This window comes from Camelus ferus, chromosome 19 (genome assembly GCF_009834535.1).
Source record: "Camelus ferus isolate YT-003-E chromosome 19, BCGSAC_Cfer_1.0, whole genome shotgun sequence".
NCBI lineage: Eukaryota > Metazoa > Chordata > Mammalia > Artiodactyla > Camelidae > Camelus > Camelus ferus.
In genome coordinates, this window is record NC_045714.1 from 24,626,167 (window position 1) to 24,678,715 (window position 52,549).

A 52,549-nucleotide genomic window follows, 5' to 3' on the forward strand; every position below is an offset into this window, starting at 1 on the left:
TTTCAAACTAGTTTGCTTATTTTTATTTTTTCTATAAATGCATTTTAGATGTATAGTAGAATCTTATTATAAGATAGCCTCTTAAAGGAATTTGGCTGTGGTGGTGTGATGTGTGTAGAAATCAGCTGAAGAGTTTCTTAATAATGAAGATTTCCAGAGATTCACTCCTGGAGATTCTGATTCACCAAGTCTGAGATGAATCTTAGGAACATACATTTTTAACAATCTCATCACATGGTTATGGTACTTTGAAAAACATGATTTAATGAGACAAATTATTTACTCTTTTTGAATCTTCTCTTCTAATCTCAAGTAGAAACAATGTTAAGAAGATATTTGAAAATTGGGTGATAATAAGAAATTTGTTCATCTGAAGCTTTATGTGATGATGACAAAGAGGAACAAAAGGAACTAAGAAGACACAGAAAGACTAGATCAGAATTCTGTTGGAGTAACATAAAGGCCAAATTATAAATAAGATACAAGCCAATGTCTGAGTATGTTGAACACTCTAGAAGTTGTAAAGCAGGTGAATCTGGGAAATTTAGGAAACCAAGTCACAAATACGGTTCACATGGAAGAACATTTATCTTCATGAAGTTATAATGGTAACAATTTCTTAAATGCCTTCTGAAGGAAATACAACAGCCAGAAGAGAAAAATGTATTGTGACTCAAAGCCCAAAAAGAAAAAGAAAAAGAAAGGAACAAAGAAGAAATACCAAATCAACTGGAAAACTAAGTTCAAAATGTCAAAAAGCACACATCTTTCAATAATTACTGTAAATGTCAATGAACTGAATGCTCCAATCAAAAGACACAGAGAGGCAGACTGGACAATAAAACAAGAACCTACAATATGCTGCATCAAGAGACCCATTTTAGGCAGAACGATGCACATAGATTGAAAGTGAGAAGATGGAAAAAGACATTTCACTCAAATGGAAATGACAAGAAAGTAGGAGTAACAATATTGATTTGAGACAAAATAGACTTTAAAAAAAGGGCCATAAAGAAAGATAAGGAAGGACACTCTGTAATGATCAAATGAGCAATACAAGATGAGGATATTACACTCGTTAACACATACAAATCCAATATAGGAGAACCTACACACATAAAGCAAATACTAACAGATATAAAGGGAGAAATTGATAGGAACACAATCATAGTAGGAGACTTTAACACCTCATTAACATCATTGGACAGATCTTCCAGACAGAAAATCAATAAGGCAATGGAGAAACTAAATGACACAATAAAACAATTGGGCTTGGTTGATATTTTCAGAACATTATATCCACAAAAAATAGAATATACATTCTTTTCAAGGGCACATGGAAGATTCTCTAGGATAGATCATGTATTCAGGCACAAAAGAAGCCTCAACAAATTCAAGAAGATAGAAATTATTTCAAACTTCTTTTCTGACCACAAAACCATGAAACTAGAAATCCACCACAGAAAAATAAAGGAGAAAAAAAATGACAACATGGAGATTAAACAACATGCTACCAAAAAAAAAAAAAAAAAAAAAAAAAAGTTAATGATGAAATCAAAATCTAGGGGGTGAAGCAAAAGCAGTCCTAAGAGGGAAGTTCATAGCGATACAAGCCTTCTTCAATAAAGAACAATCTCAAATAAACAACTTAACCTACTATCTAAAAGAATTAGAAAAAGAAGAGCAAAGTCAAAAGTCAGCAGAAGGTAGGAAATAATAAAGATTAGGGAGATAAATAAAATAGAGATTTTTTAAATAGAAAAATCAATCAAACCAAGAGCTGTTTTTTTTGAAAGGGTAAAATTGACAAACTTCTCTGGCCAGGCTTACCAAGAAGAAAAGAGAGAGAACACAAATAAACAAATTAAGAAAGAAAAATGTAGAAATTACAACCAATACCACAAAAATACAAAATATCATAAGAGAATACTATGAACAACTATATGGAAACAAAGTGGATGACTAGAAGAAATGGACAAGTATTTGGAAACACACAGTCCATGAAGACTGAATCAAGAAGAAATAGACCACTTGAACACACTGATCACTAGAAATGAAATAAAGTTAGTAATAAAAAACCTCCCTGCAAGCAAAAGTCCAGGACCAGATGGCTTCACAGGGGAATCTACCAAACATAGAAAGAAGAACTCATACCGGTTCTTCTCAAACTCTTTCAAAAGATTGAAAAGGAAGGAGTCCTCTCAAACTCATTCTATGAAGCTACCATCACCCTGATACCAAAACCAGAAACCAGACAAAGATATGATCAAAAAAGAAAATTACAGGTCAATATCACTGATGAACATAGATGCAAAGATCCTTAACAAAATATTAGCAAACATAATTCAACAGCACATAAAAAATATCATACACCATGATCAAGTTGGATTTATCCCAGGGACACAAGGATAGTTCAACATATGCAAATTAATGTGATACACCACGTCCAAAAAAGAAAGAACCAAAACCACATGATAATCTCAATAGATGCAGAAAAAGCACTTGATAAAATTCAATACCCACTTATGATAAAAAACTTACCAAAGTGGGTATAGAGGGAACATATCTCAACATCATAAAAGCTATTCATGACAAACCTACAGCCAATATAGTACTCAATGGTGAAAAACTGAAAACCTTCCCACTAAAATCTGGGACAAAAGAAGGATGCCCACCCTCACCACTTCTAGTTAACATAGTCTTGGGGAGGAGGTTATAGCTCAGTGATAGAGCACATGCTTAGCATGCACAAGGTCCTGGGTTCAATTCTGGGTACCTTCTCTAAAAATAATAATTAAATATACCTAATTACCTCCCCTTCCCCAAATAAATAAATAAATAAAGTAAACATAGTCTTAGAAGTCCTAGCCACAGTAATCAGGCAAGGTAAAAAGAAATAAAATAGATCCAAACTGGAAAAGAAGACGTAAAATTCTCACTATATGCAGATGACATACTATATACAGAAAACACTAAAAACTCCACAAAAAACTACTAGAGCTAATAAAAAAAATTGACAATGTAGCAGGATACAAGATTAACATAAAAAATCACTTACATTTCTTTACACTAACAATGAATCAACAGAAGAAAATAAAGAAACAATCCCTTTTAAAATTGAATCCATAACAATAAAGAATTTAGGAATAAATCTGACCAAGGAGCTGAAAGACTTATACATGGAAAACTACAAAGCATTGATTAAGGAAATTAAAGAAGACTTATAGAAATGGAAAGATATCCCATGCTTTTGGATTGGAAGAATCAATATCATTAAAATGGCCGTACTCCCACATCAATCTACAGGTTTAATACAATCTCTATCAAATTAACCAAGATACTTTTTACAGAACTGGAACAGGCAATCCTAAAATTTATATGGAATCACAAAAGGCCCAGAATTGCCAAAGCAGTATTGAAGAAAAAGAGTGAAGTTGGAAGAATAACCTTCCCAGACTTCAGACAATATTACAGAGCTACAGTAATCAAAGCAGCATGGCATTGGCATAAAAACAGACATATGGATCAATGGAACAGAATAGAGAGTCCAGAAATAAGTCCACAAACCTATGGTCAATTAATCTTCAACAAAGGTGGCAAGAGTATACAATGGAATAAACACAGTCTCTTCAGCAAGTGATATTGGGAAAACTGGATAGCAGTACATAAATCAATGAACTTAGAGCACTCCCTCACTCCATTTATAAAAATAAACTCAAAATGGCTTAAAAATTTAAATATGAGATAGGATACTACATCTCCTAGAAGAAAACATAGGCAAAACATTATCTGACGTAAATCTTAGCAATGTTCTCCTAGGGCAGTCTATCCAGGCAATGGAAATAAGAGGAAAAACAAACAAATGGGACCTAATTAAACTCATAAGCTTCTGTACAGCAAAGAAAAACATAAGCAAAACAAAATGACAACCAACAGAATGGGAGAAAATATTTGCTAATGATGTGACTGACAAAGACTTAATTTCTAGAATATATAAACAACTCATACAACTTATTATTTATTTATTTATATTTTTTATTGAGCTATAGTCAGTTTACAAAGTGTCTATTTCTGATGTACAGCACAGTTTTTCAGTCATACATGAATATACATATATTCATTTTCATATTCTTTTTCACCATGAGCTACTACAAAATCTTGAATATATTTCCTGTGCTATACAGTGTAAACTTTTTTATCTATTCTGTATATATCTGTCAGTTTCTAGAAATCTCAAACTCTGTCTGTCCCTTCCCACCCCCTTCCCCCTGGCAACCACAAGCTTGTATTCTATGTCTGTGAGTCTGTCTGTTTCTGTTTTATATTAAAGTTCATTTGTCTTTTTTTTTTTTTTTTTTGGTTTCACATATAAATGATATCATACGGTATTTTTCTTTCTCTTTCTGGCTAACTTCACTTAGAATAACATTCTCCAGGAACATCCATGTTGTTCTAAATGGCATTATATTGTCATTTTTATGGCTGAATAGTATTCCATTGTATAAATATGCCACCTCTTCTTTATCCAGTCACCTGTTCAATGGACATTTAGGTTGTTTCCATGTATTGGCTATTGTAAATACTGCTGCTATGAGCACTGGGGTGCAGATGTCTTTTTGAATTAGGATTCCTTCTGAGCTGATTGAGTGGGATTGCTGGGTCATATGGTAAGTCTATTTTTAGTCTTTTGAGGAATCTCCATACTGTTTTCCACAATGGCTGCACTAAACTGCATTCCCACCAGCAGTGTAGGAGAGTTCCCTTTTCTCCACAGCCTCTCCAGCATTTATCACTTGTGGACTTTTGAATTATGACCATTCTGACTGGTGTGAGGTGACAGCTCATACAACTTAATAACCAAAACCCCAAACAACCCAATCGAAAAATGGGCAGAAGACCTAAACAAGAAATTCTCCAATAAAGACATACACATGGCCAATAGGCATATGAAAAAAAAAATGCTCAGTATCCTAATTATCAGAGAAATGCAAATCAAAATTGCAATGAAATATCACCTCACATCAGTCAGAATTGCTGTCATTCAAAAGTCTACAAATGATAAATGCTGGAGAGGCTGTGGAGAAAAGGGAACCCTCCTACACTGTTGGTGGGAATGTATTCTGCTGCAGCCATTATGGAAAACAGTATGGATATTCCTCAGAAAACTAAAAATGGACTCACCATGTGATCCAGAAATCCCTCTTCTGGGTTATGTATCTGGAAGTAACTCTAATATGAAAAGATACATGCACTGCAATGTTCATAGCAGCACTATTTATAATAGTCAAGACATGGAAATAACATAAATGTCCACTGATAGATGACTGGATAAAGAAGTTGTGATATATTTATATAATGAAATGCTACTCAGCCATAAAAAAGAATAAAATAATGCCATTTGCAGCAACATGGATGGACCTAGAGATCATTATTGTAAGTGAAGTAAGCCAGAAGGAGAAAGAAAAATACCATATGATGTCACTCATATGTGGAATCGAAGAAGAGGAAGAAGAAGAAGAAGAAGAAGAAGAAGAAGAAGAAGAAGAGAGGAGGAGGATGAGAGAAGGAGGAGGGGAGAGGAGAGGAGAGGAGGAGGAGGAGGAGGCGAGAGGAGCGCTCAGACGAGACGCCGAAGAGAAGAACTCGAACAAGAAATACGAAGAATAGAAGAAGAAGAAGAAGAAAGAAAGAAAGAATAGTAAGAAGAAGAAGAAAGAGGGCATTAATGAACTCATCTGCAAAACAGAAACAGACTTACAGACATAGTAAACAATCTCATGGTTACTGGAGAATGGGGACGGGAAAGGATAAATTTGGGAGTTTTAAGATTTACAAATGTTAGCCATTATATATAAAAATATATTTTAAAAAAATTCTGTATAGCACAGTCAACTATGTTCAGTATCTTGTAATAACCTTTAATGAAAAAAATGAAAACAAATATATGTACGTATATGCATGACTGGGACATTGTGCTGTACACCAGAAATTGACACGTTGTAATTAATGTACTTCAATAAAAAAAAGAACACTTTTACATTCATGTTCATCAAGGAAAAAAATAAATAAAAATAAAACTCACTTGCAAATGGAAAAAAAGAGTCAAATTCCTCTGAATACACATCACTTTTTTAAAAAACTTTTTTCACCCTATCAATATTTTTATAAAAATGTATACAATTATTCTCCCTGTAAATTATTTATTTTTATTTAATCACATTTAAAAAGTGCTTATTATATCTAGGAATTTTAGAAATGCTAACATATTTCACTCTTGCAGCTCCCTGCGTGTTAGGTACTTCTATTATCCTTGTTTTTGAGATGAAGAAACTCAGGCACAGTATTAGACACAGTGTGTCTAAACTCACAGCTATAAATCTGGGGTTAAGCCCCAAGAGCTTTGGTTCCAGGATCCACACTTTCAACTACAATATTATCCTGCCTCTCTATTCTTGACAATACAGTAGTTCTCAGTAGTAACAAATGTTCACTGAAGAAAATGGTGTTTAATGGATAATACTTATGCTAAACAAGGTAGGCATGGCTATGTAAATGCTCTGATCAATGACATGTGAACAGAACTGGCAATGTCACTTCTGGGCATAAATATTTAAGAATTTGTTTTCAGTTCTACACTCTCATTAGTTTCCGTGATGAGCTAGGAAGCATGTGTTCATAGGAAGTACCATAAGAGCAAAGTAGCTCAGAATACTGAACCAAGACATCGAGTACAGTTGCCCTGGAAAGCTACCCAGGAGAATTTATATGAGCAAGATATGAACATTTGGGGTAGTAAGCCACTGATCTTCTTGTAGCATAGTACAGCCTAGTGATTCTCAACCAGGAGTGATTTTGACACACAGAAGGTATCTGACAGTGTCTAGAGACAGTTTAAATTGCCACAGCTTGGGAGAGGGTTAAAATTGACATGTAATGGGCAAAGGCCAGGGATGCTGCCAAACCTTGTACATCGCACAGTACAGACTCCACAACAAAGAATTATTGTGTCCAAATAGTGCTGAGACTGAGAAACCCTAACATAGCCGATTCTAATCATGTTATTGCTTCACAGTCAGCATGAGAGTGCATGAAGCAGTTACAATAAACTCACCTGTGATAATCTGTTACACTAGAATAAAACTGTACCTTAAGCTACACATCCCTTTTTCTCCTCTAAGTGGCAACCAAGTGCAGCTTACCCATATAATTTCCACAAAAGTTTGTATCATAAATCATTCTTCATCTCTACTCAGAAAATTCCTACATATGTACTTTCCTTTCAAAATCTTCTGAATTTGTTTTTAAAAACACTCTTATAAGACCTTGCACAAATGCAAATTACCAGTCACTAGTACAAACATACTAGGTTAAGCGAAGTTGGAAGCCATTGGAGACAGACACATTTTCCTCTTGTGACTGACTTCAATTGTAATTAGGCATGTAAACCATCTGTGCTGGGAAAATTAATTTTTCAAAGAAACCTAGCCTATGCTCTCTGGCACCTGGCGTTTGGTTTGTTCTTGTTTCCATTGTTTCTGAAAAAGTTGCATAATACCCGAGTTGAGGAAGCCAATGGCTCACTGAAAAATGGAAAGAACCTAGCCACTCTCTGTGAGACCAACCCGAAGGAAGTAGTCTTGATTTAGCACCTATTGAATTACATCTGTAGGATGGCTGTGAAACTGCTTCTACAGCTTAGAAGAGTTAAAGGTCCAGGATTTTCATGTATCAAGAAAAGGACTTGCAGAGAAAAATAAGAGCCACCAGGGAAAGAATGAGGACACTGGTGCCGAAGACCCATTCAAAGAGAGGTGACGGGGCAGTGGACTCACTTCCCCAGCAGCTGCAGGAACTGGAGGCCACTTTTCTGAGAAAACGGTACCCGGACATGTCCATGCATGAAGAAATCGCAGTGTGGACCAACATTACGGAAGCTCGAGTCCAGATTTGGTTCAAGAATTGAGGGGCCAAATGGAGAAATTGACAGTGCAACCCGAAGTCTAGGCTGTGCAACCCGAAGTCTAGGCTGTGCAAGAATGGCTTTGGGCCGCAGTTGAACGGGCTTTCGCAGCCCTACGACGACATGTTCCCGGGCTATTCATACAACCCCTGGGCCACCAAGGGCCTCACGTCGGCCTCCCAGCCCACAAAGAGCTTCCCTTTCTTCAGCTCTATGAACATCCAGCCCCTGTCATCGCGGGGCACGCTATCCCCGCCCATCTCCATCTCATCCATGAGCATGTCATCCAGCCTAGTGCCTTCAGCAGCGATGGTCTTCCCAGGCTCCAGCCTCAACAGCCTGAGTAACTTGAACAACCTGAGCAGCCCCGTCGCTGGATTCCGCGGTGCTGATGTCCTCTCTCCTAACGCGCCGCCGACTCCTCCGGACGTTTATAGGGACACGTGTAACTAGCGCCTGTCCAGCCTGAGACTGAAAGCAAAGCAGCGGTCCAGCTTGGGCCCCGCCAGCATGCAGAGCCTGGTGTCCAGCCTGGTGCTCGCCAGCACAGCCTGCACCGGCCCCTGGGAGCCACACCTGCTGTGCCCGGACCCTAGGGCCCCACAGGAGGGGGCAGATCTACTCTGGAAAGGTTAGGGGTTACCCTAGAAGGTCGTGCGCGCTAAAGAAAGGGAGAGAAAGAGAAGACAGAAAAGGAAACTACCGAATTAAAGAAAGCTCTTTTGATTTCAAAGGAATCTCCACAAATTTGACGTCTTTCACTAAAAGTATTTCCACCAGTTGCAAGGACATACGCAAATGTTTGACTGGATATGACATTTTAACATTACTATAAGCTTGTTATTTTTTAAGTTTAGCATTGTTAACATTAAAAAGACTGAAAGGATGTATATATATATCAAAATGTCAAACTAATTTTATAAAAAAGCAGTTGTTAGTAATACCACAACAGTGTTTTTAGAGTTTAGGGTTTAAAATAAAATATGTTATATAAGAAGCGAATTAGGATTTTTTGCTTGCGAGCAAAGGAATGTATATACTAAATGCCACACTGCATGTTTCTAACACACTATTATTATTAAAAAAAAGTGTGAATATCAGTTTTAGAATAGTTTCTCTTGTGGATGAAATGGTGTTTATGAAACTGCTATGCACAACCTATCCTGTGTATAACATTTCGTACAATATTATTGCTTTACTTTTCGGCCAATATGAAAAAATGCGGTTTATTTTATGGGAGTAAAATATACTACACACAAAAAAACCAAAAACCAAAAACCAAAAAAAGAAAAAACCCAAAAAAGGACTTGATATGTTTTTCTGTTAAGGATCAAGTAATAAATACTTTAGATTTTGTGAACTGCACAGATTCTGCTGAAAGTATTCAACTCTGCCATTTTAGTGCAAAAGCAGCCATAGAAAATTGGTAAACTAATGGCTGTGAATGAGATCCAATACAACTTTATTTACAAAATCTGTGGAGTCTAGATTTGGCCTGAGTGGTCGTTTGCTGACTCGTGTTCTAGAGGGATACTACCATCCTAGAGGTGACCATCAGCCTGAACTTCCTGACCTCCCCCAAGTCAAAGCTGAATATGGGAAAAATAAATGACCAAATATTCCTCTGGTTTCTGTTATGTGCCAGGAACTGTGCCAGGGGTGCTACTAACCATCCTGCAGTGCAGGCACAGGGCTCCGTGACAAAGACTTAGCTGGGCCATGATGTCAGTGTTGCTGAGGATGAGCTCCTCCCTACTCCTTGCTGGAGAATATGGTCCCAAACCTGGCAGTGTCAGTGTCAACTGAACGTGTGTTAGAAATGGAGACTCTCAGGCTCCACCCAAGACCTCCTGAATTAGCACCTGCATTTTAACAAGCCCCATAGATGAATGTCTATACACATTGAAGTTTGATGCACACTGGTCCAGCCCAGCATAAGTAAAACAAACCCCTTAAAGACAGGCACATTATTAGGAAAATTAGCATTAGAATGGTTAAAAACCTGCTCACCTGGTAAAGGTTTGAGAAAGAACTTGAAGCCATCTTTCTAATTCAGAAGATACACTCTGTCTGCTGTACCAAATTAGCTCTGTGATCAATATCTAAACAAAAAGTCTTTTAATCACTGAAATTTTCACTAGTGTTAAAATAGTATACACCTGAGATTTCATGCATAATTTTATATATGTATTCAATAACTTTACATATATTAATGGACACCTACCGTATGTGCCATTTTCTATTCCAATAACAATAAATGACAGATCTTGTTCTCATGGGGAAAATACCCTTGATATTTCAGAAATCAATGATCGTTATTTGTATAATGACTGACTGTATAATCTTAAGTGCTGCCCATTACAAAGAAGTGGAAAAATCAAAGTTAGAGTCAGATAGATTCAAATTCAAATCCTAACATAGTGGCACTGATCAATGCATTTAACTCCTCTGGGTTGGGGCTACTCATCATAGACTATTATTTTAAAGACCCAATTAGAGAATAGTGATCAGATATCTCTTTCTGAATGTCCTCATGTGGACTGAATTGCCTGCTCCTGGAGGAAAATAATGATTTAAAAGACTCAACTCATAGTAAAGGAGCAACTTCTCCCCAAGAGTTTTATTTTAAAAGATAATGCTCTACCTGTCCCCTCCCCTAACCAGCCCTGTCCAGGGGAAAGTACAATGGGGAACCCTTATGTCTAAGGGATGACTTTGTCATGCAAGAATGTTTTTTGAAATCACCATCTACCTTACAGCAGTGCTTGACACACTGAGATGCAGTTCACAATGACACAAGATACATTCTGGAGAACAGGCATTAGTGGGAACTTTTATAAAGCCAGCATTAACAAAAAGAAGAGGCAAATCACTTCTTGTATCTCTGTATAGCTGGGGAGATAAATTCTAGAACCAGAGTATTCTGTTGCTCATGCTGTGGGTTGTTTCAGGAAGGGGAGAAATTTTGCTTCTATGTAGCTCTGTTCTCATGGAACAAATCTGAAGGTAACTTTGCCAGTGAAGAAAAAACTGGGGTACTTGGACACCAGCAGTCTGTGTTTAGATGCCAGCTTTTTGCAAGAACTGTATAGGAAAGCCAAATTCAGGAGACCCCTAGGCCTGGAGAATATTGAAGCTTTAGCCAGAGCAAGTGATTGGTCCTATGAAAAGTTCAGTACAAGTGTGGCCCCCTCCAGCCAGATGTGTGGGGGTGTTCAGACCCCTGATACCTCATTGCCTAGGATCTTTAAGTTAGTTACCAGAGGTAATTTAGAGAATTAAATTTGTTGCATCACAGACATAATTTCAAGCATCAGATGCATGGCATCTGAGCCAATGTTGTACAAGATACCTTCAAAAATCTTACACCACCACCGAATAAGCAAGTATTTCTTTCACTGCCACACACAGCCTTCAGGCTGTCTGTGTACAAGAAGCTGTAATCTGAACAAGGGCCACTTATGAGTCCACTCAGTTACTACCGTTCACTTTAGAAAAATACAGTGAGGGAGTGTTTATTTACTTACTCATTCACTTATAAACCAAATATCTTCCCAGATATTTACAATGTCATGCATGGAAATAGCCACTGGGGATACAAAGGTAGACAAAACATCTCTGATTATTAAGTAAAAAAGTTTAACATGCATGGCATATATATCTGGAGGTCAAAATGAACATGAATTAAAGTATTGTTTAAAAATCAGTAGACCTTAGACCCCATCAAAGAACATAAGCATTAGTATATATTAAAATTTTATAGCATATTTGGCTGTTTAAATTAAGTTTCAGTGGTATATGGTGGCCCTAAAACTAGATAGAACAGCATATACCTATTTAGTGCTCTTTCTATCCATCTCTTCAAGGAATGTGTAATACATTTTATTAAATCAGTCCTAAATATCTTGATTACTGATTATGTTTTCAGTAGTGCCATATTTTGAGTTAGTTTTCAGTTTTGTATTACCAGAATTCTACTAATATATAAGACTTTCTGGTAGAATAAATGGTATCATTTTTTAAGGGTCAACAATGAATTCAGTTGCCCAGTAAACAAAACTATTACCAGTTGTCCCGTTCTCTTTTTAGAGACCTCACTGGAAGTCCTTCAGCTCTACATTAGGGTCAGCCTGTGGACTGAGGCCATATATTCCATATGGAACAGCAGGCGACATTCAGCTCTATTGAAATCAGGACCCATATAGTTCAGGCTCAAAGTACTTCTTTGGTTGAAAAAAAATAGTCCATTGATTAAAACATAAGTTTGAAAACAATATAATTCTTTGCACATGTTACTGAAACATAGTGAAGGGGATATGCAGTCCTCATTTGAAAATCTCATTCTTTTTGCATTTATTTTTTTTATTCCTGGTGCCTCTTTCTTCATGACTTCCCCCCACCCCCCGAAAAAAATAGTCCTAGCTAGCTCTAGGCCATGTACATCTTAACTTTATATTGCTCTCTCTCTCTTTTTTACTACTCTACTATAATTTTATTTCCCTTTCCCTACTTTCTCAATGTTTTGTACCTCTCTGTTTAAAAGGAAAATAAAAGATACAGTTAGCAATGATAGAAAATGACTGGATGGGAGTAGGGTTAGGGGGAAGGATAAAGGAGGCAAATTTGAGCCTAGTCTGGATGTCAGAGGAAGAAAGACGGGGGCCACTCATGGATACTACTGGTCCATAACAGAACATGTATTTTTAAAGGCTTTTAGAAATTTTTGCATTTGACTAAGGATTTTAGAAATAGCATTGGACAAATGTTTGATAGCATTTAAAATTTACAGGTCTGGCTGAATGACTAATAAAAGTCTGTAAATTTTTCTCAGTTCACTGCTGGTTGGTTTGAAATTTTCCCAGTTCAAATTAAATGATTGTTACTCTGACTTTTGCTATCATCAGACTTTCTACCACCAAAGCTTCAGGGTACTTATTTAGATGAGGGGGAAAACCCTGCAAAATGGAGCAAGGAATAGCTACACAACAGGTTTGCCTTGAGCGACAATGCAGAAATGGTCTGGTCACCAGGGCAGGCTACACTGAATCAGCCTCAGAGGGTCATCGTTCCTAAAACCTGGCAAACTGGTTACCTACTATGTTCATTCTCCAGCGTATAACAGCATTGCAGTGGCCTAGGACTATCATGATTTCATTGACCAGGTGGTAGTTTATCATTGGGGGATGTTTGTATTTAGCTGTAAAATCTTTGTGAAGCTTAGTACACAGCTCTTCCAGTAGACATACACACACAGAGACATACTTTCTGGGTTCAGAAGGTTGTCCAGGCTCAGGCCCATATTCTACCAAGAGTGACCTCTTTTTCCTTCCTATGCCTCCTGGTACTTAGTCTTGATAAAGATCCTCCCTCTTTCAATCCAGAATCTACCATATTATTTTGTGTTGGGCTATATAACACTTCTTGATCAGGAAAACACCATATTTCTGTTGTATGAAATATCCTGCATACGTATCTGTCACTCTTATCCTAAATTCTCAATATTAATCCATCTTTGAATTATTGGGGATTATCTCAATTTCTTGGGCAACAGTAGGTACTTTACAAATACTGACTGAACTGAGCAGAACTGAATTTCAAAGAAGAGTCCATGGATACTTTTTCTTCCATCCTGGCTAATAAAAAATAGGAATAGATTTTTAGTATTCTTTCTAATAATTTGTAGAATTTGTGGAGGAGCAGGTACATATGCAGTAGACTATAATCAAAGTGACAAGCACTGAAATACAGATTTGAAACTATAAACCATGTTCACTGCTCTGAGAGTAGAGAATGATTCACATTGGGAAGCAGAAGATGTAAGAATGTTTTATGATGAAAAGGAGACTTGCAATGGGCCTTGAAGCCCCAGCTGACCTTTGTCAGGCTGAGAGGGCAGGCGGTGGAGGTGGGATGTGTAGGAAGAGAGTGTTTGAGAGAGGAGGTGGTTTGAGGGGCATGAACACATTAATGAATGTACTGTGAGGTGATAATAACAATCCCAGAGCGCTTCTGTTTGAATTGAATAAGATGATGCACCCTGAATAATTCACAGCAACCAGGGCAGAACAGGGGTTGGTAATTGTTGAATGAGTCTATGTGTTAAATCACAAGTTTTGCTTTCTCCCCCCCATACTCCTCCTCTCTATCCTGGTGGTAATTTTTCAGTATTTAATGAAGGACCAGTGTTGTTCCCTATATACCCAGCTTTTAAAACCCTGTCAAGTTGAATCCTGTTAAAACTAGAAAATGTGTGGCAAATCACAAAGGCTACTCTTAAATAATACAGGGTTTGAACCATGGGACTGAATTGGAATTTAACTCCTTGTTAAAAACTACAGCATTGGAATATCTGGGATTTCAGCAAAAAGGAAGAGTCCATCTTGTAGGCAAAAATAGATTTAACAATAAGACAGATTTGGGGAGAAAAGTTTTATTAGTAAGTATAAGTTGACCCTGAAGAAGTTTTTTTTTCAGGCTAGATACTTAAATTGCATTATTTAAATGTCTCTAATAAGAGAAAATTTATTTTAGTCTTTAGCTTCTTAACCTTTGAATTTTAAGGGATAAAGCACAGTGAAGTTTAGAGACAGGGCATTCTTGTTCAGGCGTTTCATTTACCATATGCTGTCCCCATGCATGTCTCAGTCTTACTGAGGTAATTGAATCCTCAGTGAAGAGAGAGACTTTGTATAGTTCTCTCTGATCCTTGCCATCTAAACTTATGCATCAGAATGAAAAGATTACGCAGCTAGTGGCATCACTCAGCTTTCTTAATTCTGATGCCTTTAAAGGCCCAGGGTACATGCTGTAGTAGAGTTCATCTCTTTTCAGTCAGTTTACGTAATTCTACTCAGTGTCCTTGGAAAATAAAGTGCCTTTTTTATGTGGATTTAAATATGCATTCAGAATAGAAAATTGCATGTGTGCTCTGTGGGAATAAATACTGTCCTGCAGTTCAGTGCATTTCTTTGTTACTCTGCTCCCCACGTAAGTACAAACATTCATTTGATTTTAAAAATGTCCCTCCATAAATGGCTTTTTTACCTGTAGTGTAGACACAGGCAAGAACTGAAGAAAAAGAATTCTCCACAAAACATTGTTTATTCAGAGGCAGTAAGGTATACAGCTAGTTTGTTCTCATTGTTGTTGTTAACCAAGCTGACTTACGAGAATTTTCTTTTTATTCCAGCTCCATGAACCTCATGGAAATACTTCGCTTGGTGCACAGAAAAATTCTGGTTTCGTACTTGAAAGAATTTTATCAAATATTTATAAACAAATATAGTTATTCTTGCTGTATGGGCACAGATCATTAACACACACACACACACTTTTACTCCTCACACATCCTGATCTAGCACCAAAAGCTATTTCACATGAATTATCCCAGAGGACATCTGTTTGTGCAATAACCTTTGCACAAGCTCCTTTCAAATTAATGATAAGTATATACTTTATAGCTACAGGCATACCCCCCAATATAAAATAAAATAGAATTAAATTAAATTAAGTTATATTAATAAGTGCATACCTGTCAGGTATTTTCTAATTAACCACCTTGATATAGTCACCTGGTTAAAAATTAGTTAATGAGAGAGCAAGGCCGTTCCAAGTTTATGCATGAGTGAAACCTAACAAATTCAGTTGTTGATGAAATGAATGGTTGATAATATGAGAAAACAGTGATATTTGAATAAGACTAAAGACATCAAAAATACTTGAATATGTGTACATGTAGCTTATGTTATTGTCACCTACTCACATCCTCTAGGTCATCAGTTCTTCAAATCCAGTCTCAAGACCCCAGGCTCGGCATCAGGTAGGAATTTATGAAAATGCAAGTCCTCGGACTCCACCAGAGACCTACTGAATAAGAAGCTCTGGATGCGGGCCCTGCCATCTACTGTGGTTCCCTCAGTAGCTCTGAGGTGCTCTAACATCTGAAAGCCACTGCTTTAGCCCATAGAGAGCACTGAGTAGAGCTCCCATACAAAGCAGCCATTCAGAGGACTTTCTGTGATCACCTCTTTGACAATTACTTGAACCCAAATCCCTGCTTAGCATCTGTTTTTGGGGCAACCCAAATTAAGACAATGAGCTTACATATGTCAACACACACACACACACACACACAGTCTAGTCCTAACAACATGGTCTCACAGCAGACGTTACTTTGAATTAAAATATGTTTTCACATTTGTTTTCCTTATTTGAATAAGGAGTGAGTCTTTTAAGGGCAGAGGATAGCAGGTGTAATATTTTTTAAAATATCTGCTGGGCCTAGAGAAGTGTCTGGCAAATAGTAGTTGTTCAAGGACTTTTTGTGAAATAAATGTATAAATGGATGAAGTTGATGATTTTAAAAATATTTGTATTAATATTGATGATAAGAAGTATATCAAAAGTTATAGCTGAGTCAAGAAATGCTTAGAGTTGCTGGCACACAGCTGTGAAGCCCCAAGTTAGTTATGCACAGCCTAATAAGGAACATATATAATCATAGTGCCATTTAAGATTATGTAAACTGTTCCTGAGAATTGACAGTGAACTGTGTGCGTAGAAGGACACGTGTCATCTGGTTTCAAGTTATTTATTGCTGTGTTTGAAAGCTAATGATTTGTATTCATATTGGAACATTTGTTGCTACAAAGATAAATGTTTGAAGTATCTAAAAAGTTATTTTTCACATAAGAACTGAGATTTCAAGGTTAGAATACTTTATTCCCATAAAGAGGAGACATAAATGAAAGTGTTACCAAACTTCCAGTCTGGATGAAGGTCATGACAACATTACTGTGTGAAATGAAGAAAAAAAAAAAAAAAGAAAAAAAAAAAAGAAAGTATTTCGTCTAAATGGGACTGTCCCCATTGTGAGAAGCTATTTATTTCTGCCATACAGTCTATGTGGCAGAAATCTCCACTTGCTGCCTATTAGTTTTTAATTTTGTAACTTTAAATCGGTATAGTAATTTATAGCTTGTGTCCACAATATCTCTCAGAAAGACATATATTAAGAAGAAATTTATTATTATCTGTATTTCTTCCCTTGCATCAATTTCCCCTTGGTTATTGTAAACATCAAAGGGAAATACGTGGGCAGTATAATTGACATACTTAATACTTTCCAGCAATACTGTATATTGTATTTGAAATAGACCAGGGAACTTATGAAGCAATTGCTTGCAGAGCTCCACCAAATACATTTTTAAGTATACAAAATAAATTGAAACAATTCTTTCTAATGAAGCTTGGGAAGGCACAAGTTTCATTTATTCCAAAGATAATATCCTAGACCATGATCTAGAGTTCTTTCATGAAGAATAAAGAAGCCAACAAAATTCCCTATTTGGTTTGGATTAAATTTAATTCCCCACTGTTTTCTCTGTCTCCAGCTCTTTTGTACCTTTGCACCATCTTCCATCCCCCCCCCCCTTTTTTTTTCTTTTTACTTGTCTTCCTTACACCCTAGTTAGAATAAATGTCTGTTTACTGCATGGAGTCCCCTTCATTGTCATTCCATCAGCAGAGAGGTTTCCATCTTATCCTAGATCCTGGAAATGACCTTGCCCTTGTTTAAAGAACCATGGGGGGCTTATTATGAGAGTATAGCTTTAACATTCTCACCATAACAACAACAGCAAACTGGTAATTATGTGAGGTAAAGAAAGTGTTACCTAACCTTACTGTGTTAAAATTTTCTCAATACAAACATATATCAAATTATCTCATTGTACACATTGAACTTGCAATGTTATATATGTTATATCCCTATAAAGCTTGAAAAAAGTTATACTTTTAAAAACAAACAAAATCTGTGGAATTCCAATCCTTCATTTCCTTTTTGGTGATTCTTCTAACAAGATTATAATATCCAGACTATGTTTATTTTCTGTGATAACCATAGCATATGATTCTATGTTACTTCAGAAATACTAAATAACAAAGAAAATCTCATAACTTCAGGATGAAAGCTGAATCCCTTCAATAACAGGATTCTTAGGCAGAGATTTTTGCAAAGCAAGAAAAAAGGCAAGTAGCAATTTTCTTAACTTCTAATTTGCTGGCTCAGTTTTTCTTTTCTTTTTCTTTTTTTTTTTTAAATTGGAGAGTATCTAGTATCTAGAATTCTTTGGTTTATCAACTGGAGGGTTGAGTTTTTCCAATTTTGCACTTGCTATAAAAGATCATATTTTGAGCTCAAAACTGAGCTGTTAAGTTTTGGGGTGATGCATACTCTGAATTATTTATTTTTCCTTCAACACAGAACCACTGAGGAAAACTATACCAAAAGATTGCAGTTAAACAAGACAAAACTTATCTTCCCCTGGAAAAGAAACCATGTGGGAAAAACATTTCCCCTTTGGTGGAGTTACTGTAAGTTAAATGCAAAAATCTCCACATGCAGTTGGTGATGTTTTTTGCCAAAAAAAAAGGAAAACTATCAAGTCACTCAATTGAGTAAAAGAACAAACACTACAATAAAATAAGTGGCAGACTTACAAAGCACTTTTGGCATCTGGAGGTTAGAAATGTTACCGGTGAATATCCAAATGGTAAGAAAATAAATCTCAGGGGACTGGCAGATGAGTCAATAAAGTAGCAGAGGATGAATCAATGTTTAACAATTTAATCATCAGTTAATGGACCTTCTGATTAAGAGTCACAATTTCTTTAAGTAATGAAACAGACATGTCAAATTCAGAGCAGTGGGGATAGATATCAGAATCAGAGTAAAAGTGTATCCACTAACTGCAAAGAAACAGCAAGATGTTGCATTGTGAAAGGTCTTGGACTATAAAGGGATTTCTATAATAATTAATTGTTCATGGTATGAAATAATTTTTGTTGTTGTTTCATTTGTTTGTTTCATTTTCTTTGAACTCTTCTTCTGGTGGAGACATCGATAGAATACAAAGTTTGGACTTAAGCTCTTTGCTAAAAAAGGGGCTTTATGGCTTTATTGTTTTTTAATTAAAAAAAAAAATTTGTGAGTGTGACCAATCTCTGGAGGAACTAGAAAGGGCAACTACAAAATAACTTTATACAGGTTATATCTAAAAGTAAATTAGTGGAAACTTCTGAATAACTTATTAGGGAATGAGCAGATATTACTGTGCTTTAGTTTGTTAATCTGATCTTGAATAAATGTGCAAATTTCATTAGCATTTTGGACATTTTCAAAATTTCTTAAAAACCATGTATACAATTATTATGCTTTAAGAAATTAGGGTCTCAGATACCTCCAGCAACTAAGAGCTCTCTGGACCCCAAAGAACAATTGATAAATAACTATATTTGCAACAACTATGAAGCCCAACAAAAATCAAGCTTAATTAGGTTTTTATTGAATTCCAGAATACAATTTATTTTCTGAATAAACAGAGCACATTTTCATATGTTTGGCAATTTATTATTCTAGTTACCTTTTAGATTTTAAATTTTATTTTATTAAGCTATGGTATTTTTATCCTCCAAAATGATTGCTTCCTTTCCTAAGGTACATCCCCAGAAGCAATTACTACTTTCACTTTGACTCATTAATCTCTTCCTCTTCCACTTTGCTGCCAAGTGGAGGAGGACTCCCACCGCCTTGTACAGCATAATACAAATATCACAATACATTTCTGTTGATTTCTTCACCATATTTTTAAATTAAAATAATAGACTTTCTTTTCAGAGACTTTAGCAAAATATAATGTAAAGTATAGAGATTTCCCATATAATCACTGTCCCCCTCACATGTGTATCTTCTCCCATTATCAACATTCCCCGCCATAGTGGTATATTTGTTACAATTGATAAATCTACATTGATGCATCATTATCACTCAATATCCATAGTTTACATTAGGGGTCACTCTTGGTGTAGTACATGCTATGAATTTGAACAAATATATATTGAAAAGTATCCATTATTGCATTGTTATAAAAAGTAGTTTGATGGCTTTAAAAATTCTCTATGGTCCACCTACCCTTCCCTCTCCTCCCCATAACTCATGGTAACCACTCATCTTTTTTGTTGTCTCCATATTTTTGCCTTTTTCAGAATATCATGTAATTAAAATCATACAGTTTGTAGCTTTTTCAGATTGACTTATTTCACTTAGTACTATGCATTGAAGTTTCCTCCATAACATTACATGGCTTGATAGTTTTTTAAAGTGCTGAATGATATTCCATTGTTTGGATTTACCAGTTTTCCCATTCTCATAGTGAAGGCTATTTTGGTTACTTCAAAGTCTGGCAATTATGAATAAAGCTGATAGAAACATATATATGCAAGATCATTCAGATGACTAAAATGTCTTCCTTATATAGATTTTGTCTTTGTCCTTGTTCCTAGCTCACAGCTCCCAAAAGATGGGAACTCCTTTGTGATAATATTTGATCTCTTGTCCTCAGTTCCTGAAAAGGCTTCAGAGCCATAAAGGTGAAATGGGTGTCTTGTTCATAACAAGCACCCTTCAATCACAAATAAATTTATGTTAATAAGGTGACTTTTTGAAAACTCTTAAAGATGGGGGGTTGGTTGCTTGGGGAACAAACTACAAATAGAAGGTTGGAACTTTCAGTCCTACTCCCTGATTTCTGGGTGGGGAGAGGGGCTGGAAATGGAATCAATCATCAATAGCCAATTATTTAATCAATAGTGCCTGTGTAAAAAAACCTCCATGAACACTCCAAAGTAGGGGGTTTGGAAAGCTTCCAAGTTGGGAAACCAGAAGGCATCCATTACCACCACACTATGTGGGCCCCAAACTCCATGAGGACAGAAGCTCCTTTGTTCTCTTCATCTGGCTATTGATTTTTATTATTTAATTTTTTTGTAATAAACCAGTCATCTAATGAATTTCCTGAGTTCTGTGAGCCACTCTAGCAAATTGATTAAACACAAGGAGTGGAGGAGTTATGGGACCCTCCAATCAGGAGCACAAGTGAAAATAGCAGCTAGTATTGGCATCTAAAGTGGAGGAAGGTCTGGTGGGTCTGTGCTCTTAACCAGTGGAATCTGAGGCTATCTCTTGATAGGTAGTCAGAAATGAGTTGAATTGTAGGACATCTAGCTGGGATAGAGTTGCTTGTAAACACACACACACACACACACACACACACACACACACACATCAGAAATTGAGGTACAGAACACTTTTAGCTGCATTATATGATAGCTGTATATTTAATTTTTTTGAGGAATATCCATACTCTTTTCCAGACAATGATTGCAAAAGTTTATATTTCCATTAACGAAGCACAAGTGTTCTTTTTCATCACATCCTAGCCAACACTCATCTCCCCTATTTTATAGTAGCTATTCTAACAGGTAAGAGGTGATAGATAAGATTTCTTATTGTGGTTTTGATTTGCATTTCCCTGATGATTAATGATGTTTCTTTTTAGAGGCTTCAAATCTGGGCAATTTGTATATAGTCTTTGGAAAAAATGGCTATTCAGTTCCTCTGGCATCTTAAAAATAGATTATTTTATTTGCATTTGAATTATATGAGTTCCATATATATTTTGGATATTAAACCCTTATCAGATACATGCTTTTCAAAAATTTTCTCCCATTCATAGTTTGCCTTTTACTTTTTTGGTTGTATCAATGTGCAGGCTTTTTTTTTTTTTTTAAATATATAGCCTCCCTATTTATTCCTGTTTTTGTTGCCTTTCCTTTTGGTGTCATATCCAAAAGAATCACTGGCAATACAGAAGTCAAAAAGCTTTCTCTTTCTTTTACTTTAGAAATTTTAGAGTTTCATGTCATATATAAATATTTAATCCATTGCAAGTTCATTTTGGAGTGGTATAATATAGGGTTTTGATTTTATTCTTTTATATCTGATTATCCAGTTTTCTCTACACCATTGATTGAATAGACTATCTTTCCCCACTAAGTAAACTTGGCTCCACTGTCAAATATTACTCGATCACATATGAGAGGATTTCCTTCTGAGTTCTCCATTCTGTTCCATTGGTCTATGTGGCCAGTACCACAGTATTTCAAATAGTACAGTTTTTAAATACTGTTTGAAAAAAAGTGTGATGCCTTCAGCTTTGTTCTTCTTTCATGATTGCTTTGGCTATTCAGGTCTCTTGTGGCTCCACACCAACTTTAGGATTTTTTTTTCTGTTTCAGTGAAACATGCCATTGGAATTTTTGATAAAGGGTTCATTGAATCTATAGATGACTGGGTAGTATGAACATTTTAACAATATTATTTCTTCCAATCCATGAACACAAGATATCTTTCCATTTATTTGTGTCTTTTTCAGATGACTCACTGTTAGGGTATAAAAATGCAGTTGATTCTGTGTGCTGACTTTCAACTCTGCAATTTTAACATTTGTTTATTAGTACTAATTGTCTTTTGGTGGGATTTTTATGATTTTTATATATGAGATAATATCATCTGCAAACAAAGCCAGTTTACTTCTTTCTTTCCAATTCAGGTCCTTTTTTCTTTCCTAATTGTTCTGGCTAGGAATTGGCTTCCTTGTACTTACTCTATCTGACGTTAGTATTGAGATTATGCTGGCCTTATTAAATGAGTTTGGGAATGTTCACTCCACTTTATTTTTTTAAAGTTTGAGAATTGGTGGTAATTCTTCTTTAAATTTTTGATAGAATTCACCAGTGAAGACATCTGGTCGTGGACTTCTCTTTGTTGGGAGATCTTTAATGATGATTAAGTTTCCTTAGTCATTATTAATCTGTTTAGATTTTTTTGTTTCTTCATGGTTTAATCTTGGTTAATTGTATGATTCCAGGAATCTATCCATTTCTTCTAGCTTAACCAGCTTGTTGGTGTATAACTCTCATAGTCTCTTATGATCATTGCAGTTCTGTGGTATTATTGTAATGCCTCTTCTTTCATTGTTGATTTTATTTATCTGAGTCTTCTCTCTCTCATTTTAGTTATTATACTTAAAGTTTAGTCAATTTAATAAATATTTTCAATTAAACCAGATCTTAGTTTCATTGATCTTTTCTATTTTTTTCTGGTCTCTTACTTCTGCTGTGATCTTTTTTAGTTCTTTACTTCTGCTAAATTTGTGCTTAGTTTGTTACTTTTTTTTTTTTTTTTTTGGCCCTTTATGATGAAAGTTAAGTTGTTAATTTGAGGTCTTGTTTCTTGATGTAGACATTTATTGTGATAAGCTTCTCTCTTACAATTGCTTTTACTGCATCCTACAGGTTTTATTATGTTGAGTTTCCATTGTCATTTCTTTCAAGATATGTTTTAATTTCTATTTTTGTTTTTTCTTCTACCCAGAAATGTGTTTCTTCTGTTCAGGAGTCTCTTATTTAATTTTCACATGTTTGGACTTTTCTAGTTTACTTTATATTACTGGATTCTAGTCCTATACAGTTGTGCTCAGAAAATATGGTATGATTTCAATCTTATTAAATTTTCTAAGAGTGATTTTGTGTGTATATGCCACATCTTTATTCATTCGTCTGTTGATGGACCCTTAGGTTGCTTCTGTATCTTGGCTATTGTAAATACTGCTACTGTGAACACTGGGATGCATGTATCTTTTCAATTTAGTATTTTTGTTTTTTCAGATATATACCCAGGAATGGAGTTGCTGGATCATATGGTTTTTGTTTGTTTGTTTTTGTTTTTAAACCTCCATGCAACTTTCCACAGTGGCTACACCAATTTACACCCACTCGGGAGTAGGGTTCTTCCAATCCTGCTGTGGCTCACTGGTGGCTCAGGTGGCTGCTTAAGGCTGCAGGGTGGGTCTGAGATGACCCTGCAGAGTAACACAAGCTGAACTTCCCTAGCCGGGCCAGGCCCAGGGCGCAGCCCTGGGGAACGTTCCTGCGGCCTTGGAGTTGGGTCCACCCCTGGCAGCAAGGCACAGACTATGGGCCTCAGGGCTCCTGGAGGTCAGGAAGGCCAGCCAGCAGCATGGGGGCGTCCATCTGGATCTCACGCTGCAGGGACTTAACGTCTGCAGGGATCATGCCTTGGCCCTAAAGCCAGTCAGCAAGCAGGGAGGCCAAGAGTGGGAGAGCTGGCCTGGCCATCCTGGGGCCCGTCAGCCATGCCCATGTGAAAAGACTGGCTTAGGAATTCCTCCAGGTCAAAGCCGACACCCTAGCCAGCCTCACTGCCCTCTGGTGTGCCCGAGAACACAGGGGACAAGGGGTCCTCCACCTGCGACTTGGACAGCTGCTGGGTCACTAGGTTGACGTTCGGTGACTCTGAGACGGATGGCTGAGGGGGCCCCCAGGATCTGGACAGGGTGGGCCAGAGGGGAAGCAAGGCAGAACATTCAGGGCGCTGGGCCCCGGCAGCCCGCGGTGGGGCCAGGAGGCCGGAGGTGGTGGCGGTCTGGAGGGGGCAGGTGCAGGCTTGGGGGGCCGGGAGTCGGTCAGGCAGGCTGTGCTGGGGGGCTGGCGAGAGGGCTGGGAGGGGGGTCGTGGGTGCAGGGGGCCGGGCCATGTGAGTCCAGAGCTCCCGCAGACGTCGGTCATTGTGGCTGAGCACCAGCCCCGCCAGAGGGTCGGGGAGGGCCCCCCCAGAGGCCCCGGCCCAACGCTTCTGGCGCTCCGGCTCCTGCCACCGCCGCAGCTTCCCCTCCCGCTCCCGCTGGCGCTCCTGGGCTGTCACCAGGCTTACTAGGCTCAGGGGCTTCCAGAGGGGCCCTGGGGCCACCTCGGAGCCAGCTCCTCAAAGACTTGAGCAGGGCCGGCCTTGAGGGCTGCCTTGGTGTTGTCTGAGATGGCCCCATCCCTCTTCGGATGGGCTGGTTCACTGGCTAGCGGGACGGGATAGGGGTTGGGGGGGTGGGGGGCTGCAGTGTAAGATCAATGGTATCAGGAAGGGGGCGAGGAGGTGGGGCTGGCGAGGGAGGGTGGAACTCCATGGCACAGTCCTCACTGGGGCCCCAGGGACTGGGCATCTCAATGTTGAGGCAGTATGTTCACTGGCCAGTGTGTGAGGGGGTCCCTTTTCTCCACATCCTCATCAGCATTCATTATTTGTGTTCTTTTTAATAACAGCCATTCTGACAGATGTGAGGTGATACCTCATTGTGGTTTTGATTTGACATTTCCCTGATGTTAGTGACGTTGATCATCTTTTAAGTGCTTGTTGGCCATTTGCTTGTCTTCTTTGGGAAAAAAAGTCTATTCATATCTTGTGCTCATTTTTTAATTGTTTTTTAAATTTTGAGTTGTATGAGCTGCTTGTATATTTTGCATATTAACCCCTTATAGGTCATATCACTTACAAATATTTTCTCCTATTCAGTATTGTCCTTTGGTTTTGTTGGTGGTCATCTTTTCTGTGCAGAAGACTTTAATTAGATCTCATTTGCTTATTTTTGGCTTTATTTCCTCTGCTTTAAGAAGCAGATAAAAATGATTGCTATGATTTATGTTAAATAGTCTGCCTTTTCTGCCCGCTCCCCCCTCTCTCCAAGCGCCGCTCCAGCGGCACCACTCTCGCTTGGATCTCCAGCTAAGAGAGCGCCGCCGTTGTCTCCCTCCAGCCGCCATCATGATCATCTACTGGGGCCTCATCAGCCATAATGAGATATTCTCCAACATCTACAAGATCCGGGAGGTTGTGGAGGGCTGTGTCTGGAGGTGGAGGGGAAGATGGTCAGTAGGACAGAGGTTAACATTGATGACTTGCTCATTGGTGGAAATGCCTCTGCTGAAGGCCCCGAGGGTGAAGGTACCGAAAGCACAGTAATCACTGATGTCGATATTGTCATGAGCCATCACTTGCAGGAAACCAGCTTCACAAAATAAGCCTACAAAAAGTACATCAAAGATTACATGAAGTCAATCAAAGGGAAACTTGAAGAACAGTGACCAGAAAGAGTAAAACCTTTTATGACATGGGCTGCAGAACAAATCAAGCACATCCTTGCTAATTTCAAAAACTATCAGTTCTTTATTAGTGAAAACATGAATCCAGATGGCATGGTGGCTTTGCTGGACTACCGTGAGAATGGTGTGACCCCATATATGATTTTCTTTAAGGATGGTTTAGAAATGGAAAAATGTTAACAAATTTGGCTGCTACTTTGGATCTGTCACCTGTCGTCATAACTGGCTGGCCACTGCTTTCATCCACACAACACCAGGACTTAAAAACAAGTGGAACTGATGCCATCTTGAGCTTCATTTATTTTGATGTTGATTTACTTGGAATGGAGGCATTGTTTTTGAGAGAAAAAACATGTATAGGTTGTCTAAAAATAAAATGCATTTAAATTTAAAAAAAAACAAAAAAGAATAGTCTGCCTATGTTTTCCTCTAGTAGTTTTATGAATTCTCTTCTTACATTAGGTTTTTAATCCACTTCTTCTTTTTTTTTTTTTTATGTATTTGGTGTTAAGAGAATATTATAATATCATTCTTTTACAGGTAGCAGTCCAGTTTTCCAGCACCACTTATTGGAGAGACTGTCTTTCTTCCATTGTCTATTCTTGTTTCCTTTGTCAAAGATTAGTTGACTCTGGGTGTGTGGGTTTATTTCTGGGCTCTCTATTCTGTTCTGTTGAACTGTGTGTCTGTTTTTGTGCCAGTTTTATACTGTTTTGATTACTGTAGCTTTATAGTAAAATTTGAAGTCAGGGAGTGTGATTCCTCTAACTCGACTCTTTCTCAAGATTGGTTTGGCTATTCATGGTCTTTGCATTTCCATACAAATTTTAAAATTATTCTAATTCTCTGAAAATGCCATGGAATATTACTTAGCCATAAAAGAATGAAATTTTGCTATTTGCAACAACATGGATGGACTTGGAGGGTTTTATGCTAAGTGAAACTCAGACAGAGAAATACAAATGCTATACAATATTACTTATATGTGAAATCTGAAAATACAATAAATTGATGAAGACAATGAGAAAGAATCAGACTCACAGATATAGAGAACTAGTTACCAGTGGGAACAGGGATGGGGAAAAAGACAGTATAAGTGTAGAGGATTAAGAGGTACAAACTATTATGTATAAAATAAGCTACAAGAATATATTGTATGATGCAGGAAATATAGGTAATATTTTATAATAACCACAGAGTATAGACTTTACACATTTTAAATCACTATGTTGTACACCTGTAACTTATGTAATATTGTGCATCAACTATACTTCAAAAAATGAGGCTGAGTTGTAAAAAAAAAAAAGACTATAACATCAATCTGGAGAAAGCTTTGTTTTGTGTGTGTTTGACAAGAATGTTCATTCTGCTTGTGTTGAAAGGAATGTTCTCTTTATATTTGTTAGGTCAACTTGATCTAAAGTATAGCTCAAGTCCAGTATTTCCTTACTGCTTTTCTGTCTTGATGATCTATTCATTATTGAAAGTGAAGTATTGAAATAAGAGAAATTATGAGCTGAAATGATTTCTCTTGGCCCTGAACTCTGCCACGTTGGGGAAGGGTTGATGTGGGTCAAGTCAAAATTTTCTTCTATCTCCAGTGCATCCACGCTCATACTTTTTTGTTCCAACAGTGTGCTGGGACTTCTCCATTCAAAGCCTGGACTTCCAGATAGGCTTTTTCATGTGTGAGTGATTATCTGAGACAGGGCTCTTCAGGGGCCCCTGGATCATGGCTGGGAGGAACTGGAGCTAGTTCATGGACCACTTCAGGGCCAACAGCCAAGATCAAGGTCTACAAGCCTATTACTCAAAGTGCAGGTGGGCAAGGCTCCTCCTGGGTCCCATGGCATATGGTGCTGGATCCCATGACTCCCTCAAGGCACTTTAGTCTGTAAATAGATGCTAAATTTTTATTGTTTGGAAGGAGGCATGAACAACTATGTCTTATTCAGCCATATCTTTGTGATGTCACCTTTCTTCACTTCTTTTGTTTTATCCCTCAGAGTTCAGTGTTGTTTTCCTCATATAGATCTTGTACATATTTTGTTAGAGTTACGCCTGAATATTTCATTTTCAAGAATGCTGATGTAAATGATAATGTGTTTTAATTTCAAGTCCCACTTATTCTTTGTTGATATATAGGAAAGCAATTGGCTTATGTATATTAACCTTGTTTCCTGAAACCTTGCTATAACAGCTTAATAGTTTCAGGAAGTTTTTGTTGATTCTTTTGGATTTCGTTGATAATCAAAGTCAATTCTGGGCAAAGACAGTTTGAGTTCTTCCTTCCCAACCTGAATAACTTTTATTTTCTGACTTATTGCAACAATGACTTCCATTTTGGTGTTGCAAAGGAGTAGTAAGAGGGCATATTGTTCTTTGTTCCTAGTCATAGATGAGTTTCAAGTTTCTCATCATTTAGTAAGATGTTAGCTGGAGGTTTTGTGTATATATTATCAACGTGAGGAAGCTCCTGTCTATTGTCTATAATGTTTTAAGGTAAAACAGCTCAAACATTCTATTCCTAGTAGCACTTCTGCTGCAAAGACAAAGCAAAACAACTGAGAGGGAGGGAGAACTGAGAGCTCATTATAGCTCATGGTGCTTGACTCCTTCTTTTAACCCACCATGAATCCCTAACACTTCAAATGTATTCTTTAAGGGATTTGCTATCTTGTTGCATAAATGTTCTGTCCTGTTCAAATTTATTTTTTTTCTCAGTGTCCCATAGAATGCTTTGCCACAGTTGATGTCCAATACCTTTCAGTTGTTGGGGATTTATTGCTGAGTGAAATAATAAAGTGTAATAATAAAAAATATGGTATAGAATTGATGATTGCATCACTGATGGTTGCATTGTACTGTTTCCCAAGTACATTGGGTCTATATTTGAAGAAAAAAGCCTGATTATGTATTGCAGCACTTGGTAGCTTTTTATTCCTGATGGCTTGTGCACAGTGAACTAAATTATCTCAATAATAATTCCAATAGCTCTTATGCAATATGGGACAGAGATTCAAATAATTCACTTATGTTCTTTAGAGTTACTTTTTTATTTACACTAGTAGGACATTTACAAAAGGGAAAAATCACTCTGTTTTTGTACAGATTCACATGTGGTCACTTCAAGGTTCTCCACAAAGCACTAGGAGATACTTCATCCTATCGATAGATTGTTGTTGTCTCTTTAGCCAATAAGAATTTGACTCGGAGATACCTAATAAATAATAAAACATAAATGTCACCTATCCCTTGCAGCTGCAGAGGGCTCTGGTGTTACTAGCTCAGTCTGTGAATCACGGAGATTTAAAAACTGAAGCTAGGTGGGCTTTTGTGCATTGCATAGCTTATTACTGAAGTGACTATTACAAATACAAAGTGAGTTCAGTTCTTACCTTCCTTCTGTTCAGATAACAAACATAGCAACATAAATGTACAAAAGACCTCCCTCCAAAATTTTGTTACATTGGGACCCCATTTGTGATTGATGAATTATAATGTACAATATTTAAATCATTTTGGATACTATCATTTTTTAATATACACCTGTAGGAATTTCCAGGGTAAGGGCTATAATATAGATAAGAACGGTCAGGAAACTCACTTTCTTCTTTCCCCAACCACAAAGCACCCAAATTGTTAGATGGAGAAAGGAAGGTTCATAGTCAATTACCTGAGGTTTATAAGGCTAACTCTGCCACACTAATTATGTCCTAAACAGTATCTAAAAACTGTTTCTGTTAATCAAAAAACAATATGTGTGTGTGTGTGTGTGTGTGTGTGTGTGTGTGTGTATTTCCTTAAATCAAGGGAGCAGAATAAAGTAGTGTAATAAAAAATAGTGTGATGTGGAAACAGAATTAGTTTTATATTCTAGCTCTGCCATATGCTTATTGCCTGACTTTGGGCAAATTCCTTAACTGATTTAAATGTCAATACCATAGTCTTTAAATTGGCTTCCACATAGTTCTTAACATACAGGGTTTTTGTGAGAATTAAATAAATGAATAATGTTAAGTTACCAAATATAGTGCTGGACACATCAGCAGCATGCAGTGAATGTTAAGCAGAACTGTAACTACAAAATCCCAGTATCAATGCCAAAATTACTTAGTGATAAGTTTAAGAAATACAGAGTCCACCTTACATCTCAAAACTCTCCTGAAGAACAAAAAGTAAGATTTTAAGACATGAAGAGAGGGATTATATTCTTGCAAGGAAAGGCTTAATAGTACAGAGTTGTGAGTTATCCCCACATTCATTTAAAAATCTATCAACATTTATTTTTAGGTATTAGGAATTTATTTTAAATTTTGTCATAAAAACAAATGAGCTTTCCTCAATAAAATTATCCAAGATAATCATTAGAAATTATTTTAATTCATTCACTCTGCTTAAAAATATCATAGACTGTGTGTCTTATAAACAGTAGAAAATGAGGTCTCACAGTTTTAAAGGCTGAAGGGTCTAAACCCAAAGGATGGCAGATCTGGTGTCTGGTGAGGAGCCACCTCTTAGACAGCTGTCTTTTCGCAGTGTCCTCACATGGTGGAAGCAGCAAGGAAGCATCTCAGGCCTTTTTTATAAAGAGCTGCACAAGCTGCATCCATGAGGATCCCACCCTGATGACCAAGTCACCTCCCTAAGAGACCTATGTCTTAAAACCATCACCTCAGGAGTTACGATTTTGACATACAAATCTTCGGGGTACATAGACATTGAGACCATAGCACAAATGTAATTAAAATGTGTTACTGCTGGGTTAAATAAGAACTTTGTGTCAGAGTACACGGGAAAAGGAAAAGGTGGCCCCAGGGACGGCAAGAAGTGTAAGACTGGCTCCCTGACAGAGAGCCTAACACTGGTAATTCACATCTGTAACTTTCACATCCCCGTTATAAATATTCTGAATCCAGTGGATAAGAAACACCAGCAAGTCACAGTAGCATGAAACAAGCTCTAGGGTAGTGTTCACATCAGAGTGCCTCTGTTTCACACACATCTGTCTTAAGCCATAGCTTTTTTTTTTTTAACCTATCATGTTGCCTTTTGCTACTAATCAAATCAGCAAAGTGTAAATCAACATACACATTTCCATTTTCCCTTCAACTTCTCTTTGGTTCTTTAGGTCTAAAAATGTGGGGAAGAGAGGTGGAGAGTTGAAAGAGTAATAAAGCTTCTATTCAACATGCCAGGAGCTAATATTTAATATCATTCCAACTTAAGTGTTTTTGATTTAAAAAAAATCATCATCATCATTATCATAAAAAAGACAATTGTAAGTGAAAGTTGAAGAAACTTAATTAGACCTTTGTAACTAAAAATCAATACCATTAACATAATTAAATGTAACTGAGTACTGATTTAACCCTCTCTCCAAGACTCTAAAGGACAATAATAAATTAGAAAATACCACAAAGAGAGAACAAATAGGAAAAAACTACAGCAGAGTGCTAGAGACACAGTCCTCCCATGGGCCTGCTGTGGGCTGTCTGGCTGGGGTCTTGAAAAACCTTTAAAAAAAGAAACTGCTCACTGCTCTATAGGGTAATTTGTGCTGTTTTTTAAGAATCCCAAGTCTCCTGAGTCATCACTTGCCAAATTGACATTTGTTTTTCACTGTCATTTTAATGTGTGTGCCTGTTTGGGCTCCAAAATGTTTTATATATATATATATATATATATATATACACACACACATACACACACACACAGATTTTTGGAAGACAAAAGTTATTGTTTCTCTTTATAGATTAAGAAAATCAAGACACAGTAGTCAAAAATTGGAAGCAACACGTGTCTATCAATAGATAAATTAAAATATGATCTATATATGTATATACATACATATATAAATAATATACATATAAATAAACATATAAATATGTTTATACATTTTCTTTCCTTTTTTCCTTTCTTTAAAGAGGAAGGACATTCTGACAAATGCTACAACATGGATGAAGCTTGATAACATTATGCTAAGTGAAATAAACCAGTCACAAAATGACAGATGCTGTATGAGTCCACTTATATGAGGCACCTGGAGTATTCAGACTTACAGAGACAGGAAGGGGAATGGTGGTGGCTAGGGACCTAAGGGGAGGTGGAAATGAAAAGTTAGTGTTTAGTGGATACAAAATTTTAATTGGAAACGTTGCAAAAGTTTTGAAGTTGTATGATGGTGATGGTTGCATTACAATGTGAAGGTTCTTAATATACTTTAAACGGTTAAAATAGTAAATTTTATTTTGTATATATTATGTAACACTTAAATCAGCAGATATGAATCTCAGTTCACAGATTCTGAAGTACAAGAAATTTAATTCTATTTCAAGCCCTAATTGATCCAAGGTGGCAAAAAAATTTGCTTCAATCACTTAATCCTACCAGCTCCTTTCCCTCCTTTTGTTCAAGTGTCCCAGGGGAGGAAGCTCACATAAAATCAAGCTTTTCAGTATGTGAGGACCTACCTTGTCTTCAACAGCTCTATGAGGTCAGTGTCTACTGAGATACCTCTTAATCCAGGACCATGCATATTCCAATTAAGAAGTCCCTTTTTTCACATATAAAACTGGCTTAAAAGAATCTCAGAAAGTCTGGTGCAGCTGGGGTCTTGTTGCCCACCTAGGGAGGACTCAGGGCCCACAAGCACGTCCTAAACCCTCTCAGCTCTCAAGTCCCTTAAACCCCTCTAGGCTCTTGCTCCCTCTCTTAAGCCCATGATACTCTCATTATCTCTCCTCCATTTTTTGACCCTTTTCCAATACTGAAAAAAATCCTTTTACTTTTTAAAAATCTGAACAGTACTGGGGGATATTTAGTAAAGTTTTGTGGAAAGGTCTTTTTTTCTCCCTTTTATTTTCTCCAAACTTTTGTGGTCTCCGGTCTCTAAATGTGGAGTATTTGGGAGTTAAAAGTTAGAGCCTACCAGCCTTTTTCATGGTTCATAATGTTACAATCCCTCTCCAAGGGAAGGAGCACAGAATAGAACATCTGAAGATGAATGGAAATGTTTGACAGAGAGAGAATGGGAGAAATAACTAGCATATGTAATACTCAACTACACAAAACAATTAAGTGTTATTGAGTCATAGTTGCACTTTTAAATGCAAAGTAACCACTCCAAATGTTCAAAAATTCAGAGCTGCAGAAGTCTTCATGCTGTGCCCAAAGGCCAGGCAGTGCTGTGTGCCTTGGGTGCAAGAAGTTATTCTTCTCTTGCTCATTCTCTTTCCCTTTCTTCCCTCTGCACTTCTCTGCTTTCTTCAGCTTTCTCTTCTTGAAGGTACTGTGAAAATCAGTGGAAAAAAAGTAATTAAAAAAGGTAGACATTCTAACAAAAACTGTAATAGGTTTCTTTGGAAAAATAATGCAAAGAACTGTTCTATAACAGATGTTCCACATATAACACATGTGGAACATATATGGGTGAAGTATTGAGCCAGAATTTTATATTTAAAACTTCCCAAAATTTTTTCAGGTAAAATAAATAGCCTAATTTTACAGTAAAGGAAACAACGCTTCTGAAATTAAACATGTTGGGCAATTTTACTCCAGCCATTCAGCTATTAAGTGACATCTCATTCCACTGCAGGCCATTCTGTCCTCAAATCTCATACTCATGAAGGAATTCTGTGTTTCCATTCACTAACACTCAGTTTCATAAATTGGTACAACACTTCATGCCTCTGAGAACATTTTGAAAATTTCTTGAGACCTACAGCTATTAAACCTACACTGCTGATGGGAATGAAGCTTGATGAAGCCATTACAGAAAACAGCATGGAGATTCCTCAAAAAACTAAAAATAGACTTACCTTATGATCCAGCAATCTCACTTCTGGGTATATATTCAGAAGGAAATCTAATTCAAAAAGATACCTGCACCCCAGTGTTCATAGCAGCATTATATATAATAGCCAAGACATGGAAGCAACCTAAATTTCCATCAACAGATAACTGGGTAAAGAAGTTGTGGCATATTTATACAATGGAATAATACTCAGCCATAAAAAAGAATAAAATAATGCCATTTGCAGCAACATGTATGGACCTAGAGATCGTCATTCTAAGTGAAGTAATCCAGAAAAAGAAATTATGAGAGTTTGAGATTTGCAAATGTTAGCCATTATATATAAAAATAGATTTTAAAAAGTTTCTTTTGTATAGCACATTGTGCTGTATACCAGAAATTAAACAAATAAACAAACATGTCTTTTAAATAAGTAAAAAAATCTAACAGCCAGGACAAAGTCCCCTGATGGCCTCCAGAATGGGTACTTTTTCACAGGGAGATAACTTGCTGCTTTTCTCACAGCCCTGCTGTCCATAGAATGGTTTCCAGGTCTCTATTGTGGATTCAAGTGAGTTGGGTTTCATGTTCTATCCAAGGGTGCATGTATGTGTGTGTGTGTGTGTGTGTGTGTGTGTGTGTGTGTGTACATGGTTTCCAGGGATCAGCTGGCAAACAGAAAAGATGTAGATTGACAATTGGCAGGCAGTCAAGATCAATAACTGAAACTGGATAATCTGACATCAAACAAACCTCACTTACCACATTTTGCTTTCACGTCTCTGACATTCCTACTACTGATGCTGTTTTCAGCATTCTGTTGACAACCTTATGGCATTTTGCTCTAAATTAAAATGTATGGGGAAAAAATGAGCCATTTTGTTACAAGTTGAATTGCTGACATTTTCTTCCTTTGACAAGTCCTGACTTATCTCCCAGCACTATCACATGTGTGCTAGTGTATTTTTTTGTGTTTTGTCTCACTTTAAATGAGCTATAATCCTTTACATCATAGTATTGATTATGCTTTTAAAAAAGATTCTCTAATTCCATTATACTTCCTAATCAACTTATATCATTTTGCATGAGATTTTTTTCTTACCACACAAAATGTTTTTATTTTACATTAGTCTATATGTCATTTGCAGAATGTTGAATTATATCTCCAAGATTTATTTTGAAAAGTGTTAGTTTGCTTTTAAAAAAAGGCCATTTGACAATTTCAGTTTCTTTTTCTGATGTGTGTTTCTGCTTATTTATTGAATACATATTTGTTATACCAGCACTCATAGGCAGTGCTGAAGTTAAAATCATATTAATCATTAATTAAAATGAAATTTAAAATAATGAATATTAATGTAACAATGTATGTTAAGTTGTCACCAAATGCTAGATAGCATGCAAAAGGGCTTTATAACTCCTTAAATAATAATAATAAACATTCATTGAATGTTTATGCCCTGAGGAATTTCAATTTTGTTTATATAAAGAACATTTCTCAGGAACACTCTATGATGTAGGTACTGCAGTTATTCCCATATTCAGATGAGAAGTTAAGGCAAAGAAGAAACTAAGTGACTTGATCACAGATAGTAAGTGGCAGAGACAGGATTCTAAGCCTCTTAATCACTGCAGTTTTTTGTAGGTATTGGTGTTTTTGTCATTGTATATTTTGCTTTACTATCTACAAAGCATATAAAAGATCAAAGTCCTCCAAAGGAAAGCACTTAAATTCCCATTTGCCCACAAAGTTTACCTAGAAGTTTACTTAGGAAGTTTAATCCCTCTTTCACAGCATCTCCTTTACTAGATATGACAGAAAAAGCTTCAAGAGCATTTAGTGTGTTGCCTCCAACCTCACAGCTATTTAAAAATGTCAGAGCCACCAGTTTTGGGATACCTTGCTGTACTGAAGGACTCAAATAGGAGTAAGGGGCTCAGTTTGCACCCATTTTTTTCCTAATTTTGCCTTCAAGTAATTACTCTGTAATAACACTTACTTTTACAAGTTTGTTCTGCCCTATATCTCAGGTACAATATTAGGTTCTACTATAATTATTATGATTTTGTCACCTGTCCTAGTGAACATTTTTATATTTTTTAATTGCCCTTGAAATAGTTCTTTCTGAAGTCTTTCAAACCCTATTAGACAATTACTTGATGATGGGAAATCTTCTTTTGTCTGTTTCACAATTACTCTTCAGTCTTTCTCAGAGTAGGAACTCAGTAAATGTTTGTTGAAATGAATTAAAAGAAATTGACCTGCAGTGATGGTAAATGGCTCACAACATACCATCATACATTCTTTAAAGTGTACTTAAGTCTAGAGGTTTGAGGATCTAGGCAGATGAGAAATTTAGTTCTATATATATTTATTCAAAGTTCTTACCATGTCTTTCTTTTTTCTTAAATGTACTCCCAATACATTTTGTTGAATTTACATATAATGAAATGTGCATATCACAAGTGCAGAGTTCCCTAAGCTCATTCAAAACTAACACATACAAATAAAATATGATAGTATTTCATCTGTGCACAGGAGGCAATCTGAACAGATGTTGTAAAGAAAATTATTTTAATTAATACACTTCTGATATGGGTTGAATTGTGCCCCCCAAAATGTATGTGTTGAAGTTCTTACTCTCAGTACCTCAGAATGTGACCATACTTGGAAAATAGGGTCATTGTAGAAATAATTAGTTAAGAATACAGAAATAAAACCAAGTTAAGATTGGAAGTTACACTGTCACAGCCAAGGAGAGAGACTTGAACACATTCTTCTCTAGTTCCTCCAGGTAGAAAATGGCCCTGCTGACACCTTGATCTCAGTATTTTAGACTCCAGGACTGAGACAAGAGGATAGAAATTATTTCAAGCATCTTTTCTGACGATATGCCATGAAACTAGAAATCAACCACAGAAAAGCAAAGGAGGACTAAAACAACACTATGGAGATCAAACAACATGCTACTAAGAAAGCAATGGGTCGATGATGAAATCAAAGAGGAAATCAAAAAAATACTTTGAAACAAACAACAATAAAAATACAATCACACAAAAGCTATGGGATGCAGCAAAAGCAGTCCTAGGAGGGAAGTTCATAATGATACAGGCTTTCCTCAAAAAACAAGAATAATCTCAAGTAAACAGCCTAACCTGCCACCTAAAAGGATAAGAAAAAGAAAAGCAAACAAAACCTAAATTCATCAGAAGGAAGGAAATAATAAAGATCAGGGAGGAAATAAAATAGAGATTCAAAAAATAGAAAAAATCAATTAAACCAAGAGCTGTTTTTTTGAAAGAGTAAAAAAAAATTGACACACCCCTGGCCAGGCTCGCTAAGAAACAAAGAGAAATAACACGAATAAAATAAGAAAGGAAAATGGAGAAATTACAACTAATATCACAGAAATACAAAAAAAAAAAAAAAAAAGTAAGAATACTATGGACAATCATATAGAAACAAATTGGACAATGTAGAAGAAATGGACAAGTTTCTGGAAACATGCAGTCTATGAAGACTAAATTAAGAAGAAATTGACCACTTGAACAGACCAATCAGTTACAAATGAAGTAGAATCAGCAATTTAAAAAAAAAACCTCCCTACAAACAAAAGCCCAAGACCGAATGGCTTCACCAGGGAATCATACCAAACATAAAAAGAAGAGCTCATACCAGTCCTTCTCAAACTATTCCAAAAGAGCTGAAAAGGAGGGAGTGCTCTCAAACTCATTCTATGAAGCCACCATCCCCCTGATATCAAAACCAAAGGCACAACCAAGGAGTAAAATTACAGGGCAATATCATTGATGAATATAGATGCAAAAGTCCTCAACAAAACATTAAGCAAACAGAATCCAATAGCACATGAAAATGATCATACACCATTATCAAGTTGGTTCATCCCAGGGTTACAAGGGTGGTTCATCATAAGCAAATCAATAAATATGATACACCACATCAACAAGAGAAAGGACATAAACCACATGTTCATCTCAATGGATGCAGAAAAATCATTTGATAAAATTCAACACCCATTTATTATAAAAACTCTAAGGTGGGTAGAGAGGGAACATATCTCAACATAATAAAATTACTGATGACAAACCCACAGCCAGCATAGTACTCAATGGTGAAAAACTGAAAGCCTTCCCACTAAAACCTGGAACAAGACAAGGATGCTCACTCTCACCACTTTTATTCAGCACAGTCTTGGTAGTCCTAGCCATGGCAGTCAGGCAAGAAAAAGACATGAAAAGGAATCCAAATTGGAGAGAAGATGTAAAATTGTCACTTTATGCAGATGGCATGATACTATATATACAAAACCCTAAAAGCTCTACACAAAAACTACTAGAGATGGTAAAAGTATGGCAAGATAGTAGGATGTAAGATTAGATAACATACAGAAATCAGTGCATTTCTTTACACTAATAATGAATTAACAGGAAAAGAAAGTGTAGAAGCAATCCATTTTAAAATTGAATCCAAAATAATAAAATATTTAGGAATAAATCTGAACAAGGAGATGAAAGACTTATACATGGAGACTTACACAAAATATTGATTAAGGAAATTGAAGATGACTTAACAAAATGGAAGACATCCCATGCTCTTGGATTGGAATAATCAATATTAAAATGGCCACACTGTCCAAGGCAATCTACCAATTTAATATGATCCATATCAAATTACCCAGGGCATTTTTCACAGAATTACAACAAATAATACTAAAATTTATGTGGAATCACAAAAGATCCAGACCTGCCAAAGCAATACTGAAGAAAAAGAATGAAGCTGGAGGAATAACTCTCCCAAATTCAGACAATACTACAGAGCTACAGTAGTCAAAACAGTGTGGTATTGGCATAAAGACAAACATATGGATCAATGGAGCAGAACTAGAGAACACAGAAATAAACCCACAGACCTACAGTCTTTGACAAAGGGGGCAAGAGCATAAAATGGAGAAAAGACAACTCTTCAGCAAGTGATGTTGGGAAAACTGGACAGCAGCATGTAAATCAATGAAGTTAGAGCACTCCCTCACCCCATACACAAAAATAAGCTCACATTGGCTTAAAGCCTTAAATATAAGACAAGACATGATAAACCTCCTAGAAGAAAACATAAGCAAAACATTCTCTGACATAAATCTTAGCAATGTTTTTCCTATGGCAGTCTACCCAGACAATAGAAATAAAATAAAAAATTAACAAATAGGGACCTAATTAAACTTATCAGCTTGTTCACAACAAGGGAAACCACAAGAAAAACGAAATGACAACCTACAAAATGGGACAAAATATTTGTAAAAGATGAGACTGACAAGGACTTAATTTCCAGAATATATAAATGGCTCATACAACTTAACAACAAAAACAACAACAACAACAATAAGTAAATAAACAATCCAATCCAAAAATGGGCAGAAGACCTAAACAAGCAGTTCTCCAATGAAGACATACAAATGGCCAATAGGCACATGAAAAAATGCTCAATATCACTAATTATCAGAGAAATGCAAATCAAAACTACAATGATATACCTCACACTAGTCAAAATGACCATGATTCAAAAGTTCATAAAAGATAAATGCTGGAGAGGGTGTGGAGAAAAAAAAAAAAAAAAAACCCTCCTACATTGTTGGTAGGAATGTAGTTTGGTGCAGACATTATGGAAAACAGCATGGAGATTCCACAAAAGACTAAAAATAGACTTACCATATGACCCAGCAATCCCAGTGTTGGGCATATGTCCAGAGGGAACTTTAATTTGAAAAGATACATACACCCCAGTGTTCACAGCAGCACTATATACAATAGCCAAGACATGGCTGCAACCTAAATGACCATTGAAAAATTACTGGATAAAGAAGTTGTGGTATATTTATACAATGGAATACTACTCAATGATAAAACAAAATAAAATAATGTCATTTGCAGCAACATGGATGGACCTGAAGATTATCATTCTAAGTGAAGTAAGACAGAAAAAGAAAGAAAATACCATATGATATCACTCGTATGTGGAATCTAAAAAAAAAAAAAGACATTGATGTACTCATCTACAAAACAGAAACATACTCACAGACATACTAAACAATCCTATGGTTACCAGAGAAAGAGAGTAGGAAGGGACAAATTTGGGAGCTTGAGATTTATAAATATTAGCCACTAAATATAAAAATAGATTAACAAAAAAAGGTTTTTCTATATAGCACAGGAAACTATATTCAATATCTTGTAATAACATTTAATGAAAATGAATATATGTATGTACATGCATGGTTGGGACATTACACTGTACACAAGAAATTGACCCACTCATTGTAACTGACTGTAATTAAATTTTTTAAAATTTAAGAAATATGACAAAAAATCAGTGAGCTAGAAGAAAAAGTGAGACACCTCTGGGACAATATAAAGCACACAACATTCATATTGCAGGGATCCCCTGAAGGAGAAGAGACAGAGAAAAGGCCCAGGAAAATATCTGAAGAGATAATAGCTGAAAATTTCCCTAATGTGGGGAAGGAAACAGCCACCCAGCCCTGGAAGTGCAGTGAGTCCCACCCAGGATTACCCCAAAGAGGAGCCCACCAAGACATATTATCCTTAAAATTTCAAAAATTAAAGATAAAGAGAGAATATCAAAAGTGTCAAGGGAAAAGCAACAAATAACATACAAGGGAATGCCATAAGGTTATCAGCTGCTTTTTCAACAGAAACCCTGCAGGCCAGAAGGGAGTGGCATGATATATTTAAAGTGATGAAAGAAAAACCTACAGCTAAGAATATTATATCCAGCAAGGCTCTTGTTCAGATATTTTGGAGAAATTAAAAGCTTTGCAGACAAGCAAAAGATCAAAGAATTTAGCACCACCAAACCAGCTTTACAACAAATGCTAAAGGAACTTCTCTAAGCCGAGAAGGAAAGGCCACAACTAGAAACAAACAAACAAAAAAGCTCACTGGTAAAGACACATTTCAAATACATTCTCAAACCTGTCACATCTTGCCTCCCAAAGGTATTCATTCAGCAATACCGGCATGTCTTCTTGGCCAAATGCTGGGCTGGAGACCTGTAATACACTGGAAACCAAGGCATAGACTCTGTTCCCAGGTGGCTGAGCCTCAGTTATAATAAAATGCAGAGAAAGCTGTTGTAGGCAGAGTACTAGATAATTAAAATTATGACCTATCCCCTTCTCACAATTCTTAAAATCATTATTCATTTTTCTTACCCTGATACTCCTTCAGGATACACAGGATCTTAGCAAAGTTCCCCAGGGCAAAGCAGACTCAGTGCTGGGCAAGGGAGACATTGTGGACCCCATCCTGGCTGTGCTGAGTAGGAGAATTTCCCTTTGACTCCCACTGAGACCTACTGCCCACATTCCACTGTCTCCTAGGTATTCAGGGATAACCCCACTGTCTTGTGAGCAGATCACTTGCTACCCAAAGATCTACATTGCACATACAGAAGGCAACGTGTTTTAAAATATCTCTGCTACTTTACATTGATTGTCAAAGTATTTTACTTAAATTTAGATGTTTACAGATGGTTGAGGGGAGAGAGGAAGAAAGACAAGTGGACATAGATGGGGTTGGACACAGAATTTCACATGTCTAGGTGTCACAAGGGACAACTTCCACTCAGTGGCTCACCTTATATTTGTGACTTTTAGTAGACTTCCTTTAGCTTCCACATGAGATTGAAGAAGAAAAACATATGTCTCTCTCTCTCTGTATATATAGACACATGCTTTTATAAATATATATAGGTATATATACATTTATACATCATATATATATATATATACCCTAAAGAAATTCTTAGTTTATAAAACATGTTCTGATGAAGGTTAAATTAGAAAAGACCACTTTTGCAGAGTGGAGTGTTTCTCATAAGCAGTTACACAGGGCCCTCTGGTGGCCTTGTGAGAAATGGCATGAGTGCTGCTTGGCTCCATGGATTTGTTAGACAACATTCACACTTACACAACATCAGTCTTGCTGTTAGAAGAAACCAAATTTTGTAAGTCAAAGTTTTGGTGGTCCCTTGTAGTGGAAGTCCTTGTCTGGACCATGACATAACAGGGCACTTCCTAGGTGCAATGTCTCAGGGAGAGTTGGTGGAGTACCTGAGTCAGGCCCTGGGTCCAGAGCAGAGAACAGAGAGGAGGTCACTGCCTCACAGGACCGGAAGGGAGAGGCTGGGAACATGCTGGGGTCACTTGTCCACATCCCAGCTCTGTGTGTCTGATACATAGAAATTAGTCCTATCCAACAAAGGACATTTATGGCATTTTGACGTTTATATTAACACTAAAACCTAAATAAAAATGAGAAATCTATCACACAACATATTTATCTAATTTCACCTAAATTTATGTAGAACTTGAAAAAATGAGACCACCCTATATTAATTACCAGTAACTTTTTCAGATGAGTTATTATCACATCCATTTAAAACTTTAGAAAACATGAATTTAATGGTTGCATAGATTCCTATAATCCTTTTAATTAAAGGACGTGTTTCTATTGTTCCTGCTCCCAGCTTCCTCCACAACTATGTCTTGTTCTTCTTTGAAATTGGAGCCAAATTCTACCCTACACAGGCAGGTTCTAAATCTAGGATCACTCCCTGAACTTCCTGATCTTGGTCTCCATCCTTTTCTCCTAGGCTGGCAAGCACTTCACACCACGTCTTCTGTCTTTCTGTGGATTCAGAGGTTTGCTCAGATCAGAATTCTCCTCAATCAGTTTCCAACCTGCTCTCTGCACAGTGCTTGACCTGTACTAAATTCTCAGTTAAGACCTGGAAACAGTAAATCTAAGTGAGTTTGCATTATTGCTGATGTCACCCTAAACCTAGATTTAAATCCTGGAAAATAATCAGTGTTATCTTGAAGCAAAAGGACTGGTTCATTGTTTGCAAGGTTTGTAAACCAGGTACACATCACCTTCGCCTATAACTCAAAGTATGTTCCTGGGTGGTTGAGGAGTTGAAGGATTTTTAAAAGCAAACCCCACAGAATATATTGGTGGGAGACTTGCGAGGGGATTGGAAGGCCTTTACAGACTGACTACACATTTTTGTAGATGGACCCCAAGTTTTCCATGATTGACTGACATCTACTTAAAGGCTTTACCAAGTGGGACCCTTAGAGTTTTGTTTTGTGGCTTTCTAAGAACTCTGGAGTATTTTACTAAACCCCAGGTCTGTCATGAGCTACACAGTATCTCATGTTTCCCACACCTCCAACTGGCCAAGGGATGTTTGGGGTTCTGTACTGAAGGCATTTTCTGGAGGTGAATTTGGCTTTGCATTCAGACTCTGATGTGATGATTTTTGGCCAAGTCCTACAAACTGACACAGAGCCTGTGCTCCTAACCATGAAGTTGGAGCTTCAGCCCAGGCAGCTCTTCCTTCTGGTCTTCTGATCTCTGCTTCATCTGCTCCCAGTTAAATCAGGGGCTTCTGTCTTTCCTCTTCTAGGGAGAACCTGGAACTTCTTCCCTCTGAGGACCCATGTTCTCTGCATCAGGGGCTCCATCTCTGGGCAGAGAAGAGAGAGGCTGATGATCATGAACACACTCAGTTACCTCAGACATTGGGATCACTCTGTCCTTACTTTGATTAGACATGATGGCCACTCCTTTTTCCCCATTTGTGGCTTTGGGCCAAAGGTAGATCTACTTCCCCTGCAGAAGCTGAATGGCAAAGATGCCACTCCTGGAAGCCGGAGCAGGAGTGGTGCAGAGGGTCCCTGCAGGGGCAGCCTGAGGGGTGTCAGGGCCTGTGAGTAGCTCCCAGGGGTCCTGGCATAAGGCTCTAAACTTCCTGCCAATTCTCATGCACCTGATATATTTTCTTAAGGCTCTTTACTCATATGAGCTCACCTGAGTGCCGCTAATGTTTTGAAATTCCCTCGGGTGGATCACACCTAGGACACTGCTTTTAAGTCGGTGACCTCCCTTATTTTTAATTTAAAATAAATTTTATTTGATGCAAAAAACAATGATAATCACTATCCTTATATATTATACAGACTGACACAGCAGGCCACAAGTAATAAATTATCTGTGATAAGAATAATCAGGACGTGTATATTCAGAGACACATAAGGAACACTGGGAGTCCCAGCACTGCAGGTGAGGGGAGTCAGGAGAGACTGGCTAATACTGACAGCAGTGTCCTTTGCTCGGGCTCTGGAGCTGTCACAGGCAGGAGAGGTGTAGCTGGCTCTTGGTCTCCAGATGTTTCCACAGTGGGTTCCGGAGCTGGTGCTGTACCTCCAAGAAGGGAAACTATCATCAGTCTGCTTTTCCACATGTCTCCCAAAGACAGGAAAGTCCTCACTGACAATCAGAGATGTCTCAGTCCCAAATCCCACCACCAGGGGGTGTTCTTAGACTGCAGTCCAGGGGAACTAAGCCTCCTCATTGCTCCTGGCCCTGTTACAGCCTCAGGAGGCTCTGCTCTGTCTGGTCCAGGGCCTTCCCCTTCCCACTCGCCCCATCACCCACCCTGCATCCTCCTCACAATCACCCTCTGCCTCTAGGGTCCAGGTGCTCCAGCTGTGCCAGGAGAAATTGGGCCTGGTGCCCCAGGTCTGGGCTAAGCATGCTGAGCTCTATGTAAGCCAGTAGCATCTTCAGGAAGGGGAGTCCTGGGGGCTGGTGGAAATCCTCTGGGCACTGGTGCAGCCAGGTGCCCAGGATGGAGGATTTGGCCTGTGGGTAGCCACGGGGGCAGCAAAGTCAGAGGCCTGGCCTTGACTTCCACACTGCACTCCCAGGGATATGAGCATTTTTGCCTTTGGCTCCTGCTATCCAGAGGCCGGTTCTACTCAATGTCCTATCTAACATGGCAGTCTTGCCAGAGGCAGGTCTGAGCATAGAGGAGGGGTTTCTACAAGACTTTGGAAGTGACAGCCCTTTAACAGTGGTGTGACAACCTCTCCGCATCTTCAGGGATGCCTGACACACTGCTCTGTCCCTCTCTGTGCCCCTCCCCACTGGATGTCTCTTCCGTGAGGACAGGCAGGCTGTCTGCTCTGGGCACTTCTCTCTTGGGAAGACAGGCGCTGCTCTATGAGCACCTGACCCAGGAGGGAAAAAGCAGGCTGTGTCTCCCACCGAGAGTTCCCATGGGCCTCCTCACAACTCAGATTTCAGCTTGTGTACCTACCAGCTGTCTAACCCTTCATGGCCCCTGCCTGGATCTCCTCCTGTGCCTGCCACTCACCTCCCAAAGGCAGGCTGAGCTGTCCCCTCAGATTCACTGGGTCCCCTGAGCACCAGCTGAGTCCCCACCATTGAGGTTCCACCAGAGAGCAGGCTGCTTTCCACCTCTTGTGTTCTGGGTCCCAGGAAGGGGATGGAGGTAGGGCTGAGACAGAGAGGGAATGGCTGTGCATTCTCTGAGGGGCTGACTCTGTCCTCTGACATCCTGAATGCTCCTCACAGCACCAAAGCCTTGTCCATGGCTCTCTGGTCCTCCTTTCTTCTTTGCCAGGCTAAGCCCTAAGACTTCTGCTCTCAAGCCAGAATCATAAGTTGTGTGGGGCCATGGTTTTGCCTGCTCCTTCCCATTGACTAAGCCCCAGCTCCACACTGTTTTTGGAGCAGGAAACTCACTGTTCCAGCTGTTCCAGTGTCCATTGTACTCATCACAGTAAGGGAGGGCACATCCCTACGTAGAGGAGAGCAGGAAGCCATCTAATGGACTGTACTAAGAACACTACCTGGATGTGATGTCTAGTGTGACAGTGTGACTCCCAGCAGAATGGAAGCCCTGAACGCAGACCTGGTGTCTTCCTGATGCATTAAACGATGGTTTTTCCTAGAAAATCACCTGTCCTTAGTGGCCCTTCCTATATATTTGAAAAATGAGCTCAACCAACCCCATCACACAGGTCTGAGTGGATCTGGGGCCACACTGCTCCCTCCCAAGGATCCCTGCTCTAACTTTCCTAGGACAGGGACACCTAATCTAATCACAAATCCTTTTTCAACTGTAAATATGAATTTTCTTCTCAGGTGAGCATGAATCCAGCCACTCTATGCTGAATAAACCCATATCCTACCACAAGGAGCATAGCAATCTTGCAGGACTTGTCCCTTTTCTCTCAAAGTGAAGATATCTGCCTTGTGGAAAGTAGTCCCAATTATTGCAAGGCAAATGTCCTTTTAAGTCCATGAAGAAACCCATCCCTTCCCAGATTCCTACTTCACACCAGACTAACTGCTTTTCTCTCCATAAGTAGGTTCCTTTCTCTGGCAAAGTGTGGCTTAGCGACTGTCCAGTGATTATACAGGGATTCTCTTCCAAGCAGGTTTGAAAAATTCCTGGGGTCTGCACCATTCCCTGTGAGACTGAGCCTGGTGTTCTGGCAAGATAATTCCTACTTACTGCAAGTCAAAATTACTCCTAACTCTGGTGAAGTAACCCGTCCATCTTTACACTGTGTTTTATGTTACCCTTGAGTTACTCCTTTTCTCAACATATGCAAATTCCCTCCTAAGAAGCATAGAAACCCAGGCACTCTAGAGCAATTTTTTTAATCTTATCATAATTAGTATGGCAAATATCATGAGATAATCCCTCTTACAAAGTTAAAAATCTCATTGCTCTTGGGAGAGTAATCCCCATTATTGGAAGCCAAATCAGGTCTTAACAGGGGTGAAGAAATTATCGATTATCATCATGAGATTATTTCCATTTGCAGTCCTGATTATAATCCCTTTTTACTGTAAATATGGGTTTCCTCATCAGTTGAGAAGTAGCCAGGCACTCTCAGGTGATCATCCATAACTTTCTCCAGGTGGTGCCAAATCTTATGCGATCTTCCCTTTTATCATGAGATTTAGCCCACTACTCTGGAGAAAGGAATTCTCATTATTGCAAATCAAATCTATTCCCCTCTGAAGGGAAGAAATCACACCATAGCCAGATTCAGTCCTTCATCACTCCTGAGTCTAAATCCATTTCTCTGTAAGGATGGATTTTTTTTCTCAAGTGAGCATGAATCCAGCCACTCCCTGCTGAATATACCCATATCCTCTCACAAGGGACTCAGCAATCTCTCCAGTCTCTCAGGAGTGTAATCCCTGTTATTAGAAGCCAACTGTGTTCGTAACACAGATGAAGGAATCATCACGGCTAACTATACCCTTTTGCAGTCTTGAGAACAGATCACTTTTACTGTAAATATGGGCTCCCTTCTCAGGCTAGCTGTCACCCAGGCACTCTCAGGTGGTCAATAATAATCCTCTCCCGGTGAAGACAAATCTAGTGAGATTTGCCATTTTCTCATGGGATATAGCCTGTTCTTCTGGGGAAAGTAGTTCACCTTATTAAAAATCAAAACTAATCATTCCCAAAAGGAAGAAATCACTCCACCGACAGATTCTGCCTTTTATCACTCCTGAGACTAACTTCTTTAGTCTGTAAGAATGGATTTTCTTCTCAGGGGAGTGTGAGTCCAGCCTCTCTTGGCTGCATTAACCCATATCCACTCACAAGGGGCTCAGCAGCCTCGTGAGGTTTGTCCCTTCTCTTGGGAATTAACTTGCCAGGATGCCAGGCTTGGTCTCACAGGGAATGTTTCAAGTCCCATGTGATTTTCACCCCTGCTTTGAAGAGAACCCCTGGATAATCAAAGGGCAGCGGCTAAACCACACTTTGCCAGATATAGAAACTCATATATGAGGAGAAAAGAAGTTAGTCTCTGGTGTGAAGCAGGAAAGATTCTGGTGATGGAAAAATTTCTTCACAGACTTAAGAGGAAATATGCCTCAGAATAATTGTAATTACACTCCCCAGAGAAGGGGGCTTAGTCTTGTGAGGAAAGGTACAAGCCTTGCGGTACTGCTGAGCCCCTTGTGAGAGGATTTTGGTTTATTCAGCTGAGAGACGCTGAATTCATGCTCACCTGAGAAGAAAATCCACCCTTACAGAGAAAAGGAGTTAGTCTTAGGGGTGATGAAGGACAGAATCTGGTGAAATAATGATTTTTTTTCTTCAAGGAATAGATTTGATTTCCAATAAGAATTACTGTTCCCAGAGGAGGGGGGTGAATCCCTTGAGTAATGGGCAGACTATGTGAGACTTGGCTCCACCTGGAGGTGACTTGGGATGATTACCTAAGAATGCCTGGGCTACTGTTTGCCACAGAAGGAACCCATATTTACAGTTTTATTCTCAGTATTTATTCTCAGGACTGCCAAAAAAAAAAAAAAATCTAGTGTTGATGATTTTTCAACTCTGTGAAGAATAGACTCAACTTCCAATAACAGTGATTACTCTCCCAAGAGCAATGATTTTGTATCTCCAGAAATTAAAAAAAAATCCATGAGATTTGTGATCCTAATTGTGATATGACAAAAAAAATTAATCTCCAGAGAGTGCCTGGGTTTCTACTCTTCTTAGAAGGGAAACTGTATATATTGAGAAAAAGAAATAACTCTCCTGGGTAAAGTAAAACCTAATGTAAAGATGGACGGATTACTTCAATGGAGTTAGGAACAGTTTTTACTTGCAATAATTGGGAATTCTCTTGCCAGAACATCAGTCTTTGTCTCATGGTGAATGGTTCAAATCCCACGAGACTTTCAAACTCACTTGGAAGAGAATACCTGAATAATGACTCGACAGTGACAGTGGCAACCACATGCTGCAAATAAAGAAACTCTACATGCGGAGAAAAGGAGTTACAGCCTCTGGTGTGAAGTAGAAAAGAATCTGGTGAGGGATGGATTTATTCATGTACTTTAAGAACTTTATTTTGCAGTAATTGGGATTTCTCTTGCCAGAGCACTGGTCTTAGTCTTGCGAGAAAAGGGACAAATCTTGTGAGATTGCTGAGCCCCTTGTGAGATATGTTTTTATTCAGCTAAGAGAGGCTGGACTCACACTCACCTAAGAAGAAAATCCATCCTTACAGAGGAAAGGAGTTAATCTCAGGAGTGGTGAAGGGCAGAATCTGGTGATGGAACGATTTCTTCCCTTCAAGGAAAATAATTTGACTTTTAATAATGAGAATTACTTTCTGCAGGGAAGCGGGCTAACTCCTGTGAGAGAAGGGCAAATCTCAGGAGATTTGGCCCCATCTGGAGAGGTTTAGGGGTGATTCCCTGAGAGTATCTTGGGCTACTGCTTGCCTGAGTAGGGAACCCATATTTACAGTTGATAAAGTATTTGTGGTTCCATTTGGTGTCCCTGTCCTAGGAGAGTGAGAGCAGGGGTTCCTGGGAGGGAGAAGTGTGGTCCCAAAAGCCCATCAGACCTGTGTAATAGGGCCGGCTGAGCTCATTCCACACTGATACAGGAAGGCCAAGTAGGACATGTGCTTTTCTAGGGAAAACCATCATTTAATGCATCAAGCAGACATCAAGCCTGCTCTCCAGGGCTTCCATTCTACTGGAAGTCACACTGTCACAACAGACATCACATTCATGTAGTCCTCTGTAAAATCATGTGACAGCTTCCTGGTCTCGTCTAGATATGGGTGTGTCCTCTCTTACTGTGATGAGTAAGCATACCCCAGGACCAGCTGAACAGTTGAGTTTCTTTGATTGAAGAAGGAACTCCCTGCCCCCAAAACACTGTGGAGCTGTGAGCTCCATGAATGGGCAGGTGCAGGCAGAACCCTTGATTCCACTCATCTTATGATTCTGGATTGAGAGCAGAAGACCTGTGGCTTCTCCTGGCAAAGAGGAAAGGAGAACTGGAGAGCTGTGGGCAAGGCTTTGGTGCTGTGAGGAGCATCTGGGAGGTCAGAGAAAAGAGTCAGCACCTAAGAAATCCATAGCCATTCCCTCCCCACTTCAGACCTGCCTCCACACCCTTCCTGGGGCCCAGAAAAAGGGATAGAGAGCAGCCTGCTCAGCCTCTGTTGGAGCCTCAATGGTGGGGATTCATCTGGCGTGCAGGGGACCCAGTGAGCCTCAGGGGACAGCTCAGGTGAGTGGTGGGGGCAGGAGGAGTCCCAGGCAGGACCCCTGGAATATCAGGCAGCAGGTAGGTGCAGGAGCTAAAGTCTGAGATGTGAGGAGGCCCACAGGAAGCCTGGGTGGGAGACTCAAGCCTGTTCTTTCCCTCCTGGGTCAGATGCTCACAGAGCAGCTCCTGTCTTCCTGAGAGAGTAATGCCCAGAGCAGGTAGCCTATCTGAACTCACAGCACTGACATTCAGCGGGGAGGGGCAGTGAGAGGGACAGAGCAGTGTGTCAGAGCAGTGTCCTTGAAGATGTGGAGAGGTTGTCATACCACTGATCAAGGGCTGTCACTTCTGAAGGCTTGTCAGTCCTACCTCTGTGTCCAAGCCTACCTCTGCCAAGACTGACAGGTTTTTTTTTTGTTTTTTTTTTTTTTAGCTTGACTCCTTTTATTGTGAATTAGTTCGCATGCAAAGCTATTGAAAACTGCAATTAGTTTTTTTTTTTTACATTTTTTATTGATTTATAATCATTTTACAATGTTGTGTCAAATTCCAGTGTTCACAATTTTTCAGTTATTCATGGACATATACACACTCATTGTCACATTTTTTTCTCTGTGAGTTATCATAACATTTTGTGTATATTTCCCTGTGCTATACAGTGTACTCTATTCTACAATTTTGAAATCCCAGTCTATCCCTTCCCACCCTCCACCCCCCTGGTAACCACAAGTCTGTATTCTCTGTCTGTGAGTCTATTTCTGTCCTTTATTTATGCTTTGTTTTTGTTTGTTTGTTTGTTTTTGTTTTTGTTTTTTAGATTCCACATATGAGCAATCTCATATGGTATTTTTCTTTCTCTTTCTGGCTTACTTCACTTAGAATGACATTCTCCAGGAGCATCCATGTTGCTGCAAATGGCATTATGTTGTCGGTTTTTATGGCTGAGTAGTATTCCATTGTATAAATATACCACATCTTCTTTATCCAGTCACCTGTTGATGGACATTTAGGCTGTCTCCATGTCTTGGCTATTGTAAATAGTGCTGCTATGAACATTGGGGTGCAGGTGTCATCCTGAAGTAGATTTCCTTCTGGATACAAGCCCAGGAGTGGGATTCCTGGGTCATATGGTAAGTGTATTCCTAGTCTTTGAGGAATCTCCACACTGTTTTCCATAGTGGCTGCAGCAAACTGCATTCCCACCAGCAGTGTAGGAGGGTTCCCCTTTCTCCACAGCCTCTCCAGCATTTATCATTTGTGGATTTTTGAATGACGGCCATTCTGACTGGTGTGAGGTGATACCTCATTGTAGTTTTGATTTGCATTTCTCTGATAATTAGTGATATTGAGCATTTTTTCATGTGCCAAGACTGACAATTTTGATGGTATATGGATTAGAACTGGCCTCTGAATGACAGGAGCCAAAGGCAAAGAATCCCACAGCCCCACAGGGCTGCCCTGGGAGAGCAGTGTGGAAGGAAAGGCCAGGCCTCTGACTCTGCTGCCCCCTGACAACCAGCAGGGCCACGTCCTTCATCCAAGGTACCTGCCTGCACCAGTGTGCAGATTTCCACCAGCCCCCAGAATTTCCCTGCCTGAAGATGCTACTGGATTACATAGAACTCAGCATGCCTGGCTCAGACCTGAAGCACCAGGCCCAATTTCTCCTGGCACAGCTGGAGCACCTGGACCCTAGAGGCAGAGGGTGATTGTGAGGAGGATGCAGGGTGGGTGATGGGGTGAGTGGGAAGGGGAAGGCCCTGGACCAGACAGAGCAGAGCCTCCTGAGGCTGGAACAGGGCCAGGAGCAATGAGGAGGCTTAGTTCCCCTGGACTGCAGTCTAAGAACACCCCCTGGTGGTGGGATTTGGGACTGAGACATCTCTGATTGTCAGTGAGGAGTTTCCTGTCTTTGGGAGACATGTGGAAAAGCAGTCAGACTGATGATAGTTTCCCTTCTTGGAGGTACAGCACCAGCTCCGGAACCCACTGTGGAAACATCTGGAGACCAAGAGCCAGCTACACCTCTCCTGCCTGTGACAGCTCCAGAGCCCGAGCAAAGGACACTGCTCTCAGTATTAGCCAGTCTCTCCTGACTCCCCTCACCTGTAGTGCTGGGACCCCCAGTGTTCCTAATGTGTCTATGACTATTCAGTTCCTGATTATTCTTATCAGTTATTACTTATTATGTGCCCTATTGTGTCTCCCTGGGTAATATATGTGATTGATTATCACTTTTTTTTTGGATTAAATAACAATTTTACAAGTTAAAAATAAGGCAGGTCACCTGTTAAAGAAAGTGCCCTGGATGTGATCAATTAAGCTCATATGAGCAGAAAGAGACTTAGATGAGAATCTGCAGGAATCTCAGAGCCTCATGTCAGGGGCCTGGGAAGTGACCACAGGCCCTACCACCCCTCAGAGTCCCCCAACTGTGACTCAATACAGACCTAGGGTTAAGTTACATACTCTCAAGTTCTTAGAAAACCACAAATCAAAACTCTAAGTAGACCTCTGAAGCTGCTAAGGGTCCCACTTGGTAAAACCACTAAGGAGATGCTCTGATGTCAGCCAATCATGTAAAATTTGGGGTCCATCGGCAAGAACGTGTAGTCAGTCTGCAAGGGCCTTCCATTCCCCTTAGAAGTCTCCCAACTATATATTCTCTGGGGTTTGCTTTTAAACATCCTTCAACCTCTCAACCACCTAGGAACACACTTTCAGTTACACGTAAAGGCTGTGTATTCCTGGTCTGCAAGCCTGGCAAAAACTAAACCAGTTCTTTTGCTTCAAGTTAACCCTGATTCTTTTCCAGGATTTAATTCTAATTTTAAGAGAACATCAATAATAATGCATAACTCATTTAGAGTTACTGTACAAAGAGCAGACTGGGCATTGATTGAGGAGCATCCAGGTTTCGGAGGAGCTCTGACTCCACAGAAAAAGAGAAGACATGGTGTGAACTGCCTGCCATCCTAGGAAAGAA

At 38.6% G+C, this 52,549-nt stretch overlaps 1 long non-coding RNA gene and 3 pseudogenes across 1 annotated transcript; 3 read left to right on the plus strand and 1 right to left on the minus strand.

The window, feature by feature from the left end:
• The first annotated feature begins 2,556 nt into the window (after positions 1-2,556).
• On the plus strand, positions 2,557-2,895 carry LOC116657934. The gene is made up of 3 exons (XR_004313113.1): positions 2,557-2,698; positions 2,754-2,760; positions 2,860-2,895. It is a non-coding gene; the product is annotated as an uncharacterized LOC116657934 (long non-coding RNA).
• Positions 2,896-6,540: 3,645 nt separating this feature from the next.
• Positions 6,541-8,596, plus strand: LOC102508798 (annotated as a pseudogene).
• Positions 8,597-23,767: 15,171 nt separating this feature from the next.
• LOC116658039 lies at positions 23,768-24,894 on the minus strand (annotated as a pseudogene).
• A 566-nt stretch (positions 24,895-25,460) lies between these two features.
• Positions 25,461-26,061, plus strand: LOC102508301 (annotated as a pseudogene).
• The last annotated feature ends 26,488 nt before the right edge of the window (positions 26,062-52,549 follow it).